This window comes from Chenopodium quinoa, unplaced genomic scaffold (genome assembly GCF_001683475.1).
Source record: "Chenopodium quinoa cultivar QQ74 unplaced genomic scaffold, ASM168347v1, whole genome shotgun sequence".
Classification (NCBI taxonomy): Eukaryota; Viridiplantae; Streptophyta; class Magnoliopsida; order Caryophyllales; family Amaranthaceae; genus Chenopodium; species Chenopodium quinoa.
In genome coordinates, this window is record NW_018745454.1 from 5,203,742 (window position 1) to 5,268,396 (window position 64,655).

The following is a 64,655-nucleotide window of genomic DNA, read 5'->3' on the forward strand; positions in this document are numbered from 1 at the left end:
GCTCACCAGCCGGCTGAGGGCGGAACTCATCCGGCCGCTCCTCTGCCAATGATTGCTATTTTCTTGCTTTTCTTGCGGACTCTGTCTGGGACGCCTTTCTCTTTTTGTCGCCTGTTTCTTGAACAGGCGCACTCTCCTTGACATTGTCAAGGTCTGTTTTTTCTCCACTTGACCCAGTGGCCATAACAGTGGGCTTGACATCCGAGAGATAGCACTCTCGGGCCATCCTCTGATCTCCCCTTAGGGAACCGACTGTTCCATTATCCCTCTCAAACTTAAGCAGCATAAGAGACGGGATTATAACAGCCTTGGAATTATTCAGGGTTGGTCGACCCAGAATCATGTTGTAGGCCGAGAGTTCCTCTACTACTAGGAACCGGACTACCATGTGTCGTCCTTCCCCTTTTTCGCCCAGGCGAATGGGTAAATCTACTCGTCCCAGTGGGTGGACGACTCCTCCTCCAAACCCTATTAAAGGGTGGGAGGCCGGATGTATGCAGTCCGTCTGATATTTCAGTTTTGACAGACATTTGCTGCTGATGAGATCTGAGGAGCTCCCGGTATCTATGAGGATTCGGCCAACTCTCTGGTTGGCCACTTTACATTCAATAACGAGAGGGTCGTCATGCGGCCCCCTTACCCCTCCTAGATCCTCTTCAGTGATGACAATCTCAGGAAATGTATATTTGGACGGCCGTTCTTGGTGAACGGAATTTACATCTAACCGCCTTATATTATCTTTGTTGCCCCTAATAGTGGGGTCGCCTCCTGAGAAGCCGCCTGCAATGGTGTAGACGACTGCATCATCTGTATCGGAACTGTCGGCCTGTTGATTCTTTTTGGCCGACTGCTTTTTTGAGGAAGTGTTCCCCGTAGATTTCTTGACATAAGTGTCAAGATCACCTTGCTCAGCCAAGCGGTCTAGGTACCGCATGAGACTGATGCAGTCATTGGTGTGATGACCAACGTCATCATGATAAGCACAGATTTTGTCTTGGTTCCGGTTGTTTGCAGAACCCTTCATGGGGACCGGCTTCTCAATTGAGAACCGTCCCTTTATTTCTTTTAGGATAAACTGGTTATCCTTGTTAAACACATACTTTGGGGAGTATGGTTTGAATTCTTTTTTCTTTTTCTGGGCCGGCTGTTTAGAGGAATCAGCCGCCCAGACCTCTTTTCTCTTCTCATCTTTGTTAGACGACTGTTTCTGTCGTCCGTCTCTTTTGTCGAACCTTTTCCAGTCCGACTGTTTTATCGTACACAGATCAGTCGCCTGTATATAGGCTTCTGCTTCAATCAAGGCCTCTTGAAGAGTCGCCACCCTTTTTCGAACTAAATCAAATTTGAAGGTAGACCCGTCTTTGAGACCTCTAAAAAAGTCAGTATAAGCTACCTCATCCGGTAACCCTTGAATCTGTATTCTCATCAGGTTGAACCGCCTGATGTAAGAACGAAGCCCCTCCTTCTCGCCCTGCTGAATTGTTCCCAAATCAAGGGTCGTTTTCTTCGCAGGGATGTTCATAGCGAAGTTGGAGGCAAATAAGTAAGCAAGCGTCCTGAAGCTGTTTACACAACCAGTCGGCAGGTTGCCGAACCATTGCTGTGCGATTCCCTTGAGAGTCGCTGGGAAACACTTGCACCAAGTGGGATCATCCAACCCTTGAAGGTACATCAGGTTGGTGAATGCCATCAGATGGTCTTCTGGATTAGTAGTGCCGTCATAGGCGCCTACTAGTACATTTTTTACTTTGGCCGGCTGAGCGGCTTCAGTAATTTCCTTGGAGAAGGCCGACGGCTGTTCACCAAGTCTAAGCAGCCGTAGCTGCCAGTCCATAGGTTGGACGTTTTTTGCTGCAGGTCCACCAAATGGAGGTGGCTGCATAAAATACTGTTGTTGCGGCACAAATGGTAAGTTTGGTACCGCCTGGGCACTATGAAAGCCGGACTGACGGGAGGTGCCGCCTGACTGACTCTCATGGTACGACTGAGTATGCCTCATCGAGGCATTTCGCAAACTGTCTTGAAAATTTGAAGTAGAAGCCGACTCTGACAATCGGTCATTCTTCATCTGCTCTAGCAGTAGCCGAGCATCTGTGAACGTTTGCTTTGACCCGTCCGCCTGAATATGACGAACCGGTTTCCTATTTCCCGTAGGATAACGGAATTTTGTGAAATCAAGAGCAAGTGGCTCCCGCTTCTTGGATTTAGGATGAGGAGTCGCCTCTCGCCCTTGAACTGGCTTCCTCTTCAGTGAAGTGGAAGGTTTTTTGGCCGACTGCTCTTTGACTGAAGCAGGCGGCTTTTTGTTGATCAACTCTTGAATCTCTCCCTTGAAGTCCCTCATGAAGGTCATGAGTTCGTTCCTTGTGATGGGAGCAGACCCATCAGTCGGCTGTTGCCGAGCAGGCGGTGCGCCTGCTGGCTCGCTTCCTGTTTGAAGATGCTCCCGTTCCCTCCTTTCGGTATGACGGGTACGTCGGGCCCTTAGGGTCCCGTCTGGAGCTGTATGAGTTTCCACTTCAAATTCACTTTCGGTATCATGGTCCGACTGAACTTGAGGGTCGTCTAGGGGACGCCTCTCTTCAGGAGTCGGTACAGACTTGGATGCCATCTCTGAAGTACTCTCCCCACAGACGGCGCCAAATGTTTCGGGGTTTTCTGATGTCCTGCGGGAGAGTTACAATTCCGAGACTGGAACCGGACGCCTGTACCTGCAAAATAACGGAGACTCCTGAGAGCTCCGCCTCCAACGGTCAAGTTAGTACCTGATTAAGGAGTGATTAATACGGAAATTAAAGTAATAAGATCTCTCTAGGTGAGAGTGTTTAATGTTGGTAATCTGCGTCGTTAGCGAGATTAGCCGGTTATTAGTGTTCCGTAATGTTTCTGTTCTTCTCTTGGTTTCTTGATCTCTCTAATTAATGAGGATTAATTAAGTATTTATAGCCTTGAGAAGCGTGCCACTCTCTAGGTTTAGGGTAAACCTAGGGCTGACCGGGCCTCTAGACAGGATTGGGCCTTGTTGGCCGGTTTTCCCATTTGGCATGGGTGGACACGTGGCGTGTCTCAATTGGTCCGTAGAGGACGTATCTGTGATTGACACGTGGCAGGCTCCTATTGGCCTTCGTGAAGGACACGTGGCGGAACCTGGTTGGTCCACTTGTCAGACGGTGATTGGTGGATAAAAATCCCCTAATCAAGTATAATACGAAGTACTAAGTAAATAAATCAATTGTATTTGGTACAAATTAATTACTAAGTAGGAAAATGCTAACGAACGCCTCAGGGGCGTTGGATAAACTAGTTAAAAATATAAAGATTAGATTAAAACTAACATTAATTACACCGATCGACGCGTGACTTTGTCATGCTTTCCCAAATTAATACCACTTTAGGTAAGATTTTAAATGCTTATCTAAAGCCCCGGGGGTGTTCGCTAGCAAGATCCTTATATCAATTCCAAAATATTTACTTAATATGGAGTACATCTATAAATGTATAATACGGAGTGCAAGAAATACGGAGTAATAAACAATACTCCGTATAATGAGAACGTGAATAATATGTGGCAATGAACGGAACTCACCAAACTCCAACATATGTGGTATGAACAATGAAAGCCTAATCTGTAGCCTAAGATCCAAATTTAATGGATAAGAAGAAAATATTAAGTATAAATCCACCCAGAAAAAAGGCCAAGGAATCGTCCAAAACTTTAGCTTGTACTCGTATTAAGACGCTGACTTCCTCTCCTGTTGCAACCAAGTATCATACTCAGATTTAACCCCTTTTCATACTTCCACGTCATCTCTCCCCCACTTCATTTCTCTTTTTTAGACCTATCTAGAAATTAGAATAACCAACTAACAAATCCCTTCATTACACGACTCTTCAAACCCTTTACCCGCTAACCCGAATCGAGTTAACCCATGCTTTAAAATAATTGACATTTCTAATTAAATATACAAGTTAATATATTAATACTTCTCCCGTTTCTTTTTAGTTGACACATATTCCTTTTTAGGAAGTTTTTTATAGTTGACACGTTTTCTTTTGGAGAAATTTTTTTATCTTGTATTTACAAGATACCCCACTTGCTTTTTTCATTATCTATTACTCACTCTACTCTCCTTAATATATGTGTCTAAATCAAACGCGTCAACTAAATAGAAACGGAAGAAGAAATTAGAATTCTAATTAGAGTCAACATTAATATAATACAAGTATGAATTTAAATACTCCGTACGTAGTAAAAATTATTAACGAATTGCAATAAATTATCTCAATTGCTAAACATCGCCCGCGAATCTCCACATAAAGCCCACAAAATTAGAGTGAATTGTCACTTTTGCCCTCAAAGTAAAAAACACAATTTCTTCTCTCAATTCTCTACTTCCACTTTCTCTCTCTAAAAAACTTTCCGAGCGATGTCGAGGCGGCCCGGCAAGGAAGTGGCGGCACAGGCGGCGGGTGGACAGCGGTTTTCCGGCGAGAAGGTATTTTTTATTAATTTTGTGTTTAAAAATTAAAAAAAAAAGGTCGGAGGCGGTGGTGGCGCCTAGGCCAGACGCCACCACCACGGCGGCGGCGTCTAGCCCAGACGCCACTACCACGGCAGCGGCGCCTAGGCCAGACGCCGTGACGGTGGCGGTGGCGTCTGGCCCAGGCGCCAGAACCACGGCACCGGCGTCTGGCCTAGGCGCCGCCGCCGTGGTAGTGGCGTCTGGGCTAGACGCCGCCGCCACCGTCACGGCGTCTGGCCTAGGCGCCGCCGCCTTTTTATTTTTTTTTTTAATTTTTTTTGGTTTTAAATTTGAAATTTAATTTTCGAAAATAATTATTTTTTTTTTGATTTTTTTTTAAATTTGTTTTTCTTTTTTTTAATTTTAAATTTTATGTTTCTGATTTTTTTTTTATTTTGTTTTAAATTTTGTTGGTTTTTTTTAAAAAAATTTTATGTTCCTCTTTTTTTTTTTTTTAATTTTTAATTTTATGTTCTTGTTTATTGTTCTTGTTTTTTTTTTTTTTTTGAATTAGTTTTTTTACTTAAAAAAAATTTTATGTTCCCTTTTTTTTGTTATAAATTTTTTTTAAAATTTTGATGTTCTTCTTTTTTTAAGTTTTTATAATTTTATATTTTTCACTTTGTTTTTTCCAATTTGTTTTTTTTGGGTAATTTTTTTTTTTGCTTTGTTTTTTCCAATTTTTTATTTATTTATTTATTAGGTTATTAATTTTTTTATTTTTAGGTTGTTAATATTTTGTAATGTTTTTAATTTATTTTCCATCATATGTATATTGTTTTATTTATTTATTTTAATTACTTTTTTTATGTTTATATTACATGTTTATATTGCATATTACATGTTTTGTTATTTTGTGTTAGGCATCGTATTTTCGTTCTGGGGCTGGGAAGAGTATGGACATTATGAGAAGTACGATGAACTCAATGGAGAGCTCGGGGCCCAGACACGTTAGATCCCGTGGTATTTCGGCCTCGGCTCGTAGAGAACGGGTGCACTATTCTGAGGATGATGAAGATGATGATGGTGATGAGGAGGAGGAGGAGGAGGATGCAGATGAGGATGTGGACGATCAGAGTGGACCATATGATGATTACGGTCCATTCAGTCAGAGGCTTGATGATGTGTATGAGACGCGTAGGGTAGACGTGCGTAAGGGTAGAGATGGTAGATTTGTTAGTAGATCTGGCACATCATCTGCGTCACTGCCGTGGATGCGGTACGTCTCATAAAACATTTGTAGTTGTGTTTTTTTTCATATAATACGTCTCATAATACGTCGTTATTGAATTTTATGTGTTTTGTTATGTGTAGTGGATGGGAAAGATGACGCAGTTGGGACACAGACTTTTTGAGGAGAGGGACAACATGACGACTGCAACAGGCAGAGCTGTTATTGATGAACTGGAACGGGCCCTTGAGCAGTGGCAGTGGGCGTCACAGAGAGATTATTGATATGTCGGCAGTGCATTTATAAAACATTTTCCTAGTTGTTTGTAAAAGTTAACATTATCTGTTCTTATAATTATTATTTTAAGTTCTTAGAATTTGACATTATATTTTTAGTTTTTATAACTTTTATTTTAAGTTGTAATTAGTGGGCATACGAAAACTAAATACAGGTTCACATTTAAATGGGAAAACTAAATACGAAAATTAGAATCCGAAAATTAAATAAATGGGAAAAACATAGCAATAGCAATATTAGGTCACATAGAAAAGGCAACTAGATTGTTCCACTGCTGCACCCGGTCATGATATAACGCATCCCAGCCCTCTACGCTTGCTGTACGAATGGTGTACCACGTTGGTATAATCGGTGGGACCGGAAAATCGGGTGACAGGTCCAGTCGGATGAAATGTCTGTATGACGGCCCCAGAAATCCAATAGCAACCTCTCTTACCGGTCTGGTGACGGTCTCACGCGAACACCAAGGCAGAACCGTGGTACACGGATAGTAAGCTCGACCATGCAAACCAAGGCCGAAATGCATCACTGCACACTTGTAGATGTTTGCAACGGCGAAGAGATCAAGGGGCGCGTCGAACCAATGATTTTGACCGCAACGTCCTCCTCCCCACCGGATACGCTGCAGAGACCTATCCAAGTCCTGTCCGTACACGTGGCGATAAACAGCTCGGTTTGAGGCGATTTCACTGTACATCAACTGACGCACTAAACCGTAGTTGTCTTCACCCATCTGAAACACATCAGCCACAACCCGAAATCCACAGTTACCATCTGCAACCACATCATTCCACCCGTCCAGGAACGGCATCATGATGTTAGGGATCCTGTCTTTATATGGAAAATGTTCAATGTCCATTCTGCCTGTTGCACACATCAAAAAACACAATTAACAAGTTAGCAGAAAACTAAACAAACACTCTAAAAAGTAAATTAAACTAAAGTACCGTACCGGTGCCGGGCATATTCACCGACGAAGATGTTTGACTACCACTTGATGACGATGTACGACCACGGCCACGACCACGACCACGACCACGAATGTACTCAAACGCACTCCTTTCCCGCCGTGGTTGTCGGCCCCGTGGTCGCTCGACCCCCTCAGGTTCCTCATGATCCAAGCACGACGAGTTGAACATGTCATGAAGTACGTGGGTAGCACTACGAATGACTGAAGGGTGGCTGGAGGACACTTGGTCAAACATCGAACGAAACTGCTCCAACTCCTCCTGTTCACGGTTGACTGTCTGTGGAACAGCATGCTCTCCGATAACGAGCGTCCGCCAGAATGTATGAACCTGATCAACATGTAACGACGCCCTATCTTGCGTAATTACGCGGTGAATGGTGCATGCACAAGGTAGTCCATGAGTCACCGATATAGCACATCCGCACCGAATAGCCACTTCATCACCCAACTCCCTCATCCTGGTGTGCTCGCTCAGAATCAACCCCAAGCAGTAGTGTGACACACGACCATGGAGAATCTTAAATATGAAATGGCTATACATCGTGCCATGTCGCCGTCTGGAGTCCTCGAGAGAGTTCTTGATGCCGTTCCTCTGAGTATCAATAGCCTTGTTTATTCTCTCGAACAGTGTATCCAGAGCAGAGGTGGAAGAATCAATCCAGTCCTTCAGAGCTCTATGAGCGCTCTCAACTCTACATGTAGTAGTGTTTCCAAAATGAAGAACTTGGTTTGTCCAATATTTGACAAACTTTTCCCTCTGAGGCACCCACTGCTGCATCACATAGTCTACGATTGCCGGGCACCATTGGTATGCATCCTTGAAGTTATCCAAGGCTCGGTCGTACTCTGCCTCCGTGGTAGCTTGCAGGATCTTCCGCCACTTACCATTTACCAATCTCTCTGCTGAATCTAAGTTCTTGTTGAAAAGGTTGTAGGCTTTGACTTTCACGCATTTGTTGATGTGCCATGTGCACAGTAAATGGCTCGACTCCGGAAACAGCTCCGCTATAGGGGCAAAGAGACCTCCCTCACAATCGCTGACGATGGCCGATGGCTGAACACTTGGGCCGATGTAATTTCTCAACTTCTCCAACACCCAACGGTAACTCGCAACCGTCTCATCCTTCATAACTGCATAACCAATCAAAAAGTTCTGGTTCGTTGGAGTCATCCCAACCATCTCAACCAGTGGAAACTTATACTTGTTTGTCTTGTACGTTGAATCGATCAGAATCACAGATGGCCAAGACGAAATCATATCAGCACAATCAGGATGCACAAGGAACAAATGAGTCACCTCCGATGTGTCTTCATCAGATTCAAACCAGTACAGGTAACCACGTGCTTGTGCCTGGTGTAGAAGCTGCTGTATAGGGTTCCTTCCCTCTGACCGTTCAAACCTCAATTTATGTCTGACGTTGTAGATGTGTCTTCGGTTTGGCTGGTCTTCAGGAAATTTCTCCAACACAGATGCTAATATTTTAGCAGGCTTCACTTGAGCATCACTCATTTCTTTTACAATTAGTTTCGCAGCAGGACTTAGGCCACTTAACTGTCGATGACCCACTTCATATGCGATCATCTCATGGTTGTGATACCCCCATTTACCGTAACTCTTCACTTCCCAACCGTCACCCCTTTGCTGTTGTCGAACCTTTACTCTGAACTGACACCCACAACCTTTCCGCTTTGTATCAAACCGAATCGCTTGACTGAAATCTCGTTCCTCCCTTTTGCGATAACGGTCGCATCTCAAAATGCGATCCATTCTACCATCCCGTTGAGATTTATGAGTTGCTACTACTAAACAAAAACCTGATCTAATTGCAACCTGTTTCGCCCAATCAACCGCTTGTTGAGCATCTTCGAACAGACCATCGTGTACAAAAATCCCACTATAATCATTTCCGTCTCCACCATAATCCTGCAACAATAACATATAAATATAATCACATAAGAGTAGATTAAATTAATACATTTGACACAACATTAGCACAAAAGCAAAAACAATAATAAATTATAAACAACAAACAAAGAAATAAACAAAAAGTATTCAAAAAAAAAAAAAAACAAAACACAAAAATAAAAAACATAAACAAAACTTTAGATTAAATAAATAAAAATAAACCAAAAAAATAAAAACAAAAAAAAAACATAAAACGAAAAAAATTGTAAAAAAAAAAATAAAAAATAAATAAATTAAAAACAAAAACAAATTAAAACAATTAAAAACAAAACAAAAAAAAAACCAAAAAAAAAGAAAAAAATTGTAACACAAAAAAAAAAAAAATAAACAAATTTTAAATTAAATTAAAAAAAAAAAAAAAAAAAATAGTGGTGGCGCCTAGCCAGGACGCCGCCACCGTGGCGGTGGCGTCTAGCCAGGACGCCGCCACCGTGGCGGTGGCGCCTGGCCAGGACGCCGCCACCGTGGCGGCGGCGTCTTGGCCAGACGCCACGGCCACGGTGGCGGCGTCCTGGCCAGGCGCCAGAGCCACGGTGGCGGCGTCCTGGCTAGGCGCCACCACTACGGTCACGGCGTCCCGGCAGGACGCCAGCCGCCAATTCGTGGTTTTAGATGGCTTCGTACCTCCTTTTCCGGCGTCAACGGCGTCTCTCCGGTGCATCTACCCGACGTTGAGGGCTCTTCGGTTTCACTCGGCGATCCAGTCCTGCTCCACATTTTTTATGAGTGAAAAATTTTATTTTCGGTAAAAATTAAAACAAGGGCAATAATGTCAACATTTTTAAAAAATGTGGGCTTTATGTAGAAAAACGCGGGCGATGTTTAACAAATTCCTAAATTATGCCACTCCGTAATTATTTAGACACGAAAAGAGTATTACAAATAGTGTATAAATAAAATAAAAAAAATCCTTTAATCACACGACTCTCTCTCCTAGTCTCCTCTGCAAAAAATTCTCCCTTCATAAAACAAAGCCCACCAAACTTTCAGCCCAAAAAAAAGAAAATAAAAAATTTACAACGTTTCCTTTCACGCAACTTTTATTTTCTCTCTCAAACTCTCCAAATTTATCAACAAAATTTCGGTGTGATCAATTTATCTGTTGAATTTTTTATCATCTGTTAATATCTTTCTTTATTTAGGTGTATAAAAATCATAATCTATATTATTTGATTGTAATAAGTATATAATTAGAAAGTGATTTTTAAAAAAAGTTGGTTAAAAAAATTAGTAGTTGAATGTATGGCGTCGATGTCAGATACCAAGGAATCATCGTCGGAAAATATGGCGGTTTCCGGCGTTGCGATGAGTTTTCCGATCAATGATTGTTCTTCTTCTCCGACTTCTCCGGCGAAACTTCCTCGGAGACTTCGTCGCCGACTTTCTGAGTGTCGGAATACTCCGACTGCTGAAGAAATCGACGCTAAACTTAAAGAAGCCGATCTTCGTCGTCAGGTTTTAGTCTTCCTTTTCATTATTTGTGTTCGAGATGTTGAATTTAAGTTTAAATTAGTGTATAATTGTTGAATTGATGTTGCGTTAGGGTTTTAATTTATGTCTTTTTGTTATTTAGTGTGAAAGTTCTCTTATTTTTACGTTGAATGTATGTGCAATTTTTTTTTTTTTTTTAATTTTAGTGAAAGGTAGTTTGATTTTGATAATATTTTGTTAATTTGTGGGAAATAATCAGGGTTAATTAACGGGGTTTTGGTTTATACTGTAGTGTTTTTCTCTGTTTGTGTGTTTGATTGCATAATTTTGTGGTTCGTTGAATAAAAGTGTGATTTTTTTGCACTTCATATTTTCTACTCGTAATTTTTTTTTCATTTTGGTTGATTTCTTGTGATTAATTGTTTGATTGGATATGAAGAAATAGTACGTTGTTGATTTTGTACAATTGATTATTAGAAAGTTATTAAATTGTTGGTAATTTTGTTTCGGAAATTTTATGTTAAGTTTAATTTTTTTTATTAGTTATAGCATTAGATGTCTTTCTTTCTTTTTAATTATCTGCTTTGTCTTAGAATTCTATGTCCAAGACACCGTTTTATTTGTGTTGGATGTGGTTTTTTTTTTTTTTTTTAATATTATTTTTTTATGGTAAATAATGTGGATAATTATTGTTTTTAGGAATTTTATGATTTGATCAGAAAATCGGGGGTTGTTTTTGGTAGTTTGTTGAAGAGAGATGGAGTAATATGCTTTGAAGCCTCTTCACTGAACCAGTAGTACTGTTAGAACTGAAGTTTTTATCTCCATTAGTCAGTGTGTTTTGCATAATTGCTATATAACCGTCTGCAATTATTTTTACATATGTCATGGATACTGATATTGTTTCCGAAAGTCTCAAGTTACTTATGCTCTTTTTGGTTTTGGTTGATGGCAGCAATTCCATGAGTTTTTGTCAAGCAAAGCAAGGCCGAAGCAGAGGAGCCCATCATGGTCATCTTCACAAGAATTGGATCTTGGTCAGAGACTTGAAGCTAAGCTTAATGCAGCCGAGCGGAAAAGGTTTGTGTTTGCTTGGTCCTTTGTTGTCTTCCTATTGAAAAAACATTGATAAATTACTTCAATGTAGAGTTGTTCTTTCTTTTAATCTGATGAGTTGATTACATGGCTGTTCTTGTATTTTAAAGGATTTTTATGTTATTCAAAAGGAAATATGTTACTCCAAGTGCGCTTCATGAGGAGAAAAAAAAAATGTTTCCTTTGGTGCTTAAAATCAGTGCTGCTGCTTGATTTTTACTGTATACAATTATTTGACTCTCCTTTAATGTTAGAATAAGGCCCTTTTTGCCTTTTGTTTTGTTTGGGGTTGGAACTGTGTGCATGTTTTTTCTTTAATTTGAAGTATAATTTCCTGATATTTATAATATTACCAGATTTTTTTCTTTCCTTGTACTTGTTATAAATATGTTCTGATTTTTTTTTTAAATTGTTCTGAAAATCTTGGATGACTTTTTACTGAAACAATTTCAGCTACAATGGAAATTATGTGGCATGTTTTAATATTTCATGATGTTGTAGGTTGAGCATTCTTTCAAAGGCTCAGATGCGCTTGGCTAGGTTGGATGAGTTACGACAAGCAGCTAAAAGTGAGGTGAAAATGCGTGTTGAGAAAGAACGTGATGAATTGGGTATGAAAGTGGAATCACGGGTTCAGCAAGCAGAGGCAAACAGAATGCTTATCCAGAAATCTCGTAGGCAGCGGAGAGCTGCAAGAAAAGAGCGGACTGCTCAATCATTAATGCGGAGGACGATGCAGGAAAGTAAATACAAGGAGTGTGTGCGTGCTGCTATCCACCATAAGCGTGCTGCTGCAGAGAGGAAGAGACTAGGATTGCTGGAAGCTGAGAGGTCTAAGGCACATGCAAGGTTGGTACGAGTACAGAGAGCAGCTAATTCTGTTTACAGTCAGCGGGAAATGGAGAGGAAAAAAAAGAGAGAACAACTGGAAGATCGGCTGCAAAGGGTATGTATATTATCTACTACATATTATGTGTTTGTCTTCTGTCAGCCATTCAATATAGTTTGTTAGTTGTCGGAATCTACGAATCCAATTAGTTGTTTAAAACTTTGTACAACTGAATCCAAATGTGGTCTAACATTTATGATTTTGGGACGGATGGAATATAATTCATTATAGTTGGTAGTTTATGGTGTCCTTTTACAATTTGTAACTAATTGATGTGGCTGATGACAGGCCAGAAGACAACGAGCTGAAATTTTGGGGCTGAAAAAGAGTATAACTGGTTCTCCTCGCATAAATTGTAATGTCACAGATGACCAGGCTTTAAATCTTGCAAGAAAATTATCAAGGTGAAGAATTTATATTGTAGTAGCTGTTGGTTATGGATTTATATGCTTATTGGTGATGGCAATTTCTATCTTGTATATTCCATTGTCTGTTACTTATATTTGTATATTAAAATCATAATGGTGAAGTTCAATCATGCTAACTCACTTTAAAAGCTGGATGGAGTTATTGTCTGCTGCATAGGCAATTATAGAAGCATTATTGTCCTCTATATTTTATTAAAAAAAAATTTGGACAAGTTTTCCTTGGCAATCAGTGTGGGCACATAACTATTTGATTTTTCTCCCGAGTGTGGTTGTATGCTGTGAATTGTTGATGCAATGGCAATTCCTTGTTTTCATTGGCAATTGATTTAGATTTTGCTACATATGTTATTCCTCTGCTTCCAATTTCTGAGTATTGTTTTGCCATGGCATTGGTTGTAGGTGCTGGAGACGGTTTGTGAAATTGAGAGGAACTACTTTTTCTTTAGCAAAAGCTTTTGAGGATTTGAATATCAATGTCAAATTAGTCAAGACGATGCCCTTCGAACAGCTTGCAGTTCTTATTGAGTCAGATACGACTTTAAAGGTTGTGAAATCTTTGGTTGATCGACTTGAAGTCTGTCTCAGGGTCCGACAGGGAAGTAGTGGTTCCTTTGGGTTGGAAAATATTGATCACCTGCTGAAGCGTGTTAGCAGTCCAGTGCGCAGGCGTAATGGAAGCCATGCATCCAGGACCAGGGGACAAAAGAGAGCTGTATCTAGGGGAGAAGGAACTCATGGCCCCAGTAAATTGTCAAGATATGCTGTGAGGATAGTTCTTTGTGCCTATATGATACTGGGTCATCCAGATGCCGTTCTAAGTGGTAAAGGTGGGCATGAAACAGCCCTTACTGAGGCTGCTGTGAAGTTTATTCAGGAGTTTGAGTTATTGATCAGGATAATATTAGAAGGTTCCTGTGTCAAATCTACATCAGGGGAAAATCTTGCAAGTTTTAGGGCGCAGCTGGAGACATTTGATAAAGCATGGTGCTCGTATCTGTATTGCTTTGTGGTATGGAAGGTCAAGGATGCCAGACTACTAGAGGAGGATTTGGTGAGGGCTGCTTGCCAGATGGAGCTATCTATGATGCATACCTGTAAGCTGACACCTGGGGGAGACAGTAGTGGTCTTACTCATGACATGAAGGCTATTCAGAAGCAGGTAAGGAATTAGTAGAACTTTATCTTTTACATTCCATACAATTCTATGATAATTTCATAATTTGATGGTCCCCTTGAATAATTTGGATGATGCTAGGTGATGGAAGATCAGATACTTCTTAAGGCAAAAGTGCAGGATTTGGGTGGTGATGCTGGCATTGAACGCATGGAGAATGCTATTTCTGATGTGCGATCCAAATTCTTTGCATCAAGGGAGTCTGGAAGTCCATTTGCATCCCCTGTAGCTCATATATCATCTCCTGGTTATTCTAGTTCATCAGACAGCTCACCATCTTCAGTCTCTGGTGAAGCAAGCAGCATGGCTGGTGGAAGTGCAAGACCAAGCGCTGCGGTACGGTCGTTGTTCAAGGATGATAATACAACTGCAGGCCAAGCAGTGATTTCATCTGTACCAGAAGAACGCGGTGCAGATGTCCAATTAAGTGGTGACAAAGAGCCAGTCTCTGAGAATGAACTCTTGGTAAATGAGATAGTCCATGAACATCGTCATGGTTTTGCCGACAAGCTTTACATGGATGATCAAGATGACAGTGGTATCAAGGTGTGTTCATGTTGCGTTGGTGCCTTTTGTTCTTGTATCTTTTTGAAATATTTGATGGATGCATTAGTCGTGTGCTTGTATTGGCTTACACATGTGAAATCTTGAACCTGTCATATGTCCATGCAGGCTCAAATTAAAGAGGCGATGGAGAAAGCATTTTGGGATGGCATCATGGAATCTATGCAGCAGGAGCTGCCTGACTTCAGCTGGGTTCTTAAACTCATGACAGAAGTTAGGGATGAACTGTGCGAAATGTCTCCCAATGCCTGGCGACAAGAGATTTCTGATACGATCGATATAGATATCCTTTCACAGGTAGTTTAATTGTTTTTAGCACCCCACCCCCCTAGACATCATAGATAGACCATGTTTTCTATAATTGAAATAAAGTATTTCAATTTGAAATGTCTAAGGTCTTGTTTGCTTTCATATTTTGTTAGATTCATATTATTTGGTATTTTGTTTGATTCGTTCTATTGTGTTTTGTATATTATAGAATTCCAATTTTCATATTTTTGATTAATTCTGGATTAAAGATATATGACAATAATTAACAAAGATAAGATTATTTTTTTGTTTTGGTCTGGTTTGGTATATGTTTTTATGGTCTGATCTGATGCGGTCTAATGACTCTAATCTTAATTATGATAAGTAATAAGTTGACAGAATATTGTGGAGAAAACATAACCTTATTTGTAGTTATTTAGTTTTTTTTTTTTTTTTTTTTTTTTTTTTTTTTTTTTTTTATATAGGTTTAGAGCCTCTTTATCATAAGCTGTATTATTATATACACGTTGATGACTCTCCTTTGTCTTTCTAGGTTTTAAGTTCTGGAACATTGGACATAACTTACCTGGGAAAATTACTGGAGTATGCACTGACAACTCTGCAAAAGTTATCAGCCCCAGTAAATGATGATGAGAGGAAGGCTGCTCACCTGAACATGTTGAAAGAACTGAATGAGGCCTCGCCGCATTCTGGAGATAATACAAAATCTTCTTTTGCCATATCAATTGTCAAGGGTCTTCATTTTGTCCTAAATGAGATTCAGGTTTGTTTGCTCTTTGTGTCTTTGTTTAGGTTCTTTATCTCCTTGCAATAACATTTTAATTAATTCATTTTATTTACAATGTTCGTGTTGTATTTTATTTCATCATGTAGAAACTGAAGAAAGAGATAAGCAGAGCACGTATCAGAATTATTGAGCCAATGATACAAGGGCCTGCTGGATTGGACTATTTACAAAAAGCTTTTTCAAAGCGATATGGATCACCTTCTGATGCTTCTAGTTCATTACCATTGACATTGAGTTGGATGACTTCATCAAGCACTAATTTGGAGCAGGAGTGGGATGAATACTTGGATTCACTGTCAACGTTGCCAGATATCCAGGTGACATCTCCTCAGGGGATACCACCAACTACTCTTCGCACGGGGGGAAGTGTTTCAGTGTTGTCGAGGATACGCTCATTGGGACCCCCCACCACTGGTATGATGTTGGAAATTTGATGAGCATCTCGTTCTTTTAATTTCGGACAAATTTATAAGGAGTCCATTAATTAGAGATTATATGGCATCCATATAGAGTTATCTTAAAGTCAAGTACTAAATCATACTGCATTTTTTTTAGAAATTCTTTCACAATTGTTGAGAAGCAACATGTAGATAAATTGGTCAAAATTATGGTGGATTTCCATTTAAACTGTTTGATCTTACATACTTTCAGGTAAAGAGCAACCGGAGTGCAGAGGAGATAGGACAGATTTGTTTCTCAGGGTTGGTTTATTGAAGTTAGTGAGTGAGATTGAAGGTCTGGTACAAGAATCTCTGCCTGAAACTTTGAAACTTAATGTATCTAGACTAAGAAAAGTTCAGTCTCAACTGCAGAAGATCATTGTTATTTCCACAAGGTTTGTGTAACTTCTTTCCTATCCCTCCCTTCTGCTTGCATGTAACATTGGATGGTTGCTAATATTCACTCTCTTTCTTTGCAGTATGCTGGTTCTTCGACAAGCTCTTCTTAGTGAACACTTGGTAACTAACCCATCAGACATGGAGAACATAATCTCTCAAGCTGCCAAACAGCTTTCGGAGTTGCTCGACAAGGTTGAAGATGTTGGTATTGCTGATATTGTCAAAGCAATTATTGAGCTCCCAGATGATGTTAACCATGTTATCAACTTGGAAAAGCTGCGAGAAAAGAGGGGTGTGGTGGAGAACATGCTCTCTAAGAGCTTGAAATCTGGGGATGCGATCTTTTCGCATGTTTCTCGAGCTGTTTACTTGGCTGTAAGAGCTGCCATGTTTGGTGGCACCGGAAGCAAGGGTAGGCAATTGGTGGAGATGGCACTTCGGCGTGTGGGATCTACTTTGCTCACTGATAAGGTAGTAGAAATTGCTGAAGTTCTTATTGGTATGGCAGTTGTGTCTGCCAGTGTACATGGGCCATGGTATGAGCAGCTGCTGAAGAATGTTTAACTTGTTAAGAATAAATCATAGTGGGGGAGTGCTTTTTAAACATATCCCAAAATTATTGTATATATTGTAAATGTTATTATGTGTAGCAAGGAATTAGGGTGTGGCGATTTAGTTATTCGATTAATGCTTAGTAAATTATGATGTAAATAACATTTGGCATTCTTAATAAATATTGTTCCTGCTGTAACTTTTATGCTCCTAGACTGCCTCTATATGGACCAAATTTGATCTGTAATTGTATTGCATTTGTTTGTGTACGGCGTAGAATGGCAAGACTGTAAACCACCAAGAAAATTGTCGTCTGGAAGTCACATTGTTGTCACATTGTACTAATATGTCACCTGGATTATATCAATTACCAAGATAATTGTTGCGGTCCTTCCTGAAGGAGTACAATGATACATATGAGCCAGACACAGACAAATTTGACAAGTTGAAAACTGAAACTATGTGATTAATGGGAACTTGTTATATGAACGTTTAGGGGCAAAGCGGATGCTGATACAATTTCAAAACCACAGTAAAAATCTTACAAACTACACCGACAAAATAAAAAGAGCTGTAAAGCTATGAATCAAAAATGGATGGCGTCAACTGTATTTTTGTGGCTTGAGCAATAAAAGCTGATGAAAAATCTCTTTAGCCTCCATGAGTACCATGACGAAAAACAAGAACAGATCGATATAGGGCAGCTACATGCAAAAAGCAGATAAGTACCAGGATCAGATCATCCACAAGGCCAATGATCCCAAGTACTCCTGAAAAAGGAAAAATTTGCACGTCAAATTGCTCCTTTTAACGGCCAATGCATACAATTGTGTGTTAATTGAGAAATTTTACCTTCAGGAATAATGTCCACGGGGCTCAATACATATATGACACTGCAAAACACCTGAAATTACAATGCTGAAGGTTACTCTATGCACAATTCACTACAGAACAAAAAATTTTGTGGGTTGACAAGTTCACTTAACTGCCAAATAAATTCGAGCTCTAATTATAAATGGCAGAGATCTCTGAGGATCCATCAAATCACGCAATAACCTTCGAAGCAGAAAGGGAAGGTCTCGCAATCTCTGATAAAACATAAGACTATAAGAGATTAATTGAACAAGGAAATTATAGGCACCCCAAAACTATACGAGGTATAACACAAAAGTAGAAGCCACCATTCATCCATGACAAGGAGTCAGATTTTATTTTATTCCTTTGTACGTAGTTGTGGTTTAAAAAGGGAACAAAAATTTGAGATTAGCATGCAAGCTTATACATACGTTACATCAAAGTCAGGTATTCTAGTATTATTGAGGACCAACAAGGGATACTCCAATTGCAAACATACAGTATAAATCATGTTCTACGACTACATTTCAGCAGTTTTTTAGCTCAAAATTGCAGCACTCTTAAGTGCAAAGCAATAAACGTCAATCATGCAACTCCAGCAGGAAATAACATGAGATTTAATTCAAAATTCAGGGTATAAGGTCTTAAACAGGACAAATAAACTATATCTGCAGCAAACTTGTAAAGAAGCAATGAATCATGTAAAATGATACATGAACCAGAAAATCTCCATCTGTCAAACAAATGCAGGTCATACCATTATACCTACTGCCCCTGCTCAACACTATGCAAAAATATGAACAAACCAGCCTAAAGACTTGTCTAATGAGTACAAAACGTCAATTTATATATTATACTCTTTCATAATTAAAGATTCACTATAAGTTCTCTAATGTAACCTTTATAAAAATAAGTACCTGCATGAGATCACTGGATCGTTCACCATATTGACGGTTATATAATTCAATCCTCCCTATAATATTTGCAACTTCTGGATTAGCCCTTTGTTCCCGGGAAGATTCAGTAGGTATTAACAAACTAATGGGACGGCGACACAAAGGACATAAGCATGGTCGCAGTGCTGATGCATGATCCCAAACTCGTAAAATACACCCCCCTGTATTGTTAATAAAACATGAATCAGTCAATAATAGCACTTGCTTGCAAACATGCCAAACAATAATAACAAAATATCCAGCAACTCCATGTTATATATACGTATCCTCAAGTTGTTTGCTGTAAGGTAAAAGTGTTTTTAAAATAATCTGATTTGATTAAATTCTCAACCAAAAGTGGTGAGACTGGAGTCAACTATCTGTGAAGTTTACATTTCATACATCAGATATCATTTGCAACTATATACAACAATTTATGATCTATCTCATGGACTTCAGCATATGATCTATCAGATGAACATGTTAGCATGGTCCTAAACAAAACAACAAATGTGTTTCCCACCAGCTCTTAGTAAAGTGCTAGATATACACAAAACCAACCCAAAACTAAGGGTGGCCGATAGGGAAACATAGCCTATACCAACCTGAAAAAGAGATAATGAAAACAGGTCTAGACAACCTACAAACATCATCCAATTTGCATCAAGGAAGTAAATTAAAAATGTACAACCACCCTCCACAAACTCGAGCAAAGATTTCAACATTTATGGGATGAACTAAGTTATATCATAAAAGCAGTTCCACTCCTTGGTTAGGATATTTCACTAGTAAAGCTAACATCATGACACGAAAATAGCGTAAACATCAGTCAACTCCACAACCACCCTAATATAGGTCAATTTGGGCGAGCAAATTACCGCCCAGCCATCAATTTACAAAAATACAAATCCCAATAACAATCAATCCAACCTTAACAAGCTAATCATTATTGTAGTCTTGTAGAGTTGTAGTTGCTCAATCAGACAAATCACATTCAACAATCCCACAACAAGCATTAAATAGTCGAATTCGAGCAAGCATATTACCACTCAAACATCAATTTATCAAAAGATGAAGCTCACAAGCAAACCCATAGCACCAATTGTGATCAATGTGATCTGGCTAAATCACATTTTCCACCATAATCAATTCCCACATTTTCCTTCTTCACAAGGATAATAATATTACTATATTAGTAAAAATCAATACACCCAAGTTCAACAATTCATCCTACCATAAATTAAAACCCCCTAAGATCGCAAGATGTAAACTTTAATTATGCTTTGATTGATTCACATACACATATACAAAGCAACCCAGAAAAGTTTCCATCTTTCAAATTCATAAATTCAGAAAAAAAAACCCCAGAACAGAAAACCAGCCTTCCAATTTCAATAATCAACAAATTAATTTCATGCTACACATGATTATACATTCATCAATTTCTTAAGCTAAATAAAAATGCAGGATTATGAATCAATAAAGAGAGAAGAAGAGAGAAAATAACCGCAAAACCAGTGAGAGCAATTAGCCTGGCAAGGAATGCTGAAGTTATCATGGCAAATCGTACAGCAATCGTTGACAGGTGGACCATCTCCCTCCATTTTTTCTCTTTGTCAATCAACCAAATTTTTCTCTTAAAATGGAAAATTTTCTAATTTTCTTAGTTATTTCTTGGTATTTGACTCTGGGTTTCTCTCCTTCATTGCTAAGTAAAATCACAATCATCAATTTAATGCGTCGTGTGATTTGAAGTCTAAATCCAATTAATTAAAATACTGATTTGTAGGCGGTGGCCCAATTTAAGTGTTCTCCTTTTTTTTTTTTTTTTTTTCCTTTCTGTTTTATAGAGGGCTATTCAATAGGTCCGATAATGTGTGTATATTGGATTTTTTGAGGCAATTGTAGATCCTAGGTGGCAATTTTAATTGGTCAATAAAAGTAAATTTCAATGCTATTTTTTTTTTGTTTTTCCGTATTTCAGTCAATCTATTGTGAAAGGTAAAAAAGGGGAAAGAAACTTTGGGCTGATTGTCCTCTAAATCTAAGTTTTCTTCTTCTGCATGTAAAAAAGGAATCAATAAATCAATTAAATTCCGGGAGGCTTCATAAAGTGCTTCTTTTGGAGTTAAACTGCCATTTCTCCATATTTCGAGAAAAAGTATTTCTTGTTTTTCATTCCCATTTCCATAAGAATGAATACTATGATTCACGTTTCGAACAGGCATGAATAGAGCATCTATCGGATAACTTCCGTCTTGAAAGTTATGTGGTGCTTTTATATGATATCCGCGATTTCTCTCAAGTTGTAATCCAATACATAAGTCAATTGGTTCCGTCAAGCTAGCTATATGCTGTGTATTATCAACTATTTCTACATAAGTTCGCTTATTTTTTTTGGAGGGCTTGTTTAGCCTAATAAGAGAGAGGGATTGAGTATACAATCATATTTTCATGACACATTTTTGAACTTGTTTAGCACATCTCCTAAGAATTGGAAAAAAAAATTGATGAATTATATTAACGTGAAACTTGTTGAGGGTAAAAATACCTCGTATACGTGGACCAATCCCATAGTGACACGTGGCCCAGTTATAGGATGACACGTGTCACCATGGGAAGATGCCACGCAATTCAGAGCCCTTAAGGTCTCAGGCCAATCTCGTAGCGACACGTGACCCAGTCAGAGGGTGACACGTGTCGTCATGAGAAGATGCCATGTGTTTAGGGCATGTGTTCCCTCTTTAATCAGCACACCAAAAAGCCCTAATAACGTCAGGGCCTAAATCCCGAGAGATACCAATGAAAGCCGTAAAACGGCGCCCTCAGGGTAACACGTGGCATTCACTGATTGCGCAGCCAATCACGCCACGCCAATCTAGGGTACAAACCCTAAAAAGGGGCACGAGTCCCACCCCTATAAATACCCCAATCATTTATGATGGGAGGGGGATTTTTTTAAAAAAAAAGACATTTATATACACAACAGAGCATAAAATAGCTCCAACTTCTCTCTACTTTCTCTCTCTAGCCTTTTTCGTTCTGATCGCTAACTTGATCATCGGAGGCGAATATTCCGTTTACCGGAATATTCGTTATTTTGCAGGTGGGACCGTCTCGTTGCCAGGAGAGCGTGACCAGTATCCGAGGAAATCCAAAAAACACCCGAAACATTTGGCGCCGTCTGTGGGGATACTCGTACGCTATGGCGATAGACGGTCAGACACCTAATCCAGGCGAGAATGGACATGTAGAGGATTTAATCCCTACAATCCGTACTAGCGATCCTCTGATAGCCACATTTCAAGAAGCTGATGACCCTCATGTTACCGCAGCCTCTCTTAAGGCCGCGCTTAACAAACTCAGAAAAGATATTGAAATCAATGGAGCCTCTACCTCTAGGCAGCCGCCCAGGAGAGAGGAGCAGAGGGCTCTAAAGAAGACGCACAGCAAAGAGGGTCCATGCAATGGACGCTGGAAACACTCCCTTTCGAAGGCCGACTGGAAGGTCCCCGAGAGTACCACTGTGGGGAATAGTTTCAAGCCTTTAAAATCCCACTATCTTGAACCCCACTGTGATCATACACTGAAGTACGGTGGCGTCCAAAAGGGAAGAAGATAGAGCAAAAGAGTCGCCAACAAGTTTTGAAGGAACTTGTAAACCGTTCACGAGGTGAAGGTTACACCCCTTAACGATCCAAGAGATCGTCAACTCCATAAGGTCATGAACCAAATAAGGGTCCGGGGATGATGGTACAAATCCAACCTAAAAGAGATTGAACCTGCCCTAATAATAGGCCTCTACTTTATTCTGCTCGTATTCATGTGCACTTTCTGACTAACATACAATCAATAGATTAACCCTAAACCTGTTTATCTATGTTGGTTGAATTTAATGTACAAATAAACTATTATTGGCGATCACTTGAAATTATAATCACAATTAACCTAACAAGATTATTAATTATCTTATCAAGCGTGATTGCAAGTACCAATTCCCTTTAACCTGCATAAAGGTGATCAAGCAATAACAATATAAAATAATATGCATATCAAGCAACATAATAAATAATCAACATCATTAACAACAATAATATCAATCATAATCATAATAAATATTAGGAAGAATATAGGAAGCATCATACTTTTAAATCATACTTAATATTAAAAACACCCTAGACATGATACTAGGAATCATAAATAACAATCTAAGCATGATATCTACATCATAAAATCAATTAAACCATTAAAGTACTTACTTGGATGCCTCGTACCTCTTTCTAATTACAAAATACACACGTTAGTAACTTCAAGGAAAATAATAATCAAAACAATTAAATTAAATAATTGAAAGAGAGATTTGGGACCAAACCCTCAGAAATTAAAACCTTTCACGTCTAGGGCGAAGGCAACTTCGAATATGGCTATGTGTTTCTAGATCTTGTGAATGCGGAATTTTGTATGAAATAGCAAAGTTTAGAAAAGAATACTAAAAGACCAATGTTATTGAAAATTGATGAATGAAAGATGATGAATGAAAACTTAAGAATAAAGAGAATTGTGAATCATAAAGTGATTGTTGATGAATGTTGATTGTAGATGATCTCAGAATAAGGAGAATTCTCCATGAAAACGGAGTTTATGATACGATATTTATAGAGAAAAACATCCAAAAAAAGATAATTTATCAAAACAGAGTCTGAAGACCACAGAACCACCTTGGCGCCAGCCCTGGCTCATTGGCGCCAGGACGAGTGGCTAGCGCCAGGCGCCAATGGCTGGCGTCTGGCGCCAATCCTGGTTCCAGGCGCCAAGGCCTGGGGTTGGACGCCAAACCGACTTTTAACGCGTTTTCGAAATTCTGATAAAATTCCCGTACTGGAAGATAAAATAATATAATTTCAGTCGAAAATGCTATTTGATCTTGATTAAAACTCTGAAGAATCCTAATTGAATTAAGAATGATAAGAACCTTCTAGAATGTTCTAGAAGACCAAAACCATTCCTAATTACATTAGGAATGATAAATCATATTAGGCCCTCCCCTAGATCATTGGGCCGTACTTAAAGCTCAAACCAGGCCCAGTTTAGTAAATTGGCCATAAATTCCACAATATTCATCGGAATTGGGCTTATAATATATCGTTGGAAAGATCTTTGCAAGCCCTATCCAACTACACCACTATTGGACCCATATCATGGACCAACCAAACTGGATTGGCTGTTTTCTTAAAATAAAGTTTTCAAAAAACAGAGAGAAGAGAAAAGAAAAGAAAAGAAATAAAACTTTCCGCAACACTAGACCTTTCCACACTTTCGTTTCATTCGATTATGATTCGACGTGAAAGGCACTCATCACTGGGTTTGGTTTTGGGGAGACACAAATGGGTGTCTACAACCACGGACTAATTTCTCTGACTTGCTAGCGAAAACGCAGTCGGCTGGGGGGAGGGGTAGGCAGCCTCGAAGAGAGGAGCCTGAGCCGTCCAGACGATGGAAGGACGCAAGAGATTACCTTCGGCATAAGCAGCGGGAGCGCGCCGCCTACTCAGACACGGCCTCAACCCCAACTATGCCGGATGATTTTTCACATCATTCTCTTTCCCAACATACCAACACGGCCATCACCAGCGGAAGTCAGGCGGTCCGCACCCCAACTCCTATTCCAGTCTTTCATGCTCCAACTCCTATTATAGCCCAATCACTGCAATATCAGCCTCCTCAGGGGTTCAATGGCTTGATGCAGCCGAACCCCCAGGCATACGGACAATATGGGCCATACGGGCAGGTGTACGGACAGGCTCCCTATCTGGCTGGACCGTCCGTGCAACCGCAACCCATCGATTGGCAGATGCGCCTACTTACTCTGGGAGATAAGCCGCCCTTGTTTTCGCAAGATATCTTAAATGCCTCTCAGCCGCCAAAGGTTAAGAGTGTACTTGTGGGAGCCTATGATGGCACGGGCAACCCAGAAGAGCACATCACCTCGTACGGGAACCTGATGTACTTGCAAAGCGTAGATGACGCTACTTGGTGAAAATGTTTCCCGGCCATTCTGAAAGGTGTGGCGCAGGATTGTTCAACAGTTTGTCGGCTGGATGTATAAATTGTTTTACTACTCTTAGTATGCTGTTCGTGGGAAATTTTTCATACAACATACCGCCTCAAAAGACTAGCCTTAATTTGGCTACAATCGTCCAAGGAAAAAATGAGGGCTTACGCTCGTACGTCCAACGATTTAACCAAGAAAAAGCCCAAATTCATAATCTGCCGGACGAAATGGCTTACTCCGAATTTCTCCGGGGATTAAGGCACAATGGTTTTAAGTTTGACCTGGTAAGGAAAAAGATTATACGCAGGTGTTCTGCGGGAAGCCGAAGCTTATATTGAGGCGACGAACTTTTGTTCGCTCACGAAAATAGAAGCGCCGACCAAGGGGGCTGAGTAAAAACCTTCTCAGCAAGACTCGGCCGGCCAAAAGAAAGAAGGAAAAAAGAGAAAGGAAGTCTGGGTGGCTGATGCCCAGCCACAGAAGTCCAAGAAGGTCAAGGCGTACGAGCCTCAGTTTGAATTCAACAAGGATTGTTATTCTATCCTGATGGAATTCAAGGATAAGTTTGAATTTGAGAAGCCACAACCGCTGAGAGGCCCGGCTCAGTTAGGAACAAGAACATGTATTGTCATTACCACAAGGACGTGGGACATGACACGAAGGATTGTATCAACTTGAAGAGACTGCTGGACAAACTAGCCGAGAAGGGCATGCTGAATTTGTATGTGATGAAGTCCAAATTCACTTACACACGGACAAACAACACGTCCGAGCAAAGACAGAAGAATGATAAGAACAAAGATAAGGAACATGATGGCAACAACACTGATTCAGGTTTTGTGGCCGTGATATCAGGAGGATTTGCCTCAGGCGGCCCCACTATGAGAGGGATCAAGCAGGACGCCCGCAACTTGGGAAAGGTGATGCAAATGGACTCTATAAAGGCCGAACCTTTCCCTGAAGTAATCATTAGTGAAGCCGATCGGGGGGAGGTTAAAGCCTTGCACAATGATCCCATGGTATTCATTATGAAGATAACCAATTTGAAGGTCGGACGAATATTGATAGACACGGGTAGCGCGGCTGATATCATCAGCCTGGCCGCCTTGAAGAATCTAAGCTTCCCAGAGGATGCTCTCCAGGACATCACTCACCCGTTGGTCGGATTTGGGGGGAATGTCATCCACCCGGTAGGGCGGATAGACTTACCTGTCCGATTTGGGAAAAAAGGGGAAGGAAGAGATATGGTTGTCCGCTTCTTGGTTGTGAAAGAACTGACTGGATATAATGTCATACTCGGCTGTCCTACACTAAATGCAGAAAAAGCAGTCATTGTGCCTCACCTAATGCTGCTAAAGTTTGAGAGGACGGACGGGAAAATAGGTACAATCCAAGGAAGTCAGAAAATGGCAAAAGAATGTAATCAGTTGGCGGTTAAGCCTACAACGCGCGGACCAAAATCGTCCGAGCCAAAAGAAGAAGGAACCTCACTCGCAACACATCAGGTCGGCCAGAAGCGCAAGGCGGCCAAGATAGAGCAAGCATAGCAGCTAATGACTGTCGGTCGGCCAGAGGATTTACGACCTCAGCCGACTGGCAGCCACCAAGATATAGTGCTTGACCCCGATCAACCAGGTCGGACGGTTAGTGTGGGCACTATAGCTTTGGGTGTGCTTGGGGATGAGTTAATTCAATTATTGAGAGAGTTTAAAGATGTATTTGCATTTGATGTCGGCGAGATGCCAGGTATAAGCCCTGACCTGGCCGTGCATAAATTGGCTGTAAACCCGGCCGTTAAACCTGTCCGCCAGAAGAAAAGGAATCATGGAGAAGAGAGGAATCAGGCGGCCGCAGCAGAAGTCAAAAAGCTTCTGGACGCCGGTTTCATTCGGCAATGTTATTACCTAGAATGGGTGGTCAATGTGGTCCTCGTGAAGAAGCCGAATGGAACTTGGAGAATCTGTGTGGATTACACCGATCTGAACAAGGCATGCCCTAAGGATAGCTTTCCCTTGCCCAAAATCGACCGCCTGGTTGATTCGAAGGCCGGGCATGCCCTGATGATTTTTATGGACGCATACTCCGGATTCCATCAAATTCCATTATGGGAAGAAGATCAGGAGAAAATAGCGTTCGTAACTGAGCAGGGGTTGTATTGTTACAAAGTTATGCCATTCGGCCTTAAGAATGCCCCAGCTACCTTTCAACAACTTGTTAATACAATTTTCAGAGATCAGCTCGGCCGGAATATGGAGGCGTACATTGATGACATGATTGTCAAGGCAAAAGAGTCGGCCGACCATTTGAAGGACCTACGCGAAACTTTCACCGAACTCAGGCGGCATAAGATGATGTTAAATCCAAAGAAATGTGTCTTTGGTGTTGAGTCTGGTAAATTTATTGGATTTTTAATTGATCAGCGTGGAATTGAGGCCAACCCTGAAAAAATCCAAGTCGTCATGGACATGAAGTCACCAAGGACAATTAAAGAAGTCCAAAGATTGACCGGCTGTTTGGCCACACTTGGTAGATTTCTGTCAAGATCAGGGGATAAGTACCGCTATTTCTTTCAAACCATAAAAAAGAAAGCCATGTTCGAGTGGACAGAGGAGGCTGAGGATGCCTTCGTACAGCTAAAAGGCCACCTACATACATTGCCTCGGCTTGTCAGTCCACTTAAGAACGAGAAGCTATTTATCTATCTTGCCATCTCTGAACACTCCTTAAGTGTCGTCCTACTTGCTGAGCGGGACGGCCGCTAGATCCATGTCTACTTTATTAGCCACGTACTTCATAACGCCGAGCTAAGGTATCCCCCTATTGAAAAATTTGGCTTGGCATTATACATGGCATCGAAAAAGCTGCGGCCATACTTCTTGGCACATTCTATTGTGGTCAACACAGACCAACCTTTGAAGAAGCCATTTACAACTCTAGAGGCAAGCGGCCGTATGCTTAAATGGGCCTTGGAAATGAGAGGCTTGTATATTACATTTGAGCCAAGAAAAGCAATCAAGGGGCAAGCCTTTGCTAATTTTTTAGCTGAAATGACTCGGCCGGATCTTCAGACGGCCGGAGACCAGATCTGGAAAGTGTTCGTGGATGGTAGCGCGACAGCTACTGGTTGCGGTGCAGGGGTTATATGCCAGTCTCCTGAGGGAGATAAGTTTGAGTACGCTTTGAGATTTCAGTTTCAAGCCTCTAATAATGAGGCTGAGTACGAAGCCCTCTTGGGCAGCCTTTGAATGTGTAAGGCGGCAGGAGCGACAAAAATTGATGTATGTTCGGACTCCCTACTTGTAGTCGGCCAGGTGAATGGGGACTTCGAGGCGAGGGAGCCGGCTATGATAAAATAATTGAAGATTGTAAAAGTGGAGGCCAAGAGCCTAGATCACTTTACTCTACAGCAGGTTCCTCGTTCGTCTAATCATCAGGCGGACGACCTCTCTAAGTTAGCATCCTCAGCATCATGTGATACTCCCAGGTCGGTGTTTTGGGAAGTAAAAGAAAAGAGGAGTATTGACGCTGAACCAGTACATGCCATTGATAGAAGCTCCACTTGGATGGACGGGATCATATCTTACCTAAAGGACGGATTACTCCCGACCGATCCTAAAGAGAGCTGGCTGATGAAAAAGAGAGCGGCCTGGTTTGAAATTAAGCAAGGAGAGTTGTTTAAAAAGGCATTTGTAAAGTCGTACCTGAAATGTATCACTCTTGAGAGAGGGCATGACGTCTTGGATGATCTTCACCAGGGGCAGTGCGGCTCTCACATTGGAGGACGAGCTTTGGCTGAAAAGGCTGCCCGCCTGGGTTACTACTGGTCGAGCTTAAAGTCGGACGCCATGGAAATGGTAAAGAAGTGTGACAAGTGCCAGAGGTTCGCAACATTAATTCACCGTCCCGCCAACAGTCTTTCGGCCATCAGTAGTCCGCTCCCCTTTGCCAAATGGGGGATGGACATTTTAGGACCGTACACACCAGCGTCCGGCCAAAGGCGGTATGTGTTTGTAGCAGTAGACTACTTCACAAAATGGGTAGAGGCCGAGGCTGTCCGGGGCATCAAATGGACGGATGTTTCCGCTTTCATATGGAAGATAATCATTACACGCTTTGAAATTCCTCAGTCTATGGTGTTCGACAATGGACCCCAGTTCGAAACACCTCAACTAAAATAATGGTTGGAAGACCAAGGCATAGCTCACTGCTTTGCTTCAGTCGACCGACCACAAGCCAATGGTCAGGTAGAGGCATACAAAAAATTGATCTCCAATGGAATTAAGCGCAAGCTTGAAAGAGCAGGCGACTTATGGGCTGATGAGTTAGTCAATGTGCTGTGGTCCATACGAACCACGGCCAAGAGTTCCACAGGTTAAACTCCCTTCTTCTTGGTCTATGGTGCCGAGGCGGCCCTTCCAATTGAAATGTATGAGCCCACCCTTAGGGTGATGCTATATGATGAAGCGGCCAATTGGGAAGCCATGAAGACCGCCCTAGACTTCCTTCCTGAAGCTAGGGGCAACGCGGCACTTAGACACGAAATCTATCGTCTACGGATGACAAGGGCGTACAATCGCCAAGTGTCAAAGCGGCCGATAAAATTGGGAGATCTGGCCCTAAGGAAGATGGAGGCTGTGGGACGAGCAAATGAGGATGGGAAGCTGACCCCAAATTGGGAAGGGTCGTATCGAGTCAGGGAAGAGGTCTGAGATGGGACTTACCGTCTTGAATCCAGAACGGCCAACCCATTCCGCGTACTTGGAACACTGACAATCTGAAGAGATATTATGTTTAAGTACTTAGCCAAAAGCTGTGTATACAGCTAGGTCTGTTGACCGAGCAATGTAATCCATACGGCCACAACAATGTAATTTTGACAAAATAATGAAAAGTCAAACATTGTTATAATTATTTTTCCATTTAATTTATGCTCATTTGCACGGTCATAATTTATAAGGATAGGCCGCGTGAAATTTGCGAGTAGGTTGCTTGCAACATAGCAACTCGATCGTAGAAGAAAAGTAAATTAAATAAAATAAGAACGGGCAAATTGACCCCGAGTCATATGAATATGTCCGCCCTAAATTAAGGCGAATGGAAAAGGTAAGGTACCCTGTGAAACCCATCTAATGGGGCAAGGGCATACCTAGGCATTCCAGCCAAGTCATATGAATATGTCCGCCCTAAATTAAGGCGGACGGAAAAGGTAAGGTACCCTGTGAAACCCATCTAATGGGGCAAAGGCATACCTAGGCATTCCAGCCGAGTCATATGAAAACGTCCGCCCTTAATTACGGCGGACGGAAAAGGTAAGGTACCCTGTGAAACCCATCTAATGGGGCAAGGGCATACCTAGGCACTCCAGCCCAGCCGAACATGAAAATTTTAAGTTGAGATCATACTTGAAATTTTCTGAGTGCGTCCGAGCGATAGTTTCAACGGACAAACTCACATAAAGCCAATTGAACGGCCAAATAATGTGTTAATTCGGCGTACCACCTAGTCCAAGGGCAATCATTATTATGATTTGATTAACTTGTTAGAAGTCATACCAACTAAGGTATAAACTCTACCAAGTCAATCAAACCACCCAAAATATGGACTAGGCGAACGCCGAATAAAGGGGCATACCCTCTAATTGTACGAAGACACAAAAACGTGAAAAAGTACGCGTACGAAAATGCAAAAACTTGAGTGTAAAATTTGCAATGAAGCAAAATCTGAAAGCTGAATTTATAAAAGACCGCTCAAAGGGCGGCAAAGTGCTTTACATAAAACCGCTCAAAAAGGCGGCGGATACAGAACAAAAATAAAATAATTAACAAAGGCAGAAAAAAGTTGAAATCACGGGGCGGCTGGAGTAGAAGCTGGACTTTGGCCTGGGCCGGGCTCTTGAACGACGGCAAGGGACGCGTCATCAGCAGGCACCTCCTTGCTCTCAGCCTCACCATCTTTGCTGGCCGCCACTCCCTCGTCTTCCTCCTCTTCTGAGGTAGTTGTCGTGACGTCAAGCTCGGGGGAAGGTTGTCCGGCCTTCTTAGCCTCTTCTTTGAGGCAGAAAAAGTTAAGACGCTTGGTGAAGCGTTCCTGATAAAAGGTCGCCTCTCCCTCGTCCACCATTAGCTCAAAAGACTCAAAGAAGTGGCTCTTCAGCCTGTCCTCAGCATTCTGCTCAATGCTGACTACCTCATCCGCAATGGGGGCCCGAGGTGTTTGCAATTGGAGAGTCAAGTCCTCAACGGACTTCTTTAAACTTTCCACCTCGGCTCTCAGTGCGTCTGCCTCGTCCAAGGCCTTCTCCAAGTGTTTTTGGGCCAAGGCCACATCACTTCGAAGCTTCTCTGAGGCCTCGAACCCTTCCCTCCAGCGCTGGCCGTCCAGCAGGGCCTGATCCCTCTCCTATCTCATGGTGTCTCTTACCACGGACTCTTGCTGAAGGGCCTCGCCCAGCTTCACCAAATCTTCAGCCTGCCGCGCTGCTTTGTCAGACAGGGCGTTGATTTGGGTTTCAAAATACCGGCGCTGGACGGCCGTTTCCCCAGTAATGGCATCCTGGGTCTTCTGAATCTGGACCCAGGCATGCTTCAGCCTCTCATTCTCCTTGTCCTTCCATTCCAGGAAGACATTCAGCCGCAGGAAGAGCTGCGTACAGGGTAAATGTGTTAGCAAAGTAAGAGTGAAAAACTGACCAAGTGCATTTGAGGGTAAGATTTACCTCAGCGCTGCAATTGATCATGGGGCTGAGGAAGCCCTCATGTATCCCCCGCAGCTTATCTCGATGTTCAGCAGGGACGACCCGGGCCATGGCTTCCCGCAAGGCCTTCCTGTCCGCCCCAGTAAGGGACTGGCCGGGCAGCTTCATTTGTAGCTCCTCTACAATGTCTGTATGCGGACGCAAAGAGTTTAATTTAAGCTCAGTAAAAAAAAAAGAAACGAAATAGAAAATTCAAAATTACTCGGACTGACCGTCAGAGAAGCTTGGAGGGGTAGGAAAGTTGAAAGTGAATGGCGGGGGCGACACAGGCTCGTCACCCTCTTCCCCCGTCCGGCCAGGCTGGTCGCCGACCGAATGAGTGGCTTCAAGCCAATCAGATTCATTGACTCTTTAAACGGGCGGAGTCAATTCTGGCCCAGTCGGTTTTGCCAGGGTCGACTTACCCCTATCGTCCGATTTCTCGGACCTAACATGACCCGGCGTGGTGGCCGGATCTATGGACTTGGAGGCCCCGCTATCACTCAGCCGGGGTTGTTCTCCTTTGGACTACTTAGAGGCAGTCCGTGACGCCGCCTTGGCCGTAGAAGTGGAAGTGGTCTTGGACGCGACCGTCTTCCTTTGTTTGGACGCCTTGCCATCCTTGTCCGTCTTGGATCCAGGGGACGACTGCTTCCGTTTGGACCTAGGGGTTGGAGTGGCCAGCTGTAGAGGCAAAGGTTAGCAAAAAGGGAGCAAGATAATATAATTGATAGGCCGTGCCAAGTTAGGAAGAAGGTCTCTTCCGTAATGCATACACGGACGAAAGGAAGAAATCAAGATGGATATACTTACTTCTTTAGATTGCTCGTACAGCTTCTGGCGAGCCTTGTACCGAGCTAAGTCAATCTCCGTCATGTTGACCTCCCCTTTCTGCTCTGGGTCAAGCATCTTGTACGCCTCAGCTGAAAGAGAAAAGGAAAGTGTTAGAAAATTCTTCAAACTCAAATAATCTGTATATGTATATGTGTCCGTGCGTCCACCTTGGGGCAGGTTCTTGTACAGGCCATAGGCGGACATAAATGTGGGATCCCGCAGCCAGCTGGATAAAGGGACCCAATTACTTGGGACGCGCTCAGTTTTGCCGTTCCTTCTCACCCGCTTAACTTTGAAATATTCAAGATGGTACTCCTAGCAAGGGTGGACGGGTGGCTTATCAGGCTTGAGGTCCCCGCGTCCAAGTTGAATTGGCTCAGCATTGAACCGATTCATCCGCAAGTTAAGTTCAAAATCTTTGGTCTTGATGTGGTAGAATCGGTGCTTCCAGTCACGCCACTTAGAGATGCGGTCCACCACCATCATGTAGTCTCTAGTGGTGCTCAAGATGAACCAGCCGTCCGTATCCGCGTCCAGCTTAGTCAGTGTGTGCATCTCACAGAAAACTGCAAAGTCTGGCTTGAAGCCTTTGCAGATGCACGTCACCAAGTACCCAAAAATGTTCAACCAGCTGTTTGGCATCAGATGGAAGAGGGCTATGTCATACTCGTCCAAAATCGTGCGGACGAAAGGATGAAGGGGGAAGCGGAGTCCTACGTCTAAGGTCGCCCTGTAGACGCTAAAGGATCTTTGGCGCGACCTCTCTTCCTCCCAAGCGGCCAGAGCGCGGGATTTCCTTGGAGGCTGGATTTCGAATCCCTCCCCAAGGTGGAGAAATGCCTTGTATTCCTCAAATTTGTAGTTCAGGTAGACCAAGGCTGTGCTACCCACCGTACAGGCGAACAGATCCTTGAAGTTGTCAATATTGGCAACATCCTCCTCGATCACCTCTTCGCCTCCAGCGGCCGCCGCTTCGCCCTCGGCCGCATTCTCAACCTCATCCTCTTCTCGCTGAGGAATGCTCCTAAACTCGGAAGACAGCACTCTGTCCAGATCGGCTGCCTCCGCTGAGCTGCGGCTCCTAGAACTATGGCCGCCTCGGGGAGAGACAATATCCTCAAGGGGCCTTTTGCCTTTATCTTTGGCACCGGCCGCCTGACTCCCCGTAGGAGGGGATTTGCGAGGGGGCAAGTCGGACGGTTCAATAATTGAGACCCCTGTTCTTGGTCTGTCCGACCTGCCATATCGGAGATAGAGGTCTGAGGGGGTTGGGACGGACGTATCAGCGTCCGCCCGAGAAGAGGAAGGAGGTCCTTCACAGAGTAGCAACTCGGCCCCATCCATGACCGAGTTGGCATATTGGGGGAACCTCAACTCCGGAGTTCGCCCGGACGTTCCCCCTGTAGTAGAAGCGCCTTGAGTTCTTTGGCGCTCCTCGAGTGAAGAAGTTACTTCTACGGCCGAGCAGTGAGTGCCTGTGGAAGCGGTCGTAGGAGTGGAAGAAGGGGTCTCTAAGTTGGCATTATTTGGGTCATATGGAGGCCTAGGGTTCACCAGACTTCCGTCTGGATTTCAGGCCACATAAAGATCATGCGTCTTCCTTGTCCGTGCCATGTTCGACTACAGGGTCAGAGAAGAATGGGCGGATGTGAGTTGGTACGCACTAGAAATGGACCCATTCCATGAAGGAGACAACTCGTCTCCGTCCACTCTAGACTCCTCAGTCCCAGGCGAACGGGCGGCCTCATGAGGAGAAACGGACGAAGCCGAGTGTTGAGCCAGATTTTAAATGAACAAAGAAATAAAAATGCAAAGAAAAGAAAGAAGGCGGCCTACCTCTGTACGTGTTGAAAACTTGGAAGCCTTGAAAGTTGATCGGAAAACTCAACAAAAGTGCCCGGAAAACTCAAACGCACGGCGGAGCTCTCGAAAATTCAAAGAAAAACTCACTTTCTCTCTCTAGAAGCTCTGACTTCTCTCTAGAGAATGTAAAGTTACAAAGTGCCAAAATGAAGTCAAACCCCTTGTATATATAGGCAAAATTTATGGGGGTAAGACAGTAAATTCATCTTTCCCGCCTAAACAAAGCTGAACGGTTATAATTTGAAAAGGTGACCTAGAATTTGGAGGGACAAGGAGCAACTCCGTTAAATTAGGCGGAAAAGATGACGACCTAATAAACGGCGCGTCCAAAGGGATGTTGGCAGAGCTAAAGCTCCCTTCGCAATGGCAAGACGGCTGCATCTCCTAAAAGCGAGACGGCCTACTTTTGTCCGCGCCCTCTGTATAGATAGACAGAGGGTGACAGAAAACTGACAAAACCCTAATACGCTTGTACGCACCAAGGCTATTTGAGATCAGAGGAGTCGACCTGTAAGCGTACGAGCCACCCTTCTGAGGGGCAAATGTTGAGGGTAAAAATACCTCGTATACGTGAACCAATCCCATAGTGACACGTGGCCCAGTTATAGGGTGACACGTGTCACCATGGGAAGATGCCACGCAATTCAGAGCCCTTAAGGTCTCAGGCCAATCTCGTAGCGACACGTGACCCAGTCAGAGGGTGACAAGTGTCGTCATGAGAAGATGCCATGTGTTTAGGGCATGTGTTCCCTCTTTAATCAGCACACCAAAAATCCCTAATAACGTCAGGGCCCAAATCCCGAGAGATAGCAATGAAAGCCGTAAAACGGCGCCCTCAGGGTAACACTTGGCATTCACTGATTGCGTAGCCAATCACGCCACGCCAATCTAGGGTACAAACCCTAAAAAGGGGCACGAGTCCCACCCCTATAAATACCCCAATCATTTATGATGGGAGGGGGATTTTTTTTTAAAAAAAATGACATTTATATACACAACAGAGCATAAAATAGCTCCAACTTCTCTTTACTTTCTCTCTCTAGTCTTTTCCGTTCTGATTGCTAACTTAATCGTCGGAGGCGAATATTCCGTTTACCGGAATATTCGTTATTTTGTAGGTAGGACCGTCTCGTTGCCAGGAGAGCGTGACCAGTATCCGAGGAAATCCAAAAAACACCCGAAACAAAACTCAAAATCAATTGATTCTTAATGTATAATACTTTGAATATGTAAAGTTTGAATTTTTTTTTTTTTTTTTAAACAAGCTAAGCTCAGATATATTAATTAGCAACAATACGGTCCATAAGTACATAAGGGGCAACCTCTTGGGGACAACGATTAACCCAAGATTGCTCGGTACCAAACGGAATAAGCTTAGCAAGATAATGCGCGACACAATTGCGGTCACGATTAACATGAGACCACGACACAGATTTAAACTTGGAGCACATGAGAATAATATCGCCAAGGATTTTATCAATTTTATATAACTGAATATCTGTTTTGAGGTTGCTAATTTGAAATGATTACTCTAAATTTAACTTAAATCATTATATACTTCGTATGAATTGTGAGCTTATTGAATTTACAAGCTTGGAGGCTCTTATTAGCTTTGCATAGAGCATATTGAAATAAGACAAGATAAGGTGAAAATAATATAATCTGATTTCACTTTGATTTTGCTAATACTATTTAATATTTTGCCCAAGAATTAGCTTTCCCGCTTGTAGCACTTTAAATTTTGATTCCTAAAGAGTCAATACCTTAGTTTTCATTTCATAGAGTGTAGTTTTGATATAAGGCTCACTTATTGATCAAAAAAGATTAATCGATACATTAATGACTTCAAAAGAAATAATGATACACTCTCAAGATCATTATGATATAATTATTTGTTTTTAACTTCAATCTCTAGACACTCATCATTTCATCAATCAGTATGCTCACTATCTATGCAGTTTAACATTCCTCTAATTTCTTTCTTTCTTTCTTTCTTTCTTTTTTTTTTTTTTTTTTTAAGAAAAACATTCCTCTAATTTAATCATTTTGGATAGCTCAAAGCTTCTTATTAACAAAGAATGAGGTCAAAAGCAATTATACATACTTTATTACTTTGGTCCAAGAGATGTTGACATCAATTCATGAGAGCAACAAATATCTGATATTTAACACAAGATATTATTACAATTTTTTATTTTATTTTTTTTAAGAAAATACAAATTGTAAGTACACAAAATGAAAGGCTCAGTTTTTCTGAAAAACAAAACATTGAAGTTCATCAATTAATTAAAAAAAAAAGAGAAAAAGAAAAAGAAAAAGAAAAATGGAGCTAGCTTCACCATGTTGTTCTAATTTTCCTTCAATAATCAGCATCAACAAATCCAAGTTCTCTATGTTGTGTCGTCGTTTAAGCTTGCCTTCATCATCTTCTTCTTCATTGCTTCTAACCTCTGTATGTGTTCCATGAACCCATTCTTTTTTTTTTTTTGTTATGTTATTGAGAAAAATTTTAAAATGTTTACTGGGAATTTTTTGTTGAAATTTATATCTTGAAGTTGAGTAAACATTGGCATTCATAGACAAGTATATATATATGTGACAGTTAACATAACATCATGGCAATTTGATTATTGTTATGAGTTTTTGCAAGATTTGGTGGATTTTTCACTTGTAATTTGTGAAGTTAGTTGCTTGCAATAGCATTATTTGTGCTTTTATAGTAGAACTACATGCCGAATTAGACCTTTATCTAGACGGATATTTCTAAATAATAGGTCACTTTCTAAATTTAATATGGAGTACTTAAAGTTTGAGCTAAATGATATACTTAAAACTTCGCAAGAATGAGAATAGAAGTATGGTGGAAGAAGTTTACTTAGTGAAATATTGGTTAGTAAATCACTTTTGTCGAAAATTTCCAATTAAATGGCATACTAAACTTTCTTCTATCTATTAACATTGGTTAACAAAGTACATGCAACATCAGTTTCTTAACTGTGATGCTTCAGTTTGATTACAGAAAAGATGCAATTCAGCATCCAAGAAACGCGTCGTACCATCTTTCATACAAAAGAAGACATCAAGCTCAGTAGTATGTTGCAGCCAACTTAAGGTGGAAGATGACATAGATAATGCAGAGGCATGCGAGTTGGTGAATGGAGCAGAACTTGAAATAGGAGATGGCAACGATACAATTCGTGCCTCTCTCTTCCAGGCCGTCAAGAACAACAATGGAGCTGGCATTCTACTCTTGACAGACATATTTGGCTTTGAGGATTCTTACACCAGAGATTTTGCCTATCGCGTTGCTTGCAACGGCTACAAGTACGTATGTTTCCTTATTGTTGGTTTTCCTGTCTGAATGAAACTAAGCAATACAACATTGCTGAATGTAGCATGTATATAGATGTCATAGGAGCATGTGGTGCTGAGGCTTAGTGTCGTCTGTGGTTTTAACTAATAAGACAGTGAAATCGCTAGCTATTCGCCTATGCTAACATAAACACTGGAGGAAATGACTATGTTTGGAACTGCAATATCAAACTGATTATGGACTCTATTATTAAATTCAGAGCACCACAATAAATGTTATATGACTTTGAGTGTGTTTGAAACTGCAGTGTATTAGTGCCTGATCTTTTCCGTGGTGATCCATGGTCCAAGGACCAATCACAAGCTCAATTGGAGCAGTGGCTAGCCAAACATGATCCCAGCAGGATAGCAGCAGACATTGCAACAGCAACCAAATGGATGGTCGATGAGTTTATGGCAGCTGATTCTTCTAGAAAGCTTGGCATAATAGGATTCTGTTATGGAGGTGGCCGAGTACTAGACGTGCTAGCCAGAGACCAAGACTCTGTTTTTGACACTGGTGTTTCTTTCTATGGAACACGAATGAATTTATCTACTGCTTCCAATGTGAAGGTACCAGTTCTGTTTGTAACAGGAGATAATGACCCTCTTTGTCAGGTTAGCATCCTCAATGAATTTGGGAACGTAATCGGGAACAACTCAAAGGTAATTGTTTTTGAAGGTAGAGGACATGGATTTGTCCACAGACCAGAAACTCCAGAAGAAGATGCAGACGCAGAGGAAGCTTTCATGATCATGAGAAATTGGCTACAAAATCAGTTGCTAGAATAGGTCTGAGTTGTCTACTGTTTAAATAGTTGCGTTGAGCTATCTGACGGTGTCAATGAAGTAAAAGAATACATCGACCCAAGGGTTCTATGAACCCTAAAAGGCAGCACCATGTACTTGGATCTCCAAACGAATAAGAAATGCCTGTCAACTAGAAAGATTTTATTTTATGTGCTGAGCACATTAGCTATAGAATTTATTTTTTCTTTCTTTTCAATTTCCATTCTCCTGATTGGAACTCCAAATCACGGTAACATTACAAGACAAAAAGGAATTGTTTCATGAAAACTTTGCAGTACATTAAGGGTACAATGACCCATCAAAACAATTTTCGGCACTACAATAGGATAACAGTTATGTAAAGTGAACTCAAGTAAGAAGCCCTTCTCACTTGTTCCTCGGACATATGTAACCAACTCAAAGTCACTCTTGCACATCCTGTATAGAGAAGATATTAATTAATATGGGAGCTGAAAAACTCAAAAGGATCTGAAAACTCAAATGAATTCACAAAACAAAGATTGTTATGAAAGAAATAACTGAGCAGATTTTGGATTGGCATAGTTGTATATAAATAAGGCTGCTTGTTATGAGAGGAATTCCTATTGTATACTACTTCATATCTATAAAAAGACACCAAAGTACATTGCCCAAAAACATAATCAGAATCTTTGTTAATTCTGCAGTTCAAATTACAAGTCCAAAGTGAAGTCACATCAATGATTAATTAGAAAATAGAGATAAAGGAAGAGAACAAGGGTAAAACTTAAAAAATAGATCAAAGGCCTTCATGAAAATTCTATTTAGACCACTTAAACGTTTGAAAACAGGAAACCAAAAAAGTGAAAAGCTAACATCGTGAAGCAGATGAGCAGCTTGAAAACTGCATCTGCTCAAAAGTAAGAGTCAAGAGCAGCATAGTGAATCATCAATCATGGGCCAAGGTTTTCTAAGGAGCATGTATTATTTGCTTTTTAATCATTCCAATCAACTCCAGAGTTCTTCCAGTCGCCCTCTTGATTTTAAATTTTAGATCTTTCAACTATAGTCCCAAGCATATCAGTGATATCACTCTCTCCACTAGTTTGAGTAGTTTCTCATAAGATGAAACCCAAGCATGAAAAGCATTGAGCCATCTTCACTTATATAATGAGCTTCTCTCTTCACTAGCCTCCAAATAGATAAAACCAACTAAGGAACCTAGGGAGTCTCTCACATCTACATAGCTATTACATAAATAATCTAAGATCGAATAACTGATGACAAGATCTCAGACCCATCACATACCAGATTACAATGAAAAAGAGAGACATCTGACCAGTCGGAATCTCACACATCTACATCGCGCTTACACTAATGGTCAAATCTACATCAAATTAAATAGCAGAAAGCAAAATTTCAGAGCCAGCACGTATCAGGTAACCAATGAAAGAGGGAGAAATCTGACTAGCAGAGGTCTTTCATATGCAGTGACACTTCCAAAATTAAATGAGACCATTCATACCTCTTTAACCCCAGGAAAAACAAACCAAGCAGGAGAGAGCTGTACTAAGAGCACACAATCCTACTGCTCCCTGTTAGCACATTAATAATACTAGTTTCCTACATTGATAATCTCATATATTCATGCACATCATAGTGCGCACAATTCCAAGATAATTTCAGCAAATATTGGAATAGGTACAGCTCAAGATAAATACTCATCCGTATAGAGTCAGTCAACTAGCAGAATCATTCCTTTGCCAACAATAATCATTACTCAAGTAAGCTTAGTTTTAGTTCGCTATAAAATTAGAACATTTCTATCCATAGTAAAACTTGTGAGATAATGTTCCCTGTCCATATCCTCTAAAATTCTTTCCAGCTACTCTATAGAATCCTGAATTTGACATTAAAAATCGTACTAGATTTGGTCGATCCCATCAGCTACTCTGTGACATACTTGTATACCATAGACAAACACTTTTCAACTAAAGTTGTCATTACATTATGTAACTCCAATGAAATGAGAGCCAACCCACTATCTCTTCAATCAAGGCCATACCATGAAAAGTATCAAAGTCATCTTCGCTATCACAACACTTCAGCCAGGAACTATATGTGCTCATCCATCAAACATAGTCTCGAGTCTATTTGTTTAAACCACATAATGTGTACCCCATATACTAAGCATAATCCAGTCTCATGAAAATCAAAGTCATTCTCTCTTGAAAGCTCACATAATTTATTTAAAAGTATTTAGCAACTTAAGTTTTTTCATATACAAACAAATATTGATTTTCTGACCTTATAAAGATCAAGCTAATGTTAACCTATTCTGCATAGCCTCCAATTATCCAATCAGATACAAAGTAAATGCTTTCAATACAATAGTATACAAACAAAAGGAGATTTACTTACCTGAGAAACAGGGGAGTCAGATATGTTTGAAGACCTCAAATTTGCTGTGGGGCTGTCAAACAATCTAGAACAGTCCGAATATGCAGATCCAAGACCCACTCCAGCACCAAAAGCCACAGAAGCCCAACGAGTCACAGGACTCCCTAATTGAAAAAAACAGCACAATCTAATATCAATGCCTAATAGTCACTCAACATCACGAAAACGGGGAAATGAATAGTGCATGATGACTCTGGAAATAACGCGAACACTAACAAACATACAAACACTTTTACTTCATATTAAATCAATGCTACAGCTTCAATTGCCGCAATGCCATCCATCACATATTCACTTCCTATCTACTTTTAAGAGACAATTCTTCCAATTTTAAGTATATATACAAGTAATACAACACAAGCAAAACCCTCAACACCAGCCAAAAATAGGAAGCACCAACATCGGCATCAGTATAGGAGATTACTAGACCACTGCAGCATCTTCATCAATCCCCATTTCCTCTATATCAAAGAATTTATTACTGCACTTATCCATTAACACAATCGATTATTACACATCACTGTTGACCTAATATCACCTTCACCAAAAAATTCAACAATTTTCAACACAATCTCAACTTCAAAGCCCTAAAAATCCGTTGCAACCCAACAAAATGCCCTAAAATCGAAATCCCAGAACACCCCATCAACCCAAAACCAAATTTCCACATTACCCAACAAAAAACCAACACAAACAATAACAAATCTAAGAAATTATCATCAAAAACATAAAACTGCGCAGCTCATTTGCATCATTAGCACAATTCATTCAAAATAAAAGTATAATTGAAATAGACATAAATAAAGGGGGCAGGAAATTAAAGGAAAAGGAGACACTAACGGAAGAGAAGAAGGCCGGAAAAAGCGCCGGCAACGGAGGAGTAAACAAAGCGGCGAAGAGATAGATCAAGACAAGCATCCCATTTGGCATCCAAGTCGTATTCTTTTCTATTTTCCGCCATTTTTGTTCTTCAACTTTTGGTTGTTGATGAGTCTTAATAAGCAGATTGTGATATTGGTATTGCCGATTTGCTACTCCTTTGCTTTCGTCGTCGTCTTCTTCTTCTGATGAGAATTTGAGATGATTCTTCGGATTTTCTGGGTGATTGATAGAGTAAACAAGGGTACCAGATGATTTTCAGTCTTTTGTGATTTCGGGCCTTTGTGGTTTTTGTCTTCAATGATTTATGGCCCAATTTGTTTGGGTCATGATATTTATGTACTTGCCAAAAGTGATTCATGCTTCAAATTTGATTGCCCAACTTGGATCACTATTGTGGCCAAAAACATAAACCCTAAATTGATCCAATATGACCTTAAAGCATGATTAATCTGATTAACGATAATATGATCACCAATGAAACATGATCTAGGAGATCTTATACGAATTATACCACTTATCACGTATAATAATTGCAATAAGTGTCAGCTAGCTTATAGAGCCCAAAATGAGCCAAAGTGTAAAATATTGCACATACGAGGCCCTATTTGGTTTGATGTAAAATGTTTTCATGGAAAATGAATTTTCCATTTTTTCCCATTTTCCTTTGTTTGGTTTGTTAAGGAGTGGAAAACAATTTTTCAAGGGTGGAAAATTTCATCCTTAATGGTGGAAAACATTTTCCTTCCAAAAACAAGGGAAGCCACATTTTCCTCTCTCCTCCTTACCTCTTTTTTTACTTCCCTCTCATTCATCCTTACACTTCCACTCTTATTTTTTTATTTTTCTTGGACTAATCTTATATGCAACCAAACAAAGGAAAACTAATTTGCAATTGTGTTTTTCCTTGAAAATATGTTTCCAATGAAAACTAATTTTCCATTGAAAATATTTTACATTAAACCAAACGGGGCCGTAATTTAACCGTGTGTATGTTAGGATATCATCTCTTGAGTGCGTGGTATGTAACTATACATTCACCAATGAGGCATTCTATTTAGTGTCTAATTGGAAAAGGGATTTTTTTTTATTTTTTTTTTTTACAGGAAATATGTTTTTCAATTTGGTGAGTGCATTATTTGTAATTAAATATTAGATGAGAGTGAATATCACACGGCGGGGTCTAATACATGACGACATCAACAACACAATAGTAAAATGCTAATAAACTAAAATGGTGTAATTATTTCAAAACATACAGAGTATATAATATATATCACAACCCTCATTAACCGCTTTGAATAATAATCCACAACACTAAACCTAATCTATCTTTTGACGAGTGATGTAAATGCTCATTATAAATCTAATAGCAATACATGTTACTTATATTACGAACTAAGTGCCTGTTCATATTTACTGAACTGAGCTGAACTGAACTAAAAAATTAAAATGCATAAAACTGAACTGAACTGAACTGAACTGATTAGAGTTGAACTGAACTGAACTGATTAGAGCTGAACTGAACTGAACTGAACTGATTGGAGCTGAACTGAACTGAAAATAAGTAAATATGAACAAGCCCTAATCTTATTATTTATCAAGTAATACTTGATTAATGGTGAGATTTTTATCAACCGTAAATTTGTATATTTGATACACTTATCTCCACTCCCTATTTTGTTATGGCCAACTCGACATACCCGATTTTGTTGCTTACTTGTAAGTTGTAAGACTTGTAACTATCACAGCAATATATTGCCAGAAATATCAAGGATTAGTTGGCCACAAACCACCAAAGTTGTACTCATATGACCACCAAATTCTTTTCCTACACTGTAAAAAAGATAAAAAATAAGTTGAAAAGGGCCAAAAACGATGGGCAGACAGTAAAAACCAAAAAGAATCCGATGATATTTTCAGTTTGACTTGTAGTCAACATTCCCATCTTTCCTTATTTTTACTTAACAATCTAAAATACTCTCACTTTTTTTTTTCCTTTTTTAAAAATCAAAAGGTAGAATAAAGATTTCAATCACAATTAATTTGTCCTCCACGTGTTAATTTCCCCTTCTTCTTCCTCCTTTTGTCCTGTCTTCTCATTAATTTTCTCCCTTTTTCTGCACTTTGGATTCTCCTTTCTCCGCCCTAAACGCCGCCGTTTCACTCCCTACCTCTCACTCACTAATTCACTATCTTTCCTCTTTCTCTCTCCTCATTCACTCCACTTTCTCTCTCCAATAATGGCAGAATCTATTCCTCCTTCCACCACTGCCCCTCCGCCGGAAAACTCATATCCGGCAATATTAGAATCAGAATCTCCGGTTCAAGTAGCTGAAACAGAGACTTCTGTACCTAAGGAATCAGAATCTCCGGTGCCGGAAGAAGAATCTCCGGCGAAAGTAGAATCTGAAACAACCCCAGAACCACTGGTAGCAACAACGGCTGTTCAGGTTGAAGAACACACAGAATCACAAACAATTACTGAATCCGAGGATACCCAGATTAAGGAACCTAAAAAAAGCAGCTTTATTCAATCAGCTGTTTCTTTTAAAGTGGAAAGTAATCTTCTTTCTGATCTTTCAGATTTTGAGAGAAAATCCCTTGAAGATTTTAAAACCCAGCTCAAACAATCTCTGTCTGATAAAACCCTTTTGCCCAAATCATCTAAATCAGCTACTAGTTCAGCTTCAAATACTATTGAATCAGCTTTAAATGAGGAGGATGAGAAAAACCCAGATGAAAATGATGGGGAAGTTTCAATTTGGGGAATACCCTTGTTGAAAGACGATAGAACTGATGTGATTTTACTGAAGTTTCTAAGGGCAAGAGATTTTAGGGTTAATGATGCTTTTTCAATGCTTAAGAATACCCTAATTTGGAGGGAAAATTTTGGGATTGATAAATTAGTGGATGAAGATTTAGGGGATGCTTTGGAAAAAGTTGTGTTTATGCATGGACATGATAGGGAAGGTCACCCAGTTTGTTATAATGTTTATGGGGAGTTTCAGAATAAGGATTTGTATGCCAAGACTTTTTCAAGTGAGGAGAAGAGAGAGAAGTTTCTGAAATGGAGGATTCAGTTCTTAGAGAAGAGTATTCGAAAGCTCGATTTCGATGCTGGTGGTGTTAATACTATTTTTCAGGTTAATGATTTGAAGAATGCTCCTGGTCCTGGTAAAAGAGACCTTAGGTTGGCTACTAGACAAGCTCTTCATTTGCTGCAAGATAATTATCCTGAATTTGTTGCCAAACAGGTATATTTCCTTGAAATTATAGATATTGTATTTGAATCATTAATCCTCAGTTGCTGTTATTGTTGTTGCCTACACTTGGAAATGGTAGTCAGTATTGTATCAATGTTGTGTTAGCAATTTAACATGATTGTTAGTTTGGATGTTGTACAATAGATGTTGATTGATCCTGGTGATGCTTATTGTTTGGATGAAGTTAGCTTGTATTTGTATTATAACTCAAACGAGCTAGTTGATGTTCATGTTAATTGCATAAGAACTTTGAGCCTACCTTTGGGTGTGTGGCAGCCTGCTAGTTGGCTTGATATCATATATTGCATCCTAAGTTTAGGAGGTGGCACTCACTTGAATTAGACTTATTTTTCTTAAATCTTACCTTTCATTTACCAAGTTTCCCCATTTGAAATTGTTTCTAATGTAAGAAGTAAAAATTCAAACATATCTACTTAAGGATGTAGGAAGTATAACTAAGAAATTATTGGTTCCTAATAAATTGTGTTACGAAATTAATTCGTAGGTGTTCATCAATGTGCCTTGGTGGTATTTGGCCTTCTACACTATGATGAGCCCATTCATGACCCAAAGAACAAAGAGCAAGTTTGTGTTTGCTGGACCCTCAAAAACTGCTGAAACCCTTTTCAAGTCAGTACCATTCACTTCTTCCCCCTGTTCTCCAGACGTCAGAAAAATTGATGGTTATACTAAAGTAAAATTTGTATTTTGGGTGCAACAGGTATGTATCTCCTGAGCAAGTTCCTATTCAATATGGTGGCCTTAGTGTTGATTATTGTGATTGCAATCCGGATTTCACTGTGGACGATCCTGCAACTGTCCTAAACTTAAAAACAGCAACGAAGCAGTTTGTGGAAATCATATGTTCTGAGGTAGGTTTTGCTACAACTACTCAATTAGTGTCAAATTTCCTGCTGTGATGATTTATTTGTAAGTTTAATTGCTATTATTGGATTTTGTAGAAATGTATCATCGTTTGGGAGCTTCGAGTAGTGGGATGGGACATCACTTATAGTGCCGAGTTCGTGCCTAGCGCTGAAAATAGTTACATTGTGGTTATACAAAAGTCAACCAAGATGACCTCAAGTGATGATCCTGTGATATCCGGAAGCTTCAAAGTAGGTGAAATTGGTAAGATAGTCCTCACAGTTGACAACCCAACTTTCAAGAGAAAGAAACTCCTATACAGGTACAAAGTGTTGCCTTTCTCTGATTGATGATGATGATCTTGCTCTAAGCTAGTTCAAGATATTGCCAACATTGCTATAAATGAGTGTCGATTTCCTTGTTCAATATGTTTCCACTTCAAATTTTCATTGGTTCATATCTTTGTTTTATAGTTTTGTTTCCTTTTTCAACATTCTGCAACTTTTTGACCCATTTTCTTTCCTTTTGGAGCATACGTTAAGTGCTAACTGATAGAGCGCTTGATTGGTTTTGGCTTGTTGATCCATTAGGAAAATAGAACCATAGGGTTTCTGTTGAGTGTATAATGATTGTAAAAACTCGTAAAACTTCAATGTTTTATTTTATCTGTATACTTGTTTTATGGATGCTTTTTAATTCTTGGAAGCGTAATTGCCCAACTAGAAATCCATTTTATTACGAAGTAAATTTCTGGGAATATCTTGGTATAAATAAATACGTAGTGAGAATTACAGATGTTATTTCTCTGCCATTAGATGGTCCTTCAAAACCTTGGTGCTAAGTCACTTTCAGGTTATTATATTTATGGAGTAGTTCTTTCTGACATGATTTTCGATTTAAATTTCTGTAATTCTGTCACATTTTTTGTACTTCAAATTTCATTTATATCATAAGGGTTAGTTTCTGATATGAACCACATCTCAATTAGGTGTACTGGCACTTTCAATTTATGTCATTTGAAAACTTTTCTTCGAAATTATGATACCCTTGACAAATATAGACATTATTAGACTAACAGTGTCTTTTGAAGGAATCAAATGATGCCAAGCCACCAACTTACTAGTCTACACACACATCATTTAATATGGAGTATTCTATTAAGCTTGTTTTCTGGAATAAAGTTAAGCTGAAATAATTGTTGCTGATGCAAGATGCTACTCTACTTTTGGGGTATAACTGTACAAGTCCCTTAGGCTTGTTTTTCACTTGAATTTCCCTTATCTAAACTCGATTTTCTGTGACGGAGCCTATGTTGCCTTGCAAGTTTGAGTGCGAGAGATGGGGAAGAAAAAAAAGCAGATATGGAAAAAGAAACATTAAGTCAATAGAAATTTAGAATAGCCAAGTTTAGGTCTTTCATGACAATGGTTGTAGAGTTATGTTTGAGAAATCCTAGGAAAAATTATTCCCAATCAACAAATCATACTACTTTCATCATCTGACTGAACTAACCAACCACGTAGAGAAGCTTCTGGCTCTGTATTCATTTCAGATGACACAACTCGAACTCTAGTAAGCAGCTTCTTCTTCTTTGAGCTTATATTACAAATGGCAAGTACCAGTTTTCCAGGCTCATCCACACTGAAACCCTCAGAAATTACAGGTTCATCATTAGCTGTAAGCTTCCGTGGCCTTGATATAGCTGTTGTGTAACTTTCCTTAGAGTCAGGTTCAAACTTTGCTTCATATACAGCATCCCAGCTTATCATCCTAAGATCCCAGATTACTTTACATGGCTGCAGGTTGCAGCGGCAAATCATGTAAACAATCAGAATATGGCATTCTTGTAGGAAATAGTTTCTCATAGATGGTGTAAGAAATTAAACGTAGCCAGTACAGTATAAAGTAGGTTTGGATATGACTAAATCCAAACAACTCATTTGTCACTTCTAGATGTAACAGGCATTTACCTTAGTGAAATGGAACTCTAGTCTCTGTGTGGCAGAAGGATTGATGGTAACATCAGGACTAATATCATCAGTGCTAGATTGGTGAAAATCTTGCTCGTTATCTCTGCTTAGACCGCCATATTTCACTGGCACTTGTACAGGAGATATGTATCTGTTATGAGCGTCAAACACTGAGATCATAAGGTAGAGCAAGGATAGAAATTGAACAAAAAGGAAACTAAGGAACAAGAGGCGTTACTGACGTGAAAAGGGTCTCGATGGTTTTTGTTTGACCTGAAAATACTACTTGGTTTGTGCTCCATGCATCAAACACCATCGAATAAACCCGGCAATAATTCCGATACCACCAAGCAACATTGATCCACAACTGTTAAACAACACAAAAAATTCAAGCGCAGAACCAGAAAGAATTTGTCAATTGTCAATGATGCAGCACATTCAAGAACTGAAATATTAGCAAACTGGGTTTGTTAGATACCTGTTTTGCCACAAATTCTGGATAATAATCGCTCAGCATTTGGAGATACTTGTAAATGACCTTGTACAGGTCTCTGTTGCCGTACCTTGTTAAGCTTTTAAGATCAATGACTAACAAGATAGAATTTTGACCTCTTGTGCTACAAACAATCTTCCTGACATTCTTCTCTGTAAACTGGATCAGCCAGCGAAAAAATTTCCGCCCTTCTTGGTCATCGTACGATGTAATCTGGCTACGATTATTGACCAAGACATCCTCCAAAACCAAGTACCATACAGGGTACCCTTCTTTGTCATAACCATGAGTGAACATTACACTCTTGTTATCATGAATTCCAACGTCGTCTTGTAAGAGTAATTCAATGCCCACTTCATCGCGCCAAAGAAGAGTGTTCATGATCATAGCATATGCATCAAAAACCTCAAAATTCCTCGCTTTCAAGAACTTTAGGATGACAGAATCACTTTTAGTATGACCAAGAAGAGGAACTCCCCAAATTGTAGCATGACTCCCTTCAAAGGAGCAAAACAGATCATCTCCAGGGTCATTTTTAATGAGGCTTTTTAGATCATGTAAAGCTTTCTTTTGGTATTCTGTAAGTTTAATAACCACCCTAAACTCTTCCTTGGAGGAGGATGTTTCGCCCGATTTCTCACAAACACCCTCCATAGATTCTTCAGCTTAATTCATGCTATGTGCAATTGTGCATGGATTCGACTCCACATTTTAGGGAAAATTGTAGATGTTTCAATTTTTTTTTTTTTTTTTTTTTTTTTTTTTTTTTTGTCAAACTTACTACCAATGCTAGCTGGTGGGATCCACAACTCCAAAGCTTGTTGATTTGTGCACACAGTAAAGACTTGGTATAAGTATAACTAGCTATAACAGGCCTTCCATAATGTTTTTTTTTTATAAAAAAAAAAAAATTTAACCTTTACAAGGTCTTCTTCCAAGGAAAGTGGAGGCTGAATTAGTCTGAAGTACATTTTATTTCTTTATTATAAGGCTTATGAAGATAGTTTAAACATGGTGATTAGATCTAGTCAAATTTGGCCCAATCAATATGTGTTAGTGAAATGGTAGGTTGAAGTACCTTTGTTAGTAGTTTTAAAACCCCTTACACTGCTTACAGTCCGTTTGGTTTGATATAAAATGTTTCACTAATTTATTCTCAAAGTAAAAACTTTTTACCTAAGTTTTACCGTAAATCCGTAACTTAAATTTATATGTGGTAAAGAACTAGACAGGGTTGGTAATTACTTGTATTAAGAAAATTGCATTGCGACTTAGTTTAAAAAGTAGTTGGGCGCCGATATAACATGAACATGGGCAATTGGATGGACTGACTAAAAATCATGTACAAGAATAAAACATAAATCTGTGGTTACGTCCAAGACATAAATCTTTGGATTCTTCATCAACTTGTTATGTTAATGCAGTTATGCTTATGCATGTGTCACACAACTTGAAAATGAAACTCAAATTGTACCTTCGACTATAAAATATCCTACTTAATTTGTGGAATAGAGTTGTCCAAATGACCCCAAAAATGGTCCCTAATCTATACTAATTCCCAACATATGGATCTTTAGCTATATTCGGAGTGTAAACAAATAATCAAATCAAGTTTTTGGGTACAATATTTGGGAGAACCTTTTATTTTTTGACATGAACTTATAGAGTTTAAGACAAATTTGGAAGAATCTTCAACTCGTAGACAAAAATTCATTAAAATTGGAGTAAGATTGAAAGAATTTATGTTTTTGCTTTAAGTTTGCTATTGTAGTGTCACTAGTGTGTCTCATTGTGTTGGACGTTGTCCTTTGCATGTATATTTGCCGTGTACTATGTACTCCATATTATGTTATTACGAGGGTATGTTGAGTTATGTATTTATTTTTAGGAAAATGCTTATACATAACCCTTAAATAAAAATATTAATAATATATTTGTAGTCATTTAAAACTTTTTTTTTCGAGTGTATTTTTTTTGGAGTTATTATTAATAATCTATATACGAGTGTATATATCTACGTGAATTTCGAAGTGTAAAAATCAAAACAATATTTTATCACTCGATTGTACTTATTACTCATAATCCTTGGAAATCATTGAGCTAAAAATTAGTGATATGTAGAAATTCTTGAAGGCACCCAAATTATAATTATGAGATACTAATCCATTAATTTGAAGGTGGTTAATTAGCACGGGGTTATGATTAGCATACAAATGCATGCAATTGAAAGTACATTAACAAATTTTATGCAAAATAAAGTGAGCATGTGTAAAATAATTGTGAAAAAGTTAATTGGATGTCTGTTGTTGTAACAGAAAATTATAACAAGTGTGGCTTTATAATCATAACTCCATCAGCCTTACTCATGTTTTTGGTCTGAATTTAAGCTGTCAAAAGCAAGTTTAATTCAATTAATTCGTGTTGTTGTACAATTTCTCCCTGTATTTTTCTTTCATTATTGTTTTTAGAGGAAGTTGCAAAACTACTTGATCATTAAATAGGATTCAATTTATTGTCAAATCATTCCAACTATTGAAATACTTTATTCATGGTCAAAGTTTTACTAAATTTGTATTTTACAATAATATATATTTTTGCTCTAAGCATGTGATATATCTGAGTAGTTAAGATTATTCACTATCAAAGTTTACATATTACAGAGTAGATATTAAAAAACTTCAAATGATGCTAATAAAAAAGACGATGAAAATATGCATGCGGTAAAACACTCATAACCGGTCCCTCAATCTGGATAAGTCTAAAGGGTAAAGTGGGTGAAACACCAAAAATAAAAAAAAAATATGCATGCGGTAAAACGTGGGAGGCCCCTCTGTATATTAAAAATCATCAAAGTTTGGGGAGTATCATTGATTAGGAGTAATGACAAAACACGAATTAATTAATTTAGAGATTAGCCAATCAATATGGTTTAGGACATGATGAGACACTCTATTATTCGGATTCCCTAATACATCAGTAGCGTATTTCATGTCATAAAAGCAATTAATCACTCAAATTAGGCTAAACAACCTAAATTAATTTAATACTTGGTATATTCAAAAGGTAAGCATATTGGAGATAGGACCCAAATATAAAGCACAAGTGTATGATTTTGATAAGGAAAATAAAAGTGTTTGATACTTTGATTTATCTTTTGTTTTCAAGTATGCTTGACAGATGGACTGACTATGTATTACCTTTGACAAATCCACATTGTGGTATGAATCAAGATAATTAAAAGCAACCTACTTAAATTAGTGCTCTAAATCCGATTATTGTTTGTGTACAAACAAGATTTCATTTTCTGAAATATTTGCTTTTATAGATGTTTTGATAAACCAAACGAGTTGGTCTAAGGTAATTAATTGTCATGCTAAACCGGCCTACTTGACTACGTCTTATGCCTACATGTTGACATGTTATGCCTCGGCTAAGCACAACCGTCAAGATGTCTTAAAGTCCATCTAACTTAGGTTGTGCTCCTGTCAATCCACATGCTTTTAAAATTTCGACCACTTTAAAAATACTAAATAACTTATTTTTACATAGTGGTAAAAGGCTATGATTATAATGACTTTAATTAAATTAATTATACAAAGTATGATCGATACATCAACAATAACACGTACATATCCTTTTTTTAATCTATAACTTGAGTATTGAAAAATTTTCCAATTAGTGTCACTAGATAAATAATCTTACCCAATTGTGAGTTATATTAAATTTTATCAATGTACAACTATACAAGTACATAAGATTAAGAAGATAAGCTTGCACGAGCTGCCATCCCCATCAGATTGATACATCAGAGAAAATTACATGAAATAATTTGTCCCTACATGATAACTTATAATATATCAACAAATTATTAGTACCAATTAGTCTCGTCTTTCAAAAAGTAGTTGATCAAAACCATCAATTCTAAAGCTTCTAAATCAAACCTACTTATAATTAATTCAGAAGAAAATTCCAGAGAACATATATACTGCTGCTAAATGATAATTATCCCTTTTTTAATTATATTTTTATTTTTTTGAGTGGGAAATTTGGACTTTAGTTTAGTAGGTTTTCAAGTCTCTATTATAGCATTAGGACCCTTTTGGTCCCTCATAATGTTATCTACACAACACCTATAATCATAATGTTCATGTTGAAGTTGCTAAAGTTTATTCTTTTCACTTTCATTTTGACATTTACACCTTGTTATCATTTCCTTTGTAAATTTATAGGTATTTGATTCATTTCTAGATTAATTAATGAAAAGGTGACAATCAAATTGAAGATATTATGCACTCATTTTTGCAAGATTAGCAAAATATCTTCTCTCCATATGGTCCAAAATTTTGCACCTTATATCTAATAAACATGTATATTTTCATATATATTAGTTAAATTATCGTATCGTGTGGTTCTAATTCTCTTGTAACTTCTATCTATATTGACTATATATATTGTCATAACATTTCATTAACTTGTTCATGCAATTTTTTTCCTTACAGTAGTACTTCGTTCTACATCACCTTTAAGATTTTAAAGTATTAACAAAGATAAGCAGCTTTGCTTTTCCTTTTAATAATGAAATAAGGATCAAAACTAACGTTTCCCTCCCCAACATTTTTGAACCCCTAAAGCTAGTTAGTCAATATGCCCTATACTCATACCAAAAGTTTCAAGGATTCAAAGTAGATTGGAATTATAAAAATAATTGCCAAAATAAATGTTTTGGTTTAAAAATCCCAAAAGAATAATTGTCAAAATAGCCCTAAAATAGTGGGTATAGTAATAAATATTCACCAAACACATGATCCAATCATTCAGACATGCAGCCCCCACATATAAGTTGGCCACATGCCAAGTCTGATCAGTTAAAGGAGCAAAATATTACAAAAAGTCCTTAAATATGAAACAACAACAAACAATTTGCAAAAATTTTGGATCAAAAAAAAAAAAACTGCAAAAAATAAATAACAATAAAAAAAAAATTGCAAAAAAAAACCATAAAATTTGGAATTTTAGCACAACTCATCAACCATAATTTAAAATTTACATAGAAATAGAATATACAGACAAAAAAGAGTATCAATACACAGTTTTTGCACCCCTTTCTTCCTCTGTATATGTCCTCCAAACATGAGAAACACAAGGACCAAGGACACACACCATGAAAATTTAAAATTAAAATCCAAGAAAAAGAAACAAATAAATAAATAATAAATCCCAAAACTCCTTATATAAAAAAAAAAAGTAAATTTAACCCCCAAAAATTTAAAATAAAGAACTTATTAAAAGTCACTATGATTTTTTGAATGAATAATGGTAATATTTCTGATTAATTCACTGAGAACCCTTGACTTTAGACCTGTAAAGGAGCTTCTTCTTCTTTGAACTTTGGTTGTCAATGGTTATGACCACCTTTCCTGGCTCAGTCACCTTGAATGTGTCACAAATTACTGGCTCATCTGCTGCTGTTACTTTCTTTGGCTTTGTAATATTTAGTGTGTATCCTCCTTCCTTTGCTGGCAAGAATTCCGCGCCATAGGTAACATCCCATCCAATTACTCGTAGCTCCCATACCAACTCGGTTTCCTACATCGTCACACATTACACACGTCAGTTTAATTTGAAACGAATCTAACAAAAACACTCTTATATATGTCACGGTATGGCGGTATGCTAACAGTTAATGTTAAGAACGTTATGAAACATACAAAAAGGAATTCATGTATGTCACGGTATGGTAACAGAAAATATTAAGAACGTTATGAAACGGACAAAAAGTAAGGGAGGGGGTCAGGGGTGCAAATATACCTCAGTAAATGCAAACTCAATTGGATGTTTAGTGCCAGGCTTGATAGTAACCTCAGTAACAGAATCAGCAGGTGAAAATTCATGTTCACCAAACTTACTGTGCCCACCAAATTGAACAGGCACCTGTTCAGGAGCTATGTACCTGTTTTTTTTTTGCAGAACATACAAACAACATATTCATCAATAAATAGTTTAATAATTTGAGGAGAGAGAAAAAACATTAACAAAGGAGACAAGTTTACTGACTTGAAAAGGGTTTCAGGAGTCTTTGATGGACTAGCAAACACAAACTTGCTCTTGCTTCTTGGTGTAAACACAGTCAAGTAAATCCAGTTGTATGCCAAATACCACCATGAAACATTGATGCACAACTATACAAAATCAAAATAAATAAATAAATAAAATCAGATTAATACAATCAATCAATTCAGACTATTAATTTTACAAAATTCCATTTTGAGCAGTACCCATGTCAAAATTCAATGAAAAGACATGAAATTTATGATAAAGTTTCCACCTTTACTCAAACCCAGATCAAAATTATCACATGAAAATCAAAATAAATGCAGAAAAGAATGAAAAATTATACCTGTTTAGCAGCAAATTCTGGGTAGTTATCCTGAAGAATCTCAAGAAACTTGTCAATAACCTTGTAAAGATCCCTCTTACCATACCCAGGAGAATTCTTCAAGTCATTAACAAGAACAAAAGAATTAATCCCTTGAGGACTAAAATCAAGAGTCCTGATAGTTTTTTCAAGGAATTGAATCAACCATCTCAAGAACTTCTTCCTCTTTTCAGCATCAGAGAAAGTATTCTGGTAAAGTTCCTTGTTCTGAAACTCACCAAACACATTGTAACAAACAGGGCGATTATGTTTATCAACTCCATGAGTAAACACAACCTTTTCATAGTCATTTCCAAGGTCTTCATCTAAGAGAGTATCAACCTCAAATTCCTTCCTCCAACGAACAGTGTTTCTGATCATGGTGAAAGCATCTTTCACTCTGAAATCCCTTGCTCGGAGAAATTTCAAGAGAATTACATCAGTTCTTTCATCGGCTAACAGAGGAATTCCCCAAATTGAGACCTCTTCTGGCTCCTTTGGTGGTTCGGGTGCCGCGGTTTTGGCTTCCTCCTTGGGTGCCTCTTCCACAGGGACCGCGGTTGGTTCGGGTGCTGCTGTTGTTGCTACTTCAACAACAATTGTTTCCTTGATGTCCTCAACTGTTTTCTCTTCCTCCTCTTTCTTCGCTGCCTCGGGAGCAGGAACAGAGACAGGTACTTCCTCTGTTTTTGTGGGTTCCTCTGTTTTTTTAGGTTCCTCTGTTTTTGGGGTTTCCTCCTTTTTAGCAGGCTCCTCTGTTGTAGGTGCTGTTGCTGGGGCCTCTTCGGTTTTAGAGGCCTCTTCAACAGCGGGAGCAGGAGCAACCTCCTCCGCGGGCTTCTCTTCAGCAGAAATAGAAGCCGCGGCAGTAGTTTGCTCCTCCTCCTTCTTCTCTTCCTCCTTCTTCTCCTCAGCCTTAGCGGGTGGCGGGGGAGGAGGGGCAGAGAACTCGTGCTTCTCGAGGGATTCCTGAATAAGTTTCTTCAAATCCTCGAGAGCCTTCCTCTGAGCCTCAGGAAGCTCGCTGGCAACATTTGTCTCTTCCTTAAAAGAGTCCTGTTTAGCGATCTTCTCAGGCTCAGCCTCGGTTGTCGATTCCTCAACCGGCTTCTCGGGTTCAGCCGATTCAACAACCGGCTTCTCGGCTTCGGCTTCGGAAACAGCAACCGCAGCAGGTGGTGGGGGAGGTGGGGTTTCCTTCTCAACCGGCTTCTCGGCTTCCCGCACCACCACTTCCTCCGGCTTCTTGGTTTCAGCCGCCATTGATGATGATGATGATATTTTCTTGTTTTTTTTAGAGAGAGAAAAAAGAAGCTTAAAATTAGAGAGAGAGAAAGAGAAGATGAAGAGAGAAATGAAGAAGAAGAGAAGGGAGAAATGGGTTTAATAGTAAAGAGGAAGTCCGAAAAGGATTGTGACCGTTGGAGGAGAAGAAAAACAGACTGTCAGAAACGGATTGCCAGCTAACAACTTGGACCCACTTTTTCTCTTCCAGCCTATTTACACTATTCTTACTTACCTTAAACCATTTTTTATGTTATTTAACACTAATTTAATTTGGCAATTAGCGAATTAATTTCGAAAATTACTGTATTTTTCTGAGGAAAGAAATCAATTCTCTTAGGTGGCTTTCAATTTTTTACACGGTTAAAAAGAGAGCAAATTAAATGTGTATGTTTTTGTATATAACATTGTTATTAACAATCAATTTAGTATTCTAACCATTGTAAATTTATTTCTTAAGGCCTGTTTTGATTTATTGAACCGAACTGAATTGTTTATAAAAGAAGGAAATTAGGAACTGAACTAAAATTAAGCTGAAGAGAACAGGTCATTGTGTATACTCCCGTTGGCCGTTGCCCCCTTAATTATATTCTGTAGTTGTTATGGTAATGAAAATTAAAGAAGTAAGCAAGGTGGGAAATTTTTATATACATCTGGGTGCAATGTATATAAAAAATTTTATAGATTATTTTTATACATTTATATCAATAAAGATAAATTTTCGTTGCCATTAATATACGAATATTAATTAAAATTGAGCCAAGGACTAATTAGTAGGAAGACTCCAAAAAAGAGGATACCTTTTAAACAAAAACACAATACACATTTATTATCTTGATAATGTTTTAATTTAAAATAGCTTACAATTTTATTTTATTTTATTTTATTGAAGAAAAATAGCTTACAACGGTTAATAATAATACTCTATATCATTACAAAAATGTCATGTCAACTATACTATTTTTATTGATTTATTTACTGCGATTATTTTTTACATTATTTCACAATTTTTATTTTTTTTATTATTTTTTTAATGACACAACAAACTACTCCTATTCAATGTTATTAGTCTAGCGAGTAGCGACTCTAGTCACACTCACACATGCAACCTCGATCAAGATTTTTTGAAACCACCTCAATAATCAAGATAGTGATGAACCAGTTTTCAAAACAAATCCGCTATAAATTTCATACTATGTACTTAACTTTGAGATTTATGATAAGTTTGAGACCATACGAAAGACCTTTGTATGACGTGTAGTGTTTTTCTATCCTTTGAACAATTTTTTTAGTACATACAATTCTAGTAGTTTAACAAGCCCTATCCTATCCTTGAATGGTTGGACCTTGATACTTTGAATTGGGTCAAACCTACAATGTGTTTGTTTGACTTTTTTATATAGTGTTGTGTCAAATCAATATTTTGGATGTTTTGTTCCAAAACTGGAATCTATTTTGAATATATTTATACTTTGTAAAAACATTTGTTAAAAAAGCTAATTTGGGCTTATCATATGAATATGACATGATAAATACATTACACTAAATGATGTGGAAATGAAAAGAAGAAATCGTTGGCCCTAGCTAAACTTGGATACTTTTAGCATGATATAAATCTCAATGTGGTTGGGTCATAGACTCATAGCTGTTTGATCAGTAAATCTTTAATTAGCATTAGTTCATGTGGGAACCTAAATTTAATTTTTTGTTGAACTATTAACCCTTGGCATGACAAAATTAAATAATAAATCACGCATTATTAGTCAACAAAAACAATAACTATTATTTTTAAAAAAAAAAACTTTAGAAGTGTGCTAGTGTGTTATGTATACCATTAATATTGCTTAGATTGGTCGATAGTAGACTTCATTAATCATTTAATCGTACCTTTACAAATCTGTGTCTCCTTCTATTTTTACACACGACTTTGTTGAAAAACATATGGGGTATAATATGCTATCTACTATATTTGCTTGGAGATATACCTCATAATTAATGGAGCATGTCGTGTTTTTTCAATTCCTATTTAATGAAAAAAATTATGTTTTTATTAGCCTTATTAGATATTATCCAATTTACTAGTAGCATATGAAGAAACTCTTACATATGGATCTACTGCTTACAGACGTATGGTAGTATATATGGAGCACAAAGATTATTAAACAAGCTTTATCTCAACAGTTGAAAATTAAAAATTCAATCTTAATCCAATTAAACTACTTATTCCAAAGATAATCATCCCTCAAGCCACAATTGATGACTATTTTATTAAAAATATTATTATACTTCGCATTTTACTATAAAGTCTATAATTCTATAATATATTTACGTACACAAATAACCAATTGACCTATAACATTTACTTTATGTTTAAAAATCAAAACTTGATTCTTCAACCTACTCTTTACTCAATGCTTCCCAAACTTTTGTTAACTCTTGTTGTTATATCCTGTAATTATATTATGCATCTAGAATCAATAAGGTATTGACACATCTAAACGCTTACCTATTTTCAGTTAATTATAATATAATAATCAAATAATTTAACTACCAATGAATGACCGATAAGATTATTGATCATGGTACAGTACATTCTATTCGTTTCTTAAACAGATATTATAATTAGATTACTTGACTAGTTAATCACGCATCTAATGAGGATTCTGTTCAATAGTATTCACGTTGATTTTGCTTCATGCTTCTCTCATCATGAGTCACAAATGTGCTGTAGCATGCGGTATTATATTAGTTAGGGGAGAATCCTTTGATTTAGGTTTGTACTCTATGCATGAGGATAATCAAAATCGATCTCAAACAACTTTTGAGATCATTAATACGCACAAAGTATCTTTTAATGCTATGTTATAAACCTTGTAATACGTAGAAAGTAGTAATCCGTACTTCCTAGTGTTGGTTGGTGATCGAAACAATACATTACAATGTTTGATCTCTTATATGGAGTAAATACAAAGTATGTCACAAATACTTTAATTTAGAATGTAGAATACCATTTTTCATTTGAAAGTATGTATAAGGGTGTAATCTCGCCTTTCACTAATACGGAGTAAACTGCAAGAGTAATTACGAGTATATTTTAAAGATTGATACAATTGAAAAAAAGAAAAGAAAAAAGAATGTCTTATAATAGGAAACAAATAGATTATATGTTTAGTGTACTCCCTAATTCCCTATTAATAATTCTAAAATTAGGCTTGCAGGTAATTAATTACGGAGTAATAATCCATATCTGTAGATTTTATTCTCTTTCTTCTTAAAAATAATAATGAAAAAATAAAAAAGAAAGAAAGAAAAAACGATTTTATTCGAAGTCACAAAATCTGATGCACAGAGTAACATGCCTGTCACAGAAAAAAGATAAGGACCACTTCGTGCTGACCACGACCTCCAAGATACAGCCTCAGGAGGTGGACACGTGTCAAGTTTTGATACCTCCTTCTTCAAATTTTCCACACCAGGCTGTCACTTTGATACCTAATATGATTGGCTAATGTCTAAAATGTTTAAAGAAAAAATCATTAATTCATAATATCCATAAACATGTGATTTTTAAATATAGATTGTAAATTAAAGGACGACTTTATAGACATTCAATTGAAGTGTGATATCGACACTATTCATTAATGTCGGGAAATCATCACCCTGTACTTTTTCGTTTTTCCATTGCCTGCATGGAGTCGAACAAGGTAGGTTTAGTATAGATAGCTTTCATTTTCTAGTCATGTACATACGCAAATAAAAAAACAAGGTTTAATTTGGTCTTCATAAGTGTTTGTACATCTTCAATTCAATGGAACCGTGAATTGAACCGTTATATGTAGTGAGGTACTTGCACATATAACATCTAAGTAACAGTACTTGTTAGAGACACCCGCAATTAAAGTGGCGGAAAGTAGTTTGGGTGAAATCTTAATGAGACTCGAGACTTCAATTCTTCCCCTGACCTCTCAATGCTTCATAAAATATCTTTATTTTCTTTGAATTAAGTTGTAACCCTAGAACTTCTAACAAAAGATAGTGAAAGAAAATTTAATATGTAAACTAACTACTACACATTCAATATTCCCTACTTGTTTCTTTGCTTTGCCCCAAAAATGGATTGCTGCTGATTGAATTTATGCTCTTTCCTAGCTAACCCTCAAATGATATTAAATATATGCAACCATACTTTTTCACGTAAACATTATCACAATTTGATGTGTAAGGTGTCACAAATTACAATTGTGATATACCCTGCGCCAGTCACACACGCCTTATATACCGACTTAGTTAGGTTGTACAATGTTCATGTTGAGTATAGTATGTGCATATATTGTTTTTGTTATGACGTTATCTTAATTTAAACAACAAACATGTAAATTATATGTGTTACACACTTAATTACACACGTTAGCTAGCTTGGTCTCTTGACTATTATGCACTTGTAATAAACTAATAATAATTTATGTATCAATATATGATTGAATACATCTATTAACTGGAGTATTATTTAAGTAAGGGCAATTGTAAATACCTATCTGTCCTCGCGTCATAAAATTTAAGGATCGGATTAAAATCAATGTCTTATTCCATGACCTACCTTTTAATAACCACGTTAATTTCGTCAAATGGGTGACAATATGTAATATGGTAGTGTACTTGACCCGATTTTGGTCCCTTTCTTTGGAGGTTTCCAATCAACCAAACCCTAGGCATATATATAGCAAAACAAACAAACAAAAATTTTTGTTACGAGAACTAAGGGTTAGTTAGAATTTTAATAAGTTAAAAAAAATACTCCTTTGTCTCATAATCTTGTGTGCCTACTTGAATTTTTCTTACGAGAATTAAGGGTAGTGAAAATTATGCAATATTTCTTAAAAGTAAGGATCGATCTACAATATAGTTCAAATTCAACAAAGCACCAAGAGCAATTAAGATGATATCTCCAAATACGAATTAATTATTATTCATTATTACTTATTAATGGTAAACAATATGTTTACAAATTTTACATGTACTACAATGTAGAAAATAGGCCCAATGCATTCAAAAAAATTTCAATTTAACAATGAACATTATTATAATCACAACGGGATAATAAAAGCGATTAAGGCTTGATTATCTAATTGCTTAAAAAAAAAAGAGGCTTGATATAAGAAATATTATAATTTCATGATTTTCATCCAAGAGAAATTTTAATCAGCATTATCAAAGTAAAGGATGCAACCATCCGTGCCAAGCAAAAGTTGAAATAAATAGCTTTTGATTTTTTCCCTATAAAAAGATAATCATGCATGCATTGTGTGCGCCGCCTCTAAACTTGTAACGATAATACAATTGACTTTTTCTCGATATAAAATAAGATTAGCTCCACCTTGAAGTTATTTTTTTTGCAATAGTTTTGGGATTTTTTATTTTCACCCAACAAGAAGGAAAATCCCTGTTTGTTACCCTTTCCTTGAAAGTCGTCCCTAATATTACTCAACTAACATAATTGAAGCCTTGAATTGGGGTATTTTAAATTTAATTTGCATTACCAAAAATGAAATATATTCCTGAAAATAGTAATTTGATTCTGTAAAATTAAAAATGGTTGAGGTTCGTGTTGCTAACGTGGAAGACAGTTTTGAGAGTGATGAAGCTGAGTATGCTTGGTATGGCGACGAATACGTGAAGATGAACAAGTTGTGGTCATTCTTGTGTTATAGCGATAGCGAGATAATGCAAAAAATTACAATGTGTCTTATGTTTACATTTGTTACACTCTTAATTTTGGGTGTACTTTATCAAAATCTGATATGGAACGCAGGAGGTCACGTGAGGATCACGAACAAGATAGCGCGACAGAATGATACAAGTAACGTTAATGAGAGTAATATTTTGCTAGTGCATTGCATACGTGAATTCGGCAATCATTTACATGATCTTGGTTGGAAAATAGTGTTACCATCATCCACATATGAACATCGGTTTCATGTTAAAATTAGAGATGATCGTCGTAATGTGGTTCAGTGTTATATGAGATGGAACGGAGAGCCCAAAGTTGGGATTATTTTGCTATGGAACATCTATACTATTTGGGACCAATTTGGATGGTCTTCCTCTGGTGAAACAACTTACTTCAACAATAACAATAAGTACAAGTTGGTTAGGGCTGTTTTTTCTAATAGGTAACTCATTCATTGATGGTTTTTTTTTTTTTTTTTTTTTTTTTTTTTTTTTTTTTTTTTTCCTATTATATGTATCAATATATGAATGCATCTTATTGCATGTAAGAATTAACATCTAAATTTTATTAACTAGCCATTATTCAATCAAGGGTAAGTGTAAGCTACCAATCCGGCCTCAAATTTAAGGGTCCGATTAAAATCAGTGTCTTATTCCATGACCTAACTATTTTAATAACCACGTGAAATTCGTTGAATGGGTGAAATTATGTAATATGGTAATGTACTTGACCCGAAGTTGGTCCCTTTCTTTGGAGGTTTCCAATCAACCAAACCCCAACTCACCAGTAGGGCAGTATGCAATATAGCGAAGCAAATAAACAAAAATAAACAATTTTAATAGAGAATTTTGTTGCTCTAATGGTTTTAATTCAAGTTATTAGAATCTCTTTATAAATTCCTAATAATTATTTTAGACACGTACTGATCACTAAAGTTTATTAGCTCTGAGTTATTACTGATGTTAATTTAATATCGAAATATGTAATTATCTCCACACATCAAATCATCCCCTTTCATTCTTGCTAAATATTTTAAAAAATGTACTGGTCACTTTCAATTATAGAATTCGTAATACAAAATATTTGGTAGCAGTCACAATTGTCAAAAATTACACGTACATCACATTGAATGTTTGAAAACTAGAAGTTGATATAGTTATTATAATTATGAGAAGAAAAAAAAAGTACTCCTATTATCATAGTTTTTTAATTTGACACTTTTCTTTACCACGCTTTTTAGTACGTAATTTACATTGACACGATTTAAACAAGACCTCACATTACTATAATTTATCGTAGTTATAAATTACAAAACCTAATCAAAGTGTAATTTGTGAATAATACATAAGTCAAAGTGTGTCAACTTAAAAACTAGAGGAAGTAATTAAGATAATTATGAGTGTTGCTATAATATCACTAGTTTAATGGTTAAAAAGCAAGCAACTTTTCTCACTACTTTTGTGATAGTTTAACCATACTTACCACGGAGTACAGATATTCATATACTTAGTAGTTGTAGTTGATAGTAGGTTAAATTACGTCAAAGTTGTAACATTATTGTGCACGATTTCTAGACTAACCAATTAGTAAAGATAAATATATCCACACGCAACGTACGTCCTTAATTGCGAAAAATCTACGAAGGGTGAACCTCTAATGAAAGAGACCCTTCATTATTTTTCACTAACTAAACATGGGTTATGGCTTAGGGTTAATCAAATTAAGACACTTTGTACAATGTACATACGTTATCCTTACTTCAACATACGTACAATTATATAAGCTAGAAAATTAATTTATACGGAGTAGATATTATTCGTACATAAGATAAGAGAGACGGTATATATGAAGTAGACTTACAACAATTTGTTATAAATCAAGGATAACTTAACTAGGTGTAATGTAGCCATGTAGGCTATAAGAGAACACAATGAGGAGCAATAAGACTTAATTGGACATGCTAACATGTTACTGTATCCCTCTCTTGGTCCACTAGTTCCATAGAAATAGAATGATAAATCTTGTCTTGCGCTTATTCCATTTTCTTATTTTATATATCATGGTTTCAACAAAGTATATATATCATGGTTTCAACAAAGTTGAACTATTGAAGAAAAATAACTAGAATATTTGTTACTTTTGACAATTAATTCCTTGGAGAATTCATTACTATTCTTTTAATTATCTACCTAATTAAGCTAGAATCATAAGACAAATCTCATCTCCTTAGAAAACTTTGAAAGGTAAGCAAATTAATTTTGAGTGCCTAAAATAAAATAAATTATATATACCTTCATCATCTTAAATATATCATGATGAATTTATTGAATCCTCCCAATTACATCTGTAAATCATTATATAGTACCTAATCTTATGACGTAACACAATCCAATTCAAATATAAAATTGGCTGTAAATTCAATTATTTCTTTCATTCTTGATTTGTGCAAATAAATTAATGTGCCTTTTAAAAAAATGATTCTATATATTTTTATTCTTAATAGTTGACAAATAATGAAAAATTGCTAATCAACTTTGGCTGTCAATGAAGATTATTGTGGTTTCTTTGTATCAAAGTATAAGCTAGCTTGGTATATATTATTGAATTGAAGGATGTGTCGTTAAAAATAAAAAAATAAAAAAACCTATATTTCTTCAATTATATATATTTTTCCATTAATAATCTTTTGTTCAATTTGTAGCTCCTAAACTTGTACAAAGCTGCATGAATTAGTGGAATTTATGCGTGCCGACATGTATTCTTTTTTCTCTTGTTTTCCTACTTAGATATATAATTCAAGTTCAATTACCAACATAATCACTTATTATATAATAATATTGAATAAATAATTAGATGGTCTAAGATTTAATTTATTATTATCATTTGAATAAAATAATGTATTATAAGTGTAGACCTGGTCTGTATATATAGGCCAGGGGATACCCA

The 64,655-nt window shown here is 38.2% G+C and overlaps 10 protein-coding genes across 10 annotated transcripts; 5 read left to right on the forward strand and 5 right to left on the reverse strand.

Annotated features, from left to right (window-relative positions):
- The first annotated feature begins 4,368 nt into the window (after positions 1-4,368).
- On the forward strand, positions 4,369-6,080 carry LOC110714083 (RNA polymerase-associated protein RTF1-like). The gene is made up of 3 exons (XM_021892553.1): positions 4,369-4,496; positions 5,387-5,742; positions 5,838-6,080. Exons 1-3 carry the CDS (start codon positions 4,428-4,430, stop codon positions 5,851-5,853), a joined length of 441 nt encoding a protein of 146 aa, XP_021748245.1. The 5' UTR covers positions 4,369-4,427; the 3' UTR covers positions 5,854-6,080.
- A 91-nt stretch (positions 6,081-6,171) lies between these two features.
- Positions 6,172-8,169, reverse strand: LOC110714082. The gene is made up of 2 exons (XM_021892552.1): positions 6,944-8,169; positions 6,172-6,855 (listed from the first exon to the last, which is right to left on the reverse strand). The coding sequence occupies exons 1-2, from the start codon at positions 8,139-8,141 to the stop codon at positions 6,233-6,235; spliced, it is 1,821 nt and encodes a 606-aa protein (XP_021748244.1). The 5' UTR covers positions 8,142-8,169; the 3' UTR covers positions 6,172-6,232.
- A 1,711-nt stretch (positions 8,170-9,880) lies between these two features.
- Positions 9,881-17,169, forward strand: LOC110714606. Its single transcript, XM_021893152.1, has 11 exons — positions 9,881-10,382; positions 11,314-11,438; positions 11,955-12,399; positions 12,631-12,746; positions 13,170-13,929; positions 14,026-14,490; positions 14,617-14,805; positions 15,311-15,541; positions 15,652-15,979; positions 16,217-16,400; positions 16,485-17,169. The coding sequence occupies exons 1-11, from the start codon at positions 10,170-10,172 to the stop codon at positions 16,966-16,968; spliced, it is 3,540 nt and encodes a 1,179-aa protein (XP_021748844.1). The 5' UTR covers positions 9,881-10,169; the 3' UTR covers positions 16,969-17,169.
- Positions 17,170-17,262: 93 nt separating this feature from the next.
- On the reverse strand, positions 17,263-21,095 carry LOC110714607 (E3 ubiquitin-protein ligase RNF170-like). The gene is made up of 5 exons (XM_021893153.1): positions 20,254-21,095; positions 18,729-18,928; positions 17,943-18,044; positions 17,809-17,860; positions 17,263-17,726 (listed from the first exon to the last, which is right to left on the reverse strand). Exons 1-5 carry the CDS (start codon positions 20,348-20,350, stop codon positions 17,608-17,610), a joined length of 570 nt encoding a protein of 189 aa, XP_021748845.1. The 5' UTR covers positions 20,351-21,095; the 3' UTR covers positions 17,263-17,607.
- Positions 21,096-25,418: 4,323 nt separating this feature from the next.
- LOC110714400 lies at positions 25,419-26,345 on the forward strand. The gene has a single exon (XM_021892906.1). The coding sequence runs from the start codon at positions 25,419-25,421 to the stop codon at positions 26,343-26,345; it is 927 nt and encodes a 308-aa protein (XP_021748598.1).
- A 10,088-nt stretch (positions 26,346-36,433) lies between these two features.
- Positions 36,434-38,578, forward strand: LOC110713997 (carboxymethylenebutenolidase homolog). Its single transcript, XM_021892453.1, has 3 exons — positions 36,434-36,680; positions 37,248-37,552; positions 37,849-38,578. The coding sequence occupies exons 1-3, from the start codon at positions 36,552-36,554 to the stop codon at positions 38,369-38,371; spliced, it is 957 nt and encodes a 318-aa protein (XP_021748145.1). The 5' UTR covers positions 36,434-36,551; the 3' UTR covers positions 38,372-38,578.
- A 24-nt stretch (positions 38,579-38,602) lies between these two features.
- LOC110713998 (MICOS complex subunit Mic10-like) lies at positions 38,603-41,982 on the reverse strand. Its single transcript, XM_021892454.1, has 3 exons — positions 41,648-41,982; positions 40,769-40,911; positions 38,603-38,806 (listed from the first exon to the last, which is right to left on the reverse strand). Exons 1-3 carry the CDS (start codon positions 41,766-41,768, stop codon positions 38,792-38,794), a joined length of 279 nt encoding a protein of 92 aa, XP_021748146.1. The 5' UTR covers positions 41,769-41,982; the 3' UTR covers positions 38,603-38,791.
- Positions 41,983-43,707: 1,725 nt separating this feature from the next.
- Positions 43,708-46,501, forward strand: LOC110714650 (patellin-3-like). The gene is made up of 4 exons (XM_021893204.1): positions 43,708-44,943; positions 45,458-45,582; positions 45,674-45,824; positions 45,915-46,501. Exons 1-4 carry the CDS (start codon positions 43,930-43,932, stop codon positions 46,167-46,169), a joined length of 1,545 nt encoding a protein of 514 aa, XP_021748896.1. The 5' UTR covers positions 43,708-43,929; the 3' UTR covers positions 46,170-46,501.
- A 790-nt stretch (positions 46,502-47,291) lies between these two features.
- On the reverse strand, positions 47,292-48,936 carry LOC110714402 (patellin-3-like). The gene is made up of 4 exons (XM_021892908.1): positions 48,268-48,936; positions 48,063-48,156; positions 47,790-47,959; positions 47,292-47,615 (listed from the first exon to the last, which is right to left on the reverse strand). The coding sequence occupies exons 1-4, from the start codon at positions 48,934-48,936 to the stop codon at positions 47,292-47,294; spliced, it is 1,257 nt and encodes a 418-aa protein (XP_021748600.1).
- Positions 48,937-53,280: 4,344 nt separating this feature from the next.
- LOC110714433 (patellin-3-like) lies at positions 53,281-56,050 on the reverse strand. The gene is made up of 4 exons (XM_021892944.1): positions 54,680-56,050; positions 54,337-54,461; positions 54,091-54,232; positions 53,281-53,868 (listed from the first exon to the last, which is right to left on the reverse strand). The coding sequence occupies exons 1-4, from the start codon at positions 55,958-55,960 to the stop codon at positions 53,617-53,619; spliced, it is 1,800 nt and encodes a 599-aa protein (XP_021748636.1). The 5' UTR covers positions 55,961-56,050; the 3' UTR covers positions 53,281-53,616.
- Positions 56,051-64,655: the final 8,605 nt, after the last annotated feature.

Bases quoted from the DNA above. Each gene is read 5' to 3' on its own strand.
- LOC110713998 (XM_021892454.1), bottom strand. From the start codon at position 41,768: ATGGCGGAAAATAGAAAAGAATACGACTTGGATGCCAAATGGGATGCT. The intron at 40,912-41,647 runs GTTAGTGTCTCC...TTTTTCAATTAG, and splicing joins TTCCGGCCTTCTTCTCTTCC to GGAGTCCTGTGACTCGTTGG.
- LOC110714083 (XM_021892553.1), top strand. From the start codon at position 4,428: ATGTCGAGGCGGCCCGGCAAGGAAGTGGCGGCACAGGCGGCGGGTGGA. The intron at 4,497-5,386 runs GTATTTTTTATT...ATTTTGTGTTAG, and splicing joins AGCGGTTTTCCGGCGAGAAG to GCATCGTATTTTCGTTCTGG.
- LOC110714402 (XM_021892908.1), bottom strand. From the start codon at position 48,936: ATGGAGGGTGTTTGTGAGAAATCGGGCGAAACATCCTCCTCCAAGGAA. The intron at 48,157-48,267 runs GTATCTAACAAA...GTTGTTTAACAG, and splicing joins CAGAATTTGTGGCAAAACAG to TTGTGGATCAATGTTGCTTG. The intron at 47,960-48,062 runs GTCAAACAAAAA...TTATGATCTCAG, and splicing joins AAACCAAGTAGTATTTTCAG to TGTTTGACGCTCATAACAGA.
- LOC110713997 (XM_021892453.1), top strand. From the start codon at position 36,552: ATGGAGCTAGCTTCACCATGTTGTTCTAATTTTCCTTCAATAATCAGC. The intron at 36,681-37,247 runs GTATGTGTTCCA...GTTTGATTACAG, and splicing joins CTTCATTGCTTCTAACCTCT to AAAAGATGCAATTCAGCATC. The intron at 37,553-37,848 runs GTACGTATGTTT...TTGAAACTGCAG, and splicing joins GTTGCTTGCAACGGCTACAA to TGTATTAGTGCCTGATCTTT.
- LOC110714607 (XM_021893153.1), bottom strand. From the start codon at position 20,350: ATGGAGGGAGATGGTCCACCTGTCAACGATTGCTGTACGATTTGCCAT. The intron at 18,045-18,728 runs GTACTTATTTTT...ATGTTTTATCAG, and splicing joins GATCCAGTGATCTCATGCAG to AGATTGCGAGACCTTCCCTT. The intron at 17,861-17,942 runs GTTAAGTGAACT...TTGTAATTTCAG, and splicing joins GAGCTCGAATTTATTTGGCA to GTGTTTTGCAGTGTCATATA.
- LOC110714082 (XM_021892552.1), bottom strand. From the start codon at position 8,141: ATGGTTGGGATGACTCCAACGAACCAGAACTTTTTGATTGGTTATGCA. The intron at 6,856-6,943 runs GTACGGTACTTT...TGTGTGCAACAG, and splicing joins GGTGAATATGCCCGGCACCG to GCAGAATGGACATTGAACAT.
- LOC110714606 (XM_021893152.1), top strand. From the start codon at position 10,170: ATGGCGTCGATGTCAGATACCAAGGAATCATCGTCGGAAAATATGGCG. The intron at 11,439-11,954 runs GTTTGTGTTTGC...ATGATGTTGTAG, and splicing joins AATGCAGCCGAGCGGAAAAG to GTTGAGCATTCTTTCAAAGG. The intron at 16,401-16,484 runs GTTTGTGTAACT...CTTTCTTTGCAG, and splicing joins ATCATTGTTATTTCCACAAG to TATGCTGGTTCTTCGACAAG.
- LOC110714400 (XM_021892906.1), top strand. From the start codon at position 25,419: ATGTATTGTCATTACCACAAGGACGTGGGACATGACACGAAGGATTGT.
- LOC110714433 (XM_021892944.1), bottom strand. From the start codon at position 55,960: ATGGCGGCTGAAACCAAGAAGCCGGAGGAAGTGGTGGTGCGGGAAGCC. The intron at 54,462-54,679 runs GTATAATTTTTC...GATTTTGTATAG, and splicing joins CAGAATTTGCTGCTAAACAG to TTGTGCATCAATGTTTCATG. The intron at 53,869-54,090 runs GTATATTTGCAC...GTGACGATGTAG, and splicing joins TTGAGTTTGCATTTACTGAG to GAAACCGAGTTGGTATGGGA.
- LOC110714650 (XM_021893204.1), top strand. From the start codon at position 43,930: ATGGCAGAATCTATTCCTCCTTCCACCACTGCCCCTCCGCCGGAAAAC. The intron at 45,583-45,673 runs GTCAGTACCATT...TGGGTGCAACAG, and splicing joins ACTGCTGAAACCCTTTTCAA to GTATGTATCTCCTGAGCAAG. The intron at 45,825-45,914 runs GTAGGTTTTGCT...TGGATTTTGTAG, and splicing joins TGGAAATCATATGTTCTGAG to AAATGTATCATCGTTTGGGA.